Consider the following 72,089-nt stretch of genomic DNA (forward strand, 5'->3'; position numbering starts at 1 on the left):
AAATCCAAGGTTGCTCTGTTGCCATGTATGATCACTACTACTATCAGGAAATCTCCTGTAAATCCTAATAAATAATGCATAAATTACCATTTTTGCATTTTATGCAAGTTGAGACCAGTAAATGGGCCTGAGATGAAGGTGAACCTGTGTTTACTGCAGGAAACACACACACAAAATTGTCTGTGAACCTCATGTAAATGTCAGGGTTGTACTGTGGCTCTCTGCCTCACTGCAAACACACACTGTTTTCATGCCAGACATACCAGGCCAGTGGGCCATTTTTGCAAATAATGTAAATAATATATTTATAGAATAGTCAGAGCCTTGATTATTTTTCCCCTTATCCCCAAGACCTTAAAGAACAGCTATATAACATTTTTTTTAAAATCGGTTGTGATGTGTGCCCTGGTTGCCCCTTTCCCTGACTTGAGTGTAGGAACACATGTCTATCGCCTCTGCATTTCATTGAGGTTCTGTTTCTTGCAGTAATTTACTCCTTTCATCTGCAAGCTGACTGTTGTCAGGAAAGAGGCCCCTGGAGCCTCTCCCCTCTTCACCTGGCAAGGACGACTTGTTTTGTTTACAATAAAACCGTCGAATAGATGATTCCCAGGAGACCATCTATCGTTATTTACAACTTTGCAACACCATGTGCCCTCTTCCCTCCCTCCTCAAGACAGATACTCCTTTCTCTGAGGTCGGTCGAGGTCAACATGGAGGAGTCCACTCTCTGAACATCAAGAGGAACAGGCTGAAATTGTTTTGTGACAAAGATGTGTTATAATCGAATGTCTTTGCAATTGTAAATGAGATTAACAATGGCTGATTTGTTATATTCTCTCCTGATCTAAATTAACATACACACACACACCCAAGGTCTGGTAACTCCCCCTCTTCGTTACTGATCTTGGTCGACAGCTCAGAAATGTACGACTATGTCTGCTCCTATCTGCCACATTCCAACCTATAACGGTTTCTGCACTCATCCAGATTTCAAGCAAGTTCTAAATAACCATTAAACCAGAACCTCATCTTCCTAATTCTGACAGATCATTAAACAGAAAGAAAAGTTATTAAATCTGATTTTTCTTACATTTCTCTACGATTAAGATTGACTGAGATCAAATTTAACGTGTAAAATGTTCTGTGTTCCGTGGAACCACAGTACCCTCTAAGGATGAGTCCTGGTATGATTGGGAAGAACTTTTCAATCATCTTGTTAATACGTTTTTGGATTATTATCAGTGAACGTCTTTGATATGCCCTGTTTTATTATTAGGCTAGAACTAAAAGAAATATATGAGTGGTTAGTTCTACTGTATAATCAAGTGTGTTTAGATGTTTTGATCCAGTTTTAATTCCTTTTTGAATGTTTAAGTGGTTTTAATAATGACATATGATTTTGTGTTAGACCAAGTCCACATATTAGGCCATGGTGACATTCTGGGAAAGGTGAAGCACAGTTTTGAAACGTTTAAAACTATAGTTTAGTTTTAGTGAGTTCCTGTGAATTTTCACACTTTCTACTATCTACTTGGAGACAAAAAGCCGGCAGCCCTGCCCCCAGGCACGCCCGCCGTTTGGAGACAACAAAACAGAGACATCATTTCTCTCCAATCTTACTCTTACTCTTAAAACTTACTCTTAACGCTCTCTCTTATTCTTGTAACGGAAGTGAACTTAATTTAATTATCTTGTATTGAGTAGCTAACAACGGAAGATCCGCCTGATCAACGTATCGTCCTCAGTTATTTTATTCAAGAAGTTAGATTTAGTTTACAAAGTCAGAGCCTGAGAGCCACTTGAAGCAACGAAGAAGAACATCTTTATTAAAATCATCATCACGACACTACAGCAACTTGCTGTGTCCGAAACCGTGCAAGCGGTTTGCAACAATAGAAAGACTTTGTGACAAGCCGAGACCGGTCCTGCCTCCTACGCTCACAAGCGGTGCCACTCCGCTGGGCAGCAGACCGAGATCATCATCAGCTGAGTGCTGGACGAGTTGCGCTCTTCCTCCGACATCGGAACGAGGGTGTCACCCGCTGTGAAATCGGACAAACCGCGACTTCCCTCCGGCTCTTGGACCGGCACCCGCAGTCGAGCTAAGAACTCCAGAGGAAAGACCCAAAGTTGTGGACGTCCCAACTCTCCAGACAAAGTGGGCTAAGCACCTGGCACACTGCTGGATTCACACGCATGAAAGACTTGGTGTCTTTTTGGCTTCTGATTCATATCTTTTAGCTCAAGAGAAATTTGGTTAGGGTCTCGTTAGTATTAAAATTACTCTCGTTAGTATTAAAATTACCCTTGTAATGTTTGAATGCTTCCCGACCCGACTTCACCATCAGCACATGTTCATATAAACCCATTACTTTAATCATTACAGTCTCCACATTTTCTGTTATCATTGTTTGTTTAAATCACCATTTCATTTGTTTACTCTGAATTATTTAGTCAATAAACATATTTAACCGTATGTCGTTGTCTGTGCAGGTTTTTAATGTGGAGAACCGATGGAAACTGTGTAGAAGTCACTACATCATTTATGAGATTGAATACATTAATTAGAATTGATTAGAATTGTTACAAGTTAACCTTGTCCAGTCGGATTTGATATTTCAAATAGACAAAACAACGGAGGTGGTGCCCCATTTACGAGTGCTTTATTAATCGCCAGTGATTAATAAATTACATTTATTATTAGTGTATCTCCTACATGAGCATCTCAGAACACTTAAGCAGCTTTAAGTTGGCTAGCTGGTATTATTTGGCTAATGTGTATCTTTCTATTTACAGGTGAGATGTCACTGGACTACGAGAGTCCTGATTTTGTGCCCTCCATTTTTTCTTACACAAAACAAAACCAGAACCCAGAGGCAAAGATCGAAAGTTAAGAATAATAAATGTCTGTACAAGACCTAGCTATGTACATGTACCGGTATGCAATTATGTGTGTCTTTAGTTTAAACTAGTGAAGGGATTTACTCATTAATACCAATGTTTACCAATGTTTTACTCCATTTGATATTAAGCAAATCATAACCCATATGACCTATAATTAAGATGGGATCTGCAAGTGAGGAATTTCTTGTATTACAGCTTGAGATCAGTAATATGGCTTGAGATCAGTATTTCTGTTCATTTACTGAGTTTTTTAATGTTAAGGTACCATAGAAAAAAGAAACGGGGTGAAAGAGTTTGGGTTGCTCCACCAATTCAACCTGCTCCTGTCACCAGCATGGATCACAGTCCTGGTAAGTGTAGCCGGTGTCATTCCATGCCCTAAAGGGTATCTAACAGACCTCAGTTCGCACCACCCTGGGATTGAACCCACCACCTGCGGCATTCAAGACAGGCACATGCACCCACTTAGCTAAAGGGAGACTGTAAGGAGACAAAACTCTCAACACCCCTCCTCTCCTCCTATGCTGATCCCAACACCCCTCCTTTTCTCCTCCTCTCCTGTTCTCAACACTCCTCTACTGATCCCAACGCCCGTCCTCTCCTGTTCTCTACACCTCTCCTCCCCCTCTTCTATTCTCAACACTCCTCATGCATGTAGGACTGTAAACACACTCTCAGGGGTGTGCACACTAGCGGCATTTTGACGTCTGTCACACTCACCCCCCAACCTATTTGTTACGAGGTTGTGAACAACATGTGCAAACTTTTCTCTTTTCTGCTAAAGTTGAAGAGGACATCCAAATCACGAGGACAGAGTACGATGACCTGAACCTGAGGTACACTCAGCTGAAGAATGACCACGTCAAACTGCAGGAAGAGTGTCAACAGCTACGGGATGAAAATGAGAGACTGAAAGAGGAGCTTAAAAAATCTTCGTTTTCTTACTCAAATATCAAGTTCAACATGGTACAACTGTTGTTTTTCACTGGAATTACATCTGTGCTCTTCGACTGGTTGTGCACCAAAATGACAGATAGTTTAAAAACATTCAGCAAGTAGCTATCTCTATAGGATCATCTTTTGATTGTGTTGATGAAATTAAGGCTGGGCCTAACTAACACTGATTTAGCCAATAGGTTTAAGGTCTCGACAGCCACCTTATCTAAAATTTGTCAGAGCTGGATACCTGCTATGGCCATAGTACTCAAGCCACTTATTAAATGGCCAAGTAAGGAAGCTACACTAAGGAATATACCTAAAATGTTCAAGCGAATGTTTAAAAGATGCCGTTGTATAATAGATTGCACATAGATTTTCATTAATAGACCCAGTCATATGACTTCCAGGTCCCAGTCATGGTCAAACTATAAACATAAAAACACTATTAAATATTTGATTGGCATCACTTCAGCTGGAGCAATTTCATTTCTCTCCGAAGGTTGGGGTGGGTGGGTTTCTGACAAGAGGATAACAAAGGAATCTGGGTTTTATGATCTTTTGGAATTTAATGATGAGATTCTGCCAGATGGGGGATTTCTTATTGCAGAAGAACTTGCAGCTCATGGTGCCACCCTTCGCATGCCAGCTTTTACTAAAGGCAAAAGGCAACTTTCTGCACAGGAGGTCAAGACATTAAGACAACTGTCTCGTGTCAGGATACACGTCGAACGTGTTATAGGGAGATGGAAGAACTTTAAAATTTTGCAAACAAGAATTCCAGTGTCACAGGTTGACCTTCACTGTGTGTGGTGCCCTCACAAACCTTTGCAAAAGTGTTGTTCCAAAAAAATCTAAGAAAAGAGTGCTCTGAATTGTCAGAACATCTAGTCCTGACCTTTTTTTATTTTCCCATCAAATGATTAGAGCTGTAACTATGAATTGAGTATAAACCATTAATGATTTACTTAACTATTAAAGTTTTACTAATGTTTTCACTTTTGGTTTCTTCCCTCCGTGACGGTTAACTGAATATCTGTTTTGTGCACAAGAGACATTTTAAGATGCAATTTTGGCCGTTGAAAAAAAATGATCAACATTATTCATATTGATAACCAGTAAACCAGAAACATTTCAACAGGAAAACCGAATTAAATGCAGTCCTTAAAGAATAGCCTAAGTTTACTGCATTTTCTACTTAAAGCTATGGTCTACGATTTGAAAGATTGATCATTATTATTAACATTATTTAGATGGTGGTTATGGCCCAATAGTACGACCTACACAATGTGAAGAGTAAAAGGAACCAAACAAATCCATTCTCTCTAGCGCCTGCAAAACTGAAAAGAAATTGACCAATAGGAGCCATCCGGTCCGGATGGCTCCTATTGGTCAATTTTCCCATCCATTCCCCTCGCTCACTCTCCTGCTCCTGGTCATGCCTCGTCCCGACCCACTTCTGCATTTGAAACTACAAGCGGACAAGAGGTTCGTTTTGCCCTGAGCAGTTCAGGTATTGAGGGAAAGCAGAGCAACAGCAAGCGGCCTCTGCTAGCCCCACCGGCAAAGGCTGAAAGAAAGCGAAAGTCTGTCACTGAAAAGACAGACACAAAGCGGAGATGTGAAACAAAGAGGTCTCAAACTCGAGTAAACATCGGGTCATCATTTGAACGGTGGCGAAAGGTCCGTGAAGATATGGACCCGATGCTGATACAGCGGAGTTTCTGTCGAGCAGGTAATCTTTCGTCGTCTTTATTGTGGATGCTGTAACAAAGATAACTTTCATGCCGATGCTGGCTTATGACTGTGAAAGCTGCCATTTTTGTCTGTGTTATTAGGCGGTGTCGAAACAATTTAGAGATGTTAGCCTCTATGTTAGCCTTGTAAGCTAACATTGCTATCATGTTCAACAAATCAGCCTATTTATTTGCTCGTGGCAGCTTAATGAAGCAGCAATGCAAGTAAGATGAATGAAACCCTCCGCTTCACGTTGGGGTTTCAATCATCCTGTCCGGATGTATTTCTCCATAACAACCTCTTGCCCGGTCACTACTCAACTGTTTTGCTAACCCTCCTCCCGGGCTTGTCCATTTGTTTTCAACGAAGCCTTTGCTAAATCAATATGATGGATTATCATATACGCATTACGATGTGTGTATTTGTGTGTCTTATCTGTCATAAACAAGAGATTACGGTTTACGGGGCACGTTTGTGTCGCGGTCTGGTGCTACTCAGACAACAGCTGGGACACAGCTGGTCTGAGGCTCATGCAGGTTTATTTTTCAGCCACAATGTGGAAGCGATCGTTATGATTAAAGCTAACGGCAGCATCTGTTTGTCTCTTGGCCCTCAATAACTTTTAGAAGTGGCTTACTTAGCTGTTGATAAATAGTAATTTATTACCTAGCTGTACCGTAACGTAGCTGTAACATGCTAATGACGTTACGCTAGCTTGGCTGTGGAGCTTAGCTGTGGACATTGTAATGACTTACAAGATTTACGTTAGTTTCAACGTGCATTGTAGTAACTTTACCTGTGAATCCGACATCGTTACTAAAGCTGGCGCTGTATTTGGTTTCTGCTGGCCAGCTTGTTGCTCTTGTTGCGTGTTGCGGGAGGGGGTGTATTGCGGGAGGCTCGGAGGGGAGGGATTAAGGAGCACAGGGGGGAGGGGTGTGTGTGTGTGGGGGGTGCTTTTTTCAAATCTTTCTCAGATCGTAGACCAGAGCTTTAACAATGAACATTTAATTTTATTCACAACAACAATGGGAGTGAAAACGGAGTAGGCAGGCGTAGACAGGAATCACACCAACGCCACCACAACCTTGACCAGCCCTTTCTAACCCAGTGAGCCACTGGAGCACCCCACCCCAAGACATTCCTGGCACAACCATTTTGCTGGCTTCCGCCTGATCTGTATGCAGCAGAAATGAAAATGGCTGTTGTATCTGACACAGTCGATCGTTTTGCCAAAATCAGGCCTCCTACAGGATTTGCAGGCTCTCCGTGTCTCCATCGCAGGGTCGTGTCTTCTTGTTAGTAGCTCTGTGTAGGAACACATGTCCATCGCCTCTGCATTACATTGAGGCCCTGTTGTTCTTGTTAACTCTTTTCATCTGGATGAAGACGATTTACAGGAAGGAGGCGCCTTCCAGCCTGCCACCTTATCTCCTGGCAGAGAGGACAGTGTTTTTCCTTGACCATAAAGACTTCAAATGAGGACAGTTTTAATTAATTTACAACTAAACTCCCATTTTTGAACTTTCTCTCCCCTCCAAACAGATAAATTCTTCCCTCACAGGTCAGTCTGAGTGAACATGGAATTACCTATTCTCTCCACATCAGGAGGGACTGGAGCTATCTGGTCATCAGAGACTGTGTTAATACTAATGTCTTTACATTTGGAAATTAAGTAACACGTCTGATGCCTCTCTCTCTCTCACCCTCTCTGTCTCTCTGACTTCTGATTCACAAACACACTCTCCAGAGTGGACACCAGACCCCTTCTGGTGTTTGTTCTATGCTCTTACTCTGTCTTCTGTTATTTACGACACATCTGGTCTCACTATCTGTGGGACATTCCATTCAAATGGCCTCTGTATTCTTCCAGATTTCAGACCAATTCTAATTAACCATTAAGTCAGTATCTCACCCTCTTAATTCTAACAAATTAAGGAACAGTAAAAGAAGTTCATAAAACTGATCTTTTTCCCATTTCTCTACGATTAAGAATGACTGAGATCAAGTTTTAATGTTTAATCTGTACTGTGTTCGGTGGAACCACAGCACCTCCTGATGGTGAGTCCTGGTACAGTTGGACGAGAAATATTCTGTTTAATATGTTCATGGTTATAACCCGTAAATGTCTCTGATATATCTTTGTTTAACAAGTATTAAGCTAGAACTAGGAGAAATATGTATAAGTGATTTTAATCACGTCATAATCCTTTTCATGATAGACAAAGTACATCTATTGAGCCATGGTGAGATTCTGTGAAAGGTGAAGCACGGTTTTGTAACGTTTAAATCTTGGAGACAAAAGCTGGGAAGCCCTGCCCCCCCAGACACGCCTCGATTAGGAGATAATAAAACGGAGAGATCACGTCTCTCGAGTGAGTGGTAGTTTTTAGTTGTTGTTTAAGTTTTAGTTTTAAGTTTTCTTTTGTTTTAAGTTTTTCTTTTGTAACTTATTTTTGAAGCTCTTTACTTTATCTTTGAAACACGCTCCAAGACAGCGATCTCAGTAGAAGTGCTCACGTGTTGATTTTTCTCACTTTTATATTTTTCGCAGTATTGATTAGCTTCTTTTATTAAGTTTGTACCAGAACGAAGTTCTGTTTTAATTTGTTTTATACAGTTAAGTATCGTAACCTGCTTTTGAAGAAGTGAACTTAATTTAGATTATCTTGCATTAACTAACAACGGAAGATCCGCCTGATCAACGTATCATCCTCAGTTATTTTATTCAAGAAGTTAAATTTAGTTTACAAAGTCAGAGCCTGAGAACCACTCGAAGAAACGAAGAAGAACATCTTTATCACAATCATCATCACGACACTACAGCAACTTGCTGTGTCCGAGACCGTGCAAGCGGTTTCCAACGAAAGACTCTTTGACAAGCCCCCAGCGCTCGCTAGCGGTACCATCCCGCTGGGCATTGAGCCAAGATCTGCACCGGATCGGTACGGGACCAGCTGCCCTCTTCCTAAGACATCGGACCGAGGTGCCCAACCGACTGATACCGGACGAGCTGACCCTCGGCCATTGGACCGGGACTGCCAGCTAGAGCCGCAAATCACCAGAGGGAACCCGCCGCCGCGGACTCAACCACTCTGCTAAGAAAGTAGGCTTTCCATCACTCACAACAGCTGGATCCACACATGATACATGAGATGGTGTCTATGGCTCTGATTCTGATCTTTTAGCTTAAGAGAAATTCGGTTAGGGTCTCGTTAGTATTAAAATTACTCCCGTAATATTTAAATGCTTCAACCTAACTCGTGATCTCACCATCAGCCCATATTCCACTAGTAACCCATTACTTAGTTATTCCACATTTTCTGTTACCTGTTGTTATTCATTTAAATTGCCATTTCATTTATTTAATCTGAATTATTTAGTCAATAAACATATTTAACCGTATGTCGTTGTCTGTGCAGGTTTGTTTTTAATGTGGAGAACCGATGGATATGTGTAGAATTCACTACTTCATTTATGAAATTGAATAAATTGATCTGAAATTGATTAGAATTGATACAAGTTAACCTTGTCCAGTCGAATTTGATTAATTACCTCCGGATTATTCAAATACACAAAACAATGGAGGTGGTGCCCCATTAACGAGTGTTTTATTAATCGCCAGTGATTAATAAATTACATTTATTATTAGTGTATATCCTACATCTGGCAACACACATGTGATGAAGACATCTTGTGCTTTTGGCAGAGTCTGCTGCAGAAGTTCTTCATCTTTTAGGATACGTTGCAGAATGAACTCCTCTTTCGTCCACACCACAAGGTCGCAGTAGCTGACATCACACACATGCATGTGAAGCTGGATTTGGTAGTAGTATGGGTGTGAAGGTTTCAACTTGTCTGACTTGTCCAGACAAAACTGCATGTCTTCCTTACTTCCCTGTAGACCCTCCCAATATTTGTAGGGGCATTTTATCTCTACCACCCCTCTGCCACAGCAGGTACATGTTGTTATCCCATCTGGGGATGATCCAAGGTGTGGCTCACAGGGCCGCACCACTAATCCACTGGGGCTGACCTTAAAGTCTTGATGGTTCTGACATGTTTGTAGTGTAATCTTTCCTTGCTGTTTCTTCCATATCCTGACCCCAGACAACAGATGGAACATTTAATTTTGTTTTGTTGTACCCCATAATATCCATCAAGTAATTTTTGCTTATTTTGTCAGTAGTGGTCACGTGGTGGAATTTGGTACTAGTGATACGACCAGCCCTATGGGTGTGCCAGTTGTTTGATTTTGACTGTTGCCGTGTTACTGATTCCAGTTTTTCACACTCATTATGTTTTAGTTTAGTTATTAGTTTTTGAAATGTTTCTTCACTTTTCACCAGTGTTTCCTGTGGTGAGAGCTCCCTGTTTGCTGCGATGAATAAAGCAATCAAGGGCTCTGGCATGCCTGGTTGTTCTTCGCCTCAGTGTCCTCCAAGGCGGTGTCTGTGTCACTGTCCTCGAAGCTTGTGAGTACTGCAGCATTTGGGGCAACAACCTTCAGTTCCAGGATGTCATCATCGGTCAGCGCTAATGACAGGGCAAAAAGAAGAAAATTATTATGTGGATTCTGAATATTAAAGGTCAATCAAATAGCCTACTGATATATTGAAATGACTCATTGTCTAGCCTATACATTGTTATCCTTTTCATCTCTGTATTATGAGGTAATGTCAGGGTAGTCTGTGGTGTTAGAAGATGCAGGAGAACATTCTTCAAATGAATTAAATGCACAGTGACAAAAGGAAACTTATCTAGCCTCTGTCTAACTATTAAATGCCTTTGGGTTTGACACTGTTCCTCCTAGTGGATTTGGAAACTTCTGGTAGCTGCCTGTCTAGCCTCTTTGGTTTCTGGAAGCTGATGTCCCTAAGTGGAGCTGGCTCTACTTCTTTCCTGCTCTGAGGTATCCATGAACATGCTTCCTCTGTAACTGCACACTTCTCTGTCCTCCCCATCCTGACACAGAGCTCAACTTTAAATAAAATTGCTGCTGCATGGCTGTAATTTGCCCATGGCTGGGCAAATTACAGTGAACAAGCAACAGGACAAAATAGCAGACTAACGTTAGCTACGTTACTCACCCTTCCATGTAAGTACAATTGGCTGTGAGGATGTAGTTCTCCTTTCTGTTGACGATGGCCCAAGCATCATACATTTCATCAGGACATTTGTGTCCTTGTCTTTGACTTGGCAAGACTTTCGATCTTAAAACAAAACTCGGGTCGATGTCATGATGTTTTATGCTCTGTACATGGCCACACATTACATAATTGTAAGCATCCAAAGACTTGTAGGCCACGTCTTCCTCCCACTCTGTAATTCCATAAGGATCTGGAAGTTGCTTACCATTAGGTAATGTTAGTTTGTTTCAGGACCTTTTAAAGTTAATCCACTTGTATACGTTGACATACTGTCACTGAACTTCGCCATATTGCCTCAACAATGCGCGCGCATCCCGATTGCGTCACCATTGTTTACAAACTGGAAAGGGGTGTATAAACTGGTGACTGTAACTCACACACCAAAAATGATGAGCAGGTGGCAGATGACAGATTTGAGATGACGTAGCAGCGACACACAGCCTCACTGCATGCAGTAAAAAAAACATGCCAACCCCTATTTCTTATTGATGGAAAAAGACAATGTGTTGACAGTAATAAATCAAACTTTTTCCTACTGAGATTGTATTTTTTGGTGTGATTTTAAGTTAAATATATCAATACAATATGTCAGAATGAAAAAATTACTGGAAAATCACACAATTGAAATTGTGCTGAAAACAAGGACACCAAACAAGGCAAGGTAAACAGCTTTTAAGGAGAAATATAAACTTAACTTTATACTTCAAATAATGCTTACTTGCCTCCATCAATAATCTTACCTTTTTGATTACAAAACAAACCACCTCTCACATGCTACAGTCAAACATTACAAAAATTTAGTTCCATCTTTTTCAAACACAAAGATAACTAATGGCTGACAGTAACACATCTGGAACACTTTTTTTTAATTATTATTATTTTTGCCATACTGTAAGATTATGATTGTTTTCTGTGTGAAAACTTATGACAATTTCAAACACCCTCAACACCATACAAAATGTATACAAAAGGAAACAAACACGCATCCAAATGCTTAACAAGAACTTTATTGAAATGATAAACAGAACTTTGTTGAAATCATTTAATATCAACTTCTTTTAGACATCAAGAATTCCGCCAGTGCCAACACCCTGTGCTCCTACAACAAACAACATTACCAATACAGTCAAATAAGTTGTTACACTTCAATTACACTCACATATAAAGGCAGGGATTAAATAGAACAAACTACCACATTAAAAACTTACCATCCTCACCTGATGTCATCATCACTTATATCTGCAAATAGCCACAATCACCATTCTGTTACATGAAGTCTTTCAATTATTCCCACACAGTCTTTCAGTTATTCCCACACTTACTTAACATATACTTATACTGCTGGCTTACACAGTAACTCTACTTACCAGGTGTCACAGGCTGCAGCCTCTCCTTCAGCTGCTGCAACTCTGCCTGCAACTGAAGGATGCTTTCCTGTTTCCTCTCACACTCATCACGGAGCAAGGCAGCCTGCTTGGAGGCTGCCTTGCTCTTCTTCAGGTGGCGAATGGCGATGTCAAGGCTTCGCTCGCCGACCACAAGGGATTGTCTATCGCTCCTCAGAGTTAACCGCTGCATCTCGACAACAATAATGCAACATACACAACATTCAGAAATTTACCTAACAATACTCAGACAAACACACATTACATGACACCACTCTCACCAAATGCAATATTAAATACTTACAGAAAAAAGTTGAAGACTCTCTTGAAGCCTGCTTATGTCGGTGTCATCGCTTTGAGGAAATTTGCTTGGGGAACTCAGCCATTTTCTATAGAAACACACAACCTGTCCACAATTATTACATATCACTCAATCACAGCACTAACAACACCAATATTTATATTACTTGTAACATGCACATTTCATTTCTGTATTCACTCAACGCTAACGTTGCCACGTTGTAGCTGACGTTAGCCAGCTAGCTAGCTAACCAGCAATAACTTGCAACATCAGAAGACACTTTCAACACAATGTCTGAATGCTAAAACAACCTAGCTTGACAGCTATCAGTGTTGCTAATAGCTATGTTTCGTTGTTAACGTTTAATATCATCATATTAGCTGTTGTCTTACACGTGAATGAGATGTGAGGTAGTTACCTGTTCTTGTGGAGAGAAAAAGACTGACAAGCTGAGTTGCCGCTGACTGGCTGCTGAGAATTTTCGAAACAACCAATCAGAAATCTCTGGAGTCCATGGAGACAACGTTGAATGACACATCATACATTTAAGTTGACGTAACAGCAAGACGCAGCCTCACGCAGCCGAGTCATTTTCTTTCTTGTGTCGAAAGTGCCTACTTCTGACTATATACCAGTTTTTACATTTGCTGATAGGCAAAGTAAAACCACACTTCTGAAAAATAATTTACAATTACAATATATTCTTGTCACGTTTGGTGTGCGTTTGGTGAAGGAAGAAATGATTAATATTCTCAGGACAGTGCTAGCAAGCGAAATTGATTGCGAGGATATGAACATGACTACACCCTGTTATTATTGATGGAGAAATGCAACACATTAATCGATCAACAAATTATATGGCAGCGCACGGCATTTGGTTGCTGAGCAACAGGGGAAAGTTGTCGGAGTGACATGGACGAAATAGAGAGAGAGAGAGCGAGCAGCTGGCGATAGCGACTTTAGAGCTTTCTGAGATTTCGGAAATTTAGCGTGTTAGGAGTGTATAGTTACCCCATTCACACTGCCGTTTGCATGCGGGGATGCTGAGCAAATTCTCTGCATCCTCCGGTGGTATCAGAGGCGTAGTCGATGTGACAGTCTGATAAGTAAACATGTCGTTCACTCAACAAAATACAGACAAATGTCCCACAATGCAACGTTACAGGACAAAACAACAGTAATGTAGTAACTGGTACTGTCTTTGGCAACTTATGTGAGTAAAAAAATACCGCAGTTATACGTTGAGAAGTGTCTTTCAGCCTGTCGGTTCAACAGACTCTTAGAGACATTTCTGTCTGAAAAACAGCGTCAATCCCTGGCATAAAACTCTAACTCACCAACTCTTTGTCGCGGAAAAAAAAATCACCGCGACGATAATCCCTCCCTTCACATCAGTGAAGTTTCCTCCAGAAAACAGCCTCCCTCCCCACGAGTGAATGAGTCAGACAGCGTCATGTTTACTGATGGTTATTATGTAATTTAGAGTGCAAATCGTCACTTTGTCACTTTCCAGGATGTTTGGTGGGTGAGGATGTCAATCACAACACATTATAACAGCATCCATATGATTTTAAACAGTCAGCGGGTACATGTTTAAATTACCAGGAGGACACCGGGGAAACACCTTGAAAAAACACACACGTCATCATTATGACGTGTACCGTGACACCTGTTTTGGAGGAGAAGCACCGGCCTGCTGTGTGAATTACGCTCTGGTTCGTCTTTTACGCCGGAGATGCTTGGCTGTGTGTGTAGAAACAACGGCGGAGAATTGGCGAAACACAGAGTCTCCATGTGAAAAGGGTTAGTATGTAGTGTAGTGTCTTTAGTGTGTTGTGTAGTGTAGTGCTTTTTTTTCCTCAAGTGTCAAAACAATGCCGCGAAAGCCAGATAGACACAAAAACACACACACACACACACACAGACACTTTATCTCACACATAACACAGGCATAAATTTAAGTAACACCTCCTACAGATTGCATATGAAAAGTGTCACTGTTGTGTTTTAGGTAACATGTATCATATTTAGGTAGGCACCTTTCCATGGCACCACCAACTGAAAATAGGAAGTCAGCCTCATATCCATCAATCACACTTTATTTATATAGCACATTTCATACAAATAACGTAGCTGCAAAACTATATGTTCACATTCAAGCAGAAACATCACTGTTAAGGAGGAGAGGATGCAGATGACAACTTACTGATAAACAGGGCTAGAACTTATTTACAGCTTCTTGTGATAACAAACATAATCATTTGGAGTTTTCTTTAAAGGGGAAATTATGTGTATTCTTTAATCTGGCATTATATAAAACAGAAAACACTGAAAATCTTTACATTTCTATGATCACACAATAAATGTATTCTTCGTGACTGATACATTTCACAATCACAATCATTAAAAAGCTAAGGACAATCCCAGCCAAGATTAACACTGACTAAACTGGATTCCTCCCAGTTTTAAATCCAACTCATTATATCCTGTTTCAAGCAGAGTGACAAATGTCAAAGCCTTTTCACAGCAGCTTTAAATGCAAGAGTAATGCAGAGGAGGCAGAAGTGCTTACGGTATGAACCGCTCTCCTCCGCTAAATCTTTTCTACCTTTATTGACTTGCATAACTCAAAAAACAGCACATCACTGTAGAGTACTTACAGTAGAGTAAAATAGTCAAACAGTACAGTTATTAGATCTAGTTGTGGTAAATTACTAAACACCTGAAATATACCCGATTGCTTGGAGGGAGAAAGGCATGCAGTTTGTTCTCATAATCAATGCAATGACTTGTCACTCCTCTCTCCTCTTTGCAACACTCTCTTTCTGCTGGAGCAGTGTTTCACAAATGCTGTGGTTTTGGTTGTGCTGTGGAAAGAAAGCAGGAAAACAATTTGGTAACTGTTGGAAATTAGGGAAGTTGTTGTCAATTTGCTTTAGTTGAAATGACACGAGGATTCTGACATACTACTTTTAAGACTGTTTAAGCTTTGCTCAAACATTTTGGCAAACATCTATTCACAGCTCAAATGATATTTGTCTTAAATTTTCATAAGGAAGGATATGCGCACCCTCTGACAGCGCCACAACCCAACGTACGTGGGACTGCGAGGGCCCGTTCATCACTGCTTGCAGTTTTAATTTTACTTATTTCTCTCAACACTGTTGGTTGTCGCATCACTGTCAATTGTAATGGACTGAGCGCTTCTATGTGCATATGTTTATATAGGTGCTATGACACCTCCCACTGTATACCTATTAGGAATGCAACAATATTCAATATTTTATCGAACCGTTCAATACGCCCTGTTAGGTTCAATACACAAAGGCAAACAATACAATACAGTACAATACAATACTACAATATTGTTTGCTGTTTAACTTGATTGGATACTGCATATGTTTTTTATGGAAGGCAATTAAGATAAGTGTTAAATTTCTATAATAAGGTTTGTGGTTTGACTATATCTGCTTTTAATTATTTTTACATGCAATATGGCCTTTGCTAGTGTAAGTAGTTTTATATTAAGATATCGAAACCGTACCGTTACCGTGGCCCAAAAACTGTGATGCATACCGAACTGTGGGAAAACTCTACCGTTACATCCCTAATACCTATACAACTGCATGCAATTACTTTTCCAAGTAGGCAGTGGGCTATGTATATCTTATGTCGAAGATTTCAGTATGATATGTAACTTTTGTGGCCACTGTTTGTAGTGTTTGTTTTTGTATGTTTATGAAAATCATAATAAAAATATTTGTAAAAAAAAAAAACTTACATCCATGCGTTCCCTGAATTGTGTTGATTCTCGTGATATAGGCCACGCCCATTTCAGCCACCGTTTTTTTTTTTCGCAAACTTTGCACACAGCATCTGTGGACACTCCTGACAAAAAGTTATTAAAAGAATTTTGATATTCCAAAGAATACTCAAGTTATTAAATAACAACTTCCTGTAGGTTTGGGTCAAAATAGGAAGTGTTGCATATCTCCACATTGGTGTGTCCGAATGACATGAAACGCAGGTTACTACTTCCCAATGAGACCCTTAGGCTCTGTGCAAAATTTTGGCCGATGACCACTAGGTCATCGACCACTAGGTGGTCTTTAAATTCAAGTATTTTATATCTTGACATTGGTTGGTTGGATGAACACAAAAATTGGTACAATTATTGCCAATGCCCTCCTGAGGATAGCTGACGAAGGTGTTACCGATCCACCAATAGGTGGTGCTCTGGTGGCAGTCTAATTTTATATTTGGCACTGTGCCCACACCATAACAATTATGTCAACAAAATTCATAGGGATGGTATAGACTGGCCCCTGTAACTCACACCAAAAATGACCAGCAGGTGGCATTATTATCAAGACAAAAGTGTTTTTGGCCAATAACTCCCACATATAATATGTTGCACATTTTTAAACCTTATATCTACGTGTTCCCTAAATTGAGCTGAATTGTGTGATGTAGGCCACACCCACTTTCACGCTAAATTTCCATTCGCAAAATCATCAAAATTGAAAAACATAATTTTTTTTGAACTCCTCCTAGGCAATTTCACCAATTTCCACGAAACTTTGCATGTGGCATCTGTGGACCCGCCTGACAAAAAAGTCATCAAAACAATTGTGATAGTCCAAAAAGCGCCTAAAATATAGAACAACAATTTCCTGCACAATGTGGTCAAACACAGTCTTGCATATCTTAACAAAATACAGTCCTGTTACCACAAAACTTTAGCTAATTGTGTTCCATGGCCCGCTGACGATTTGTGCAACATTCGGTGCCAATCAGCCAATGGGTGGCACTTTTATTGCTAAATGACGAAAGAACAGCTTGACTGCCTTCACTTTTGAGAACAAGCCCTAAGACGTATGAAACGCAGTGCACATCTCAATAGTCCAGATTCCCATCTGGACGAAACTTCACATGTTTGATAAGAGTACAGCCCTGAAGACATAGGCAAATATACAGTCATAGTCAACGCGCCACATGTTGGACACAGGAAATGACATTTAACCCCTTCCTGCACTGTCCGAAAAATGGACAGTTAAGACGTGCATACACAATAATCAGGCAATGGGGCCAGGTAAGCAGCACGCCCCAACAACAGCATGCCCCGACGCACGTGGACTACGAGGGCCCTTTCATCACTGCTTGCAGTTTTAATTTTTCTCTGTTTCTTCAAGGTTGCTGCAATTTAACACAGCAAATAATCTACATGAAGGAGTTGGACATGCCATCCAACCTCAGAAACATTGTGATGAAACTTCCGTATAAGCTATGGGAAAAATGGAGAAATGTTGCATGTGATCTGCAGGAGGAAAGGGGAGTCAGACCAGTATTCACTGACCTTGTGACCTTTGTGGAGAAACAAGTCAAAATAGTCTCTGACCCACTTTTTGGCAATATTCATGACTTACAATTGATTAGCTGCAGCAAGGCCTCCAATGCTGCTCACACAAAGCAAAGGAGAAAGGAGAGCACTTTTGCCACCAGTGTCACTGCAGTTAAAGAAGGAAATAAAAGCAACACGGACAATAGGATTAAGTCCTGTTCTGCCCAAAGCAACCTCAAATGCTGTTTATTTTGCCGACAAAATAGTCACTCTTTGGATACATGCTATCACTTTAAGTTGAAGATGCAATGGGACAAGATAAGTTTCATAAAGGAAAGTGGACTTTGTTTTGGCTGCTTAAAGGTTGGTCACACAAGCAGACTGTAGGAGTCGCTTGGATTGTAGTGTGTATCACCAGAAGCATCCATCAGTCCTTCACATCGAGCAAAAGGATATAAGAACATTCTTCCAAGAAGCACAGGAACCTGTAAGCCCCTCGCTGAGCGTTTCACCTGGACAGTCTCAGACATGTGGTCATATTGGGGCCGGTGACGAGGACACTGCTGTCTTCTCCATTGTGGCAGTTCAGGTTTAAAGTCAAATAAGTCATAAAGTTGTGCAAACATATGCAATTTTGGATCCTGGGAGTTCAGGAACTTTCTGTACTGTGAATTTGGCAAGGAGACTGGGTTTAAAGGGCAAACCAGCCAACATCTTATTGAGAACAATGGGTCAAAAGAAGATTGTTAGCACCACTGTATTATCTGGTTTGGAAGTGTGTGGTCTTGACACTAATGACTTTATTGAGCTGCCCAATGTTTTGACGCAAAAGATAATGCCAGTCTCAAAGTCGAATATTCCACGTTCCACGATGTGGCAAAATGGTCTTACCTGATGACAAATATCAAGCTTCACGATGTGGATGCAGATGTTGATTTGCTCATTGGGACTGATGCACCAAAAGTGATGGAACCATGGGAGGTGATTAACAGCCAAGAGGAAGGACCATACGCAGTCGGAACAAGAGTCGGTTGGGTAATCAATGGACCACTTCGTGGTGGAGACAGCAACGGAGTTAAGACTGGCTGCTCAGTTGTCACAACCAACCATATTTCTGTGGAACATCTGGAAGAGATGCTCATCAAACAATACAATCATGAGTTTAAAAAGAAAACATCAAAAATGCCAGTCCAAAAGACAGGGTCATCTCCTCACGATCCTCAGCCCAACATGAGGAAGTTGGATGAGGACGGGAAGGCTCTGCCATCCAAAACTGCACCAGCTGACATCAAGAAGTCCCCTTAAACAGGAAATTCGCTAGAAAAGACAGCAACCCCACAAGAAAAAACTGTGTAGTTCAGCTGAAGGGGGAAATATACCAGCCAAGTCATCCAAACAGAGTTCTCCTCCTAAGGATTCCAGCAAAATCATCTCTGACCCTCCTGTCAAAAAAGCCAAGCTCCTGAAAGCCAGAAGTGCCTCCTGCAGAGAAGCTCCCTCACAGAAAGCTAACTCCAAACCTTCCCTGAAGCGAACAGCCTCCATAGAGTCTGAGGACGAGTTGAGTAGTGATGATGGTAAGAAGGACCTCTTTAGAGAGAGGGCTGATGGCGACAAGGCCCGCTGCATCAGACAGTATTCAAATAAAGTCAAAGCTAAATGCAAGGCTGAAGGGTCACCTTCTGACCCACAGGACAAAAGCCAAGGGTCACCATCTGCACCTTCAGACATGATTCAGATGGACCATCAATATGGTAGATTTTCAGATTCGTCAAGTAGGGGTGATGCTAATCAGGACTAGAAAAAGGAATTTGAGCAAGACAGAGAAGACATTTCAGTGACTGCAACAAAAGCAGAGTAGTTACAGAGTAGTTACAGAGACTACAGGAAACTGTAGTCTCTGTAACACGGACTACAAAATCTAGCAGTGAATTTAAATCTAAAGCCGATGAAAGTAAACTTGAGGAACTGAAAAGTGTTGAACCCCAAAAGCTCATGAAAAATGAAGCATCATGCAGGAAAGACAAAAATGGACTAGGCCAAGGAGAAGCTTCTCTCCAGGAGATGTCATCCTCGTTGCTGATGCTACAAGCTCCAAGAGGATCATGGATGATGGGTCGAGATCTGAGTATATAGTCTGACTCAAAAGGATTGGTCCGCTCTGTATGCATCCCAACTAAGACCAGCATCTTGGAGAGACCAATAACATAGATCTGCCTGCTCCTGGAGGCCACAGTCTAGGATTATAACTATTTATTCTTTCTTGTCTCTTTCTATTCTGTCTACGTTCTGTCGGTTTCTCGTCCAGGTAGCTATCAGGAGAAGACTGAAAAATCTATAGAATGTAGATAGGGACAGCTAAAGAAAAACGCCAAACCCAGACTCGTCCATCAGATCGCCAGATGGTGAAGCACGATTCGTCACTCCAGAGAATGCGTCTCAACTGCTCAAAATAACTGGAAAATTGTTTTGTCAAAACCCTGCGTAAGATTCACTCTTTAAGTGCCTCAGTGGCCATTTGATTTTGATGAAAACGTTTTTTATTTGGACAAAGGGCATTATTATTTAGAACAAATCCGCCACTACAACACCCGATGATGGTGGTGTCGTCCACTTACTAGAGAGTTCTCTTGATGTCTGTGAGTGCAGTCATGGGTGCACAGTGTGAATAGGAGGGGTCTGCTTGTGAGGAATTCCAATATCCAGTTACAGAGTGTTGTACTGAAGCCCAGAGGGTTTTCAATCAGCTTCATGGGTGAGATTGTGATGAATGCTGAGCTATGCATGCATACCTCCAAGAAGCAGTGTGGAAGACTGAAAAGTTGAGGGCAAAGTAGATGTGTATTGGCAAGAAAAATAGTGTCTATCACTGCATTCCAATACCCATACTACCATGCTAATTAGTATGACCCAATACATAGTGTGTTAAATGCAGTATGCCAAAAGTACCAGGATGTCCTGGTATGCAGCCAGCATGCTTTTCTGGCTATTCTGACCCACAATCCTCTGTGACAGATGTATGAGCAGAAGGGTCAAGGCACAATGTTATGATGAAATAGTCTGTCCCAATTGTATGCATATCGCATACTACACTATGTACTTTGAAAGGGTATCTGCAGTATGTACTAAAAGTAAAAAGAAAAGTCTGTGATTTAGAACACAGCATGGACCTTAGTCCACCACTTGTCTGCCGTGTAGTAGTTCCCTTTGATCAGCCATTTTGTTTGTAGTCTTTCTTTGTCCATGCCATTGGCTCTTCCAGACTCTCTCTCTCACACACACACACACACACACACACACACACACACACACACACACACACAGGCATATGTGGTCTTAAGCCCTGGCCATATTTTCAGAAAAAATGCCTAAAAAGACATACCCAAAGTAAATGAAGAATTACTCCACTATAAAAACGTTCATATGCATGTTCTTGGTGTCTTTGGACATCTAGGGACTTCAGAGAATGTGTTCCCAGTGTAAAAAATGTTGTGTCTGCCACTATGCCTGAGTAAATTGGAATAAACCAGTGGAGAAATGTGAAATTTCTATCCTCGCCTGATTTTCCCCCCTATTTGACAGAGGATAAAACTATGCCAACAATGATTCCATGCAGACAGATGCCATTGATTACCTTCAGCAAATCCTTGTCTACATATTTATCAAATTTGATAGAATTTGAGCAAGGGGCTAAGCCTCCACTAAGGTTTTTAAATGTCGCGGATTTCACACCAACAAGGTTTAAAATCATCTCTAAATACTAACGTTTTCACTAAAATGCACGTCCGACCTTCTTTTGTGAACATTAGAGTATAACATTTGATCAACAATTGAAAGTAAACACCGTTGTCCTGTCTTACTACTTTTTTTTACTGTGTTTATGTAGCCAGGGAATAAATCCCAGCATTAAAATAGTGTGTAATGTTCCTTTAAAACTAAAACCATGCTATAGTTTGTGTGAAAAGTAGTTCTCTCAACCCTAGGAATATCAACCTATCTTGTTTGTTTTGGTAATTGTGAGCCCTGCTGCCATTGGTCAGTGAGTAGAGATGTCAGGTTTCCTCAGTGGGGATTGGGCAGGGGGCGGGATAAGAGAGATCGGAAAAAAGAACGAAAAGAAGAGAAGGAGAGAAGATTGAGGTGTGCGCCGAGTCATGGCCGCTGTGTGTTTTTCTCACCATAGCTATTAGTCTGCAGCTAAGTTAGCTAAGGTAGAGTCTGTGTGTAATGAGAGAGTGTAATCTTACTCTCACGTTAAGTGAAGAGTTCATTGATATACGCTTTGTTGAAAGACTGTGAGCTACGTAGTTAGCCTGCAACTCTCCAGACTGCTAAAGGATAGCACAAATGCTAATCTTGTGCTAGTACTTCGTGGAGGGACTGTGACGCCTGGACCGAGTCAAAGACAGTGTGCTCCGTGATCGGACCAACTCGGGTGAGCTGTGGTGGTTGAGGGAGACCCGCCGTGTCTCTTTTCCAACATCAACAGACGTCGTCGCGGCAACGAGACGGTTAACGAGCGGCTTCCGCGAGTGTCGGACGAGGTCGGGACTTTTCCCTGCATCAGTGGCTGCAGGTACAGAGACAGAGAGACTGGTGGTTCAGCGTGGGTGAGTGCGCACGGCATCGGACACAGTGTCGCCAAAGTGTCACAACACCTCACAACTCGTGAACAAACAGGCCTGCAACGGGGTTTGTTATTTTCCTTGCCGGCTGTTGTATTAATATTTTATGTGGGCCCACACTTAATTTGAAAGTAATATTCTGTGTTCCAGAGATTCAGGGTATTATTATTGAGTATTATTGGTTTATATCCTGCTGATACCTTTTGAACGGGGTTAACAAATGTGTATGAAGGATTGAGAGAGTCTGTGCACTTTACAGTGTGATAACATTGCCTTGGTAAAGTTTAAAGGGCACTTGCCTGATTTTTGGTTTTTTACTTATTGCTGAGATTAAAGGGCAACTCTTTAATTTTTCTGAAATACTTTAACTTGGGTTACTAAAACTATAAAAGAGAGTAACATTTATGTTTATTAATTAGCCTTATTTTACCATTACCTACAAATTTTGATTGTGTGAATAAATACCTCCTTTATTTTAATTCATGATTCCCTTTGTGTCAAGTTAATAATAGTGTTTAAAAGTTAATAAATAGTGTGTAAAAGATTAAAAAGGTTGTTTAAAAGCAGAGGTGCAAAGCGTAAACACATTAACATCTGGTGTCATATTCAGTTCATGGTATTTGAGGAGTTCATCAGGTAAGCTGGGTTACAGGTCATAACAATTAAAGCATCAGTACAGTTAATAGCATCAGACATAACAAAGTAAAAGAACCCTTAGTGCTGTATCTTAAAGCCAGGATACATAGAAAGCGCTACATAAATGGAGGCACCGCTGGGATGCTATTAACTAATTAAAGTAGTTTAGCCTGTAACACCTACTTTAAAGTAAACCCCTGTTTACCTCTGTGATTTAACTATCCTAGTTTTCTCTTCAGTAATTATTCAGTTAAATTTTCTTGATTCATACAGGAGTTTATCAAAGCTAACTTGTTAGGATAGCATTTTGTAAACCAACAACTAAATAAGTTGTAAAAGAAAATCCACAACTGTATAGACATGTCACTACTCGAGAATTGGTGTAAAGGGGAGGGAGTAGACCAAGCTCATGCTCTCATAGTGAAGCAAGTCCCCTTAGATGCCACTAGAGACCACATTGAAGAGACTTTAAAAACCATCAAAGCCCTGGGAAGAGTGAAGGCCAGAGGACGAATGTATGACCCCAACTCCCAGTCACTAATGGTGCTTTGTGAATGTAGTGAACCAGTCAACCTTAGGACTATTCCCATAAATGTGCCCCCTGTTGATGGAGGGGAGTTGTGGACTTTGCATGGGCCAACAGATGGAGAAGAGGCCACTGCTGGTGATGAAGGAGGAGACGTGCCTGAGGCCCCCGAAGACAGTTCCCCGTCTACCGGTGGAACAACTGAATCCGAGATGGCACCTCCTGGCACTACACTGGGAAACTCTGCTGAGTCTATTATACGTGCAGTAGGTGATCTACTCATCAAAACAATGAAGCCTCAAGAGAGCAATGTTTTCCGACGCTTGAGGGCATATTCTGGACTAACACCTACACCTGCTGGGGAGGAGAATTTGGACACTTGGATGGAGCAGGCACGATTGATGGTGGACGAATGTGACTGTTCAAGTCGGGAAAAACGAAAGAGGATTGTGGAGAGTTTGAAAGGGCCGGCTTTAGAGATAGCCCAAGCTGTGAGAGCCAATGACCCTGATGCTACACCTCAGGAATATATTGAGGCCCTGGAGAGAGCATTTGGGACCTCTGAAACCCCTGAAGATCTGTATTTCTCATTCAGAGCCCTCCGCCAAAGTTCGGGTGAGAGACTTTCTGATTTTTTGAGAAGAGTGGAGCGCTTGCTAACCAAGGTGGTGGAGAGAGGTGGGCTACGCACTAGCCAAAGAGACAGTGCACGTGTGGAACAACTCCTCAGGGGAGCCATCGAGTCAGATTTACTGCTTCTGCAGTTACGCTTGAGAGAGAGGAAGAATAATCCACCCTCTTTCCTGGAACTGTTGAATGAAATTCGACAAGAAGAGGACCAACAGATAGTACGAAAAAAATCGGCTCCTAACCCAGCCAAGCCTATGGTTAGACAAGTGCGAGTTGATGATGAAGCTAAGCTAACAGACAAAGAGGTTCAAGACCTAAAAGTCCAGATTGAGTTGTTGCAGTCCCGAGTATCTGAGTTGACAGTTGGGCCGTTAAAGGCTACCCCTATAACTAAACCCACTAAAGAGATACAGACAGAGAAACAACCCAAAACCAAATCTAACAGTGAGGTTCAAGCATTAAAGAAACAAGTGGAGAGTCTGCAGAACCAGATTGGGGTTATGACGGTTACACACACAGACACCAGACCAACAAGGGGGTCTAGTTGGAGAGCAGACCCCAGAGACAATAAAGGAAGCAATAATGTCCCCAACAGGCTGAGTTACAAAGGCCAATCAAGTGACAGAAATGATAGAGATGATTTTTTCTGCTATCGATGTGGAGAAAACGGTCATGTAGCCCCACGTTGTACTGCCCCAGAAGACTCCGCCAAAGTCATACAAAAACTGGTTCGTACCTTGAGAAGGTACAAAGAACACACCAACAAAGAGCAAACAAACCCGGATAAAGAGACTGAAAACACCCATTGTTCTGTTAAACGGAGTGCAGTAGACCACAAAACGGCTGGTAGCCTTCCTGAAGGGCTTGTGGGAGAGACTTCCTTGAGCAAGGTCATCATCGAGGGACACCCGCTCACAGCACTGATGGATGGTGGCTCCACCGTTTCCATAGTTTTTGAGAGTTGGTTTCAAGAACATCTGTCTCATTTGCCACTCCATCCCATTTCCAGCTTGGCCCTTTGGGGTCTTAGTGAGTCCTGTTATCCCTACAAGGGGTATGTTGTAATGAATGTTCAGTTTGTGGACGACGGACCCAACCCTGCACCAAAGACTGTGTTGGCCCTTGTCTGCCCAGATCCTAATGGTCCAGATCAGCCGCCAGTACTTTTTGGGACCAACGCAAGGAAGTTTTGCCATGGGCCCAGGACTACAGATGATACAGGGAGTAATGGGCAGGCCCAAGCATGGCGAGTGTGTGCACAGGCCTCAGGTGAACAAAACTCTTCCAAAAGCCCTGGGATGGACACGATAGGACACATAAGATGGGTGGGCCCCGGACCACTTAAAATCCCCCCAGGTGGCGCAGTTTTTGCCGCCTGCAAAGTGACTGCAGACGAGACACTGAAGCAAGACGTACTAGTGGTTGAGGCACCTGTCCAATCCTTTCTTCCTGCTGGAGTTGTGGTACCCCCCTGCGTCCTCCTTCCCTCCGATATGGATGTGAACAATTTTTCTGTGCTACTCAGGAACGAGTCACTAAAAACTAAATCCATTCCCAAAGGTACAGTCGTAGCCCATGTCCACAAAGTTGAAGTAGTGATGGCACTCCAGAAGGATAAAGGATCCCCTTCCACACTAGATCCTGGATTGTTTCATTTTGGAGAGTCCCCCATCCCCACTGCTTGGAAAGAGAGATTGGCAACGAAGCTATCAGAGAGAGCGGGAGTGTTTTCACTGGTGGAATGGGATGTGGGATTGGCTAAAGGCGTGGAACACAACATCCGCATTAATGACCCCCGACCTTTCAGAGAGCGGTCAAGACGACTTGCGCCTGCGGATATAGATGACGTCCGGCGACACCTACAGAAGCTTCTAGCTGCTGGGATAATAAAGGAATCCCGCAGCCCATATGCATCGCCCATTGTTGTGGCAAGAAAAAAAAATGGTTCTATCCGAATGTGTATCGATTACCGTACTCTGAATGCTCGCACCATTCCTGATCAGTACACAGTCCCCAGGATCGATGATGCCCTCGACTGTATGACTGGCAGCCGTTGGTTTTCTGTGTTGGACTTAAGAAATGGCTACTACCAGATCCCAATGGCTGAAGAAGACAAAGAGAAAACAGCCTTTATTTGTCCATTGGGATTCTTTCAGTTTGAACGAATGCCCCAAGGCATCACTGGAGCACCGTCAACATTCCAGCGCCTCATGGAGAGGGTGGTAGGGGATATGAACTTGCTCCAGTGCCTTGTATATCTGGATGATCTCATTGTTTTTGGCAAGACATTAGAAGAACATGAGGAACGCCTTTTGAAGGTGCTAGATCGTCTCCAGGAGTATGGGCTAAAAGTATCCATTGACAAATGTCAATTTTGTCAGCCGCAGGTCAAATACGTCGGCCATATTGTGTCAGCTGAAGGGATAGCCACCGACCCTGAAAAGATAGTAGCAGTCACCCGCTGGGAACAGCCAACTGACCTTAAAACCCTGCAGTCGTTCCTGGGCTTCTGCGGGTATTATAATGTACGGCGGCGTTTCAAAAGATAATCCACTGTCTCACCCACGCTCCTGTCCTGGCCTATGCAGACCCGGCCAAGCCCTATATACTCCATGTGGACGCCAGCTTCGAAGGGTTGGGTGCGGTCCTCAACCAGGAGTACTCAGATGGGTTGCGCCCTGTAGCCTTTGCTAGTAGGAAATTGAGGAGCTCTGAAAGAAATTACCCTGTTCATCAGCTCGAGTTTCTAGCACTAAAGTGGGCAGTGGTTGACAAATTTCATGATTACCTATATGGGGCCAAATTCACCGTCAGAACTGATAATAACCCACTGACCTATGTTCTCACAACTGCCAAGCTCAATGCCACAGGACATCGGTGGCTGGCAGCCCTGTCTACATATGATTTTGCAATAAAATATAGGCCCGGAAGAGAGAATGTGGATGCAGACCTGCTGTCCAGGAACCCAAGTGAGGAGGATGAAGGATGGATACCTCCATCAGGGGTAAAAGCCCTCTGTAGAAGACTCAATGTCATCGAGTCCCCAAGTTCCCCAAACCGGTGCTTGGATCAGCTAGGTGCATCGCCCTCTGCTATCCCAGATTTGTATGTATACCCAGTTAGGTTTGATGGAGGCCCTGTAGACCCCGTAGGCCTCATGGACATGCAGAAAGATCAGGACACGGATGAAGTCATTGGAAGAGTGAAACAGGAGATAAGAGCCAACAACTGGCCTTGTCCCATCCAGAGCACCCATAAGGAAGCTGTCCTGTTCCAACGAGAGGGTGGAAAATTGCACCTGCAAAATGGGCTCCTATACCGGAAGGTGGTAAAGCCGACTGGGAAAGCAATATTTCAGTTAGTGCTTCCAGAACAACACCGACGCCATGTGCTAAAGTCCTTGCACGATGATTTTGGACATCTTGGGATTGATAAGACAACTGAGCTAGTGCGTGATAGATTTTACTGGCCCAAAATGGCTGTTGAAATCGACCAGTATATCAAGACCTGTGGGAGGTGCGTGGCTCAGAAGACTTTGCCGCACAAGGCATCCCCACTGCACCAAATCACCAGTAGAGGTCCGATGGATTTGGTTTGCATTGATTTCCTGTCAATTGAACCAGACGCCCGAGGGGTAGCTAATGTCCTAGTGGTCACCGACCATTTTACTCGCTATGCTCAAGCCTTCCCCACGAGTAATCAGACTGCATCAACAGTGGCCAAAGTGCTGTTGGAGAAGTTCTTCGTCCATTATGGACTGCCTGCACGTATACATTCAGACCAAGGGCGAGACTTTGAGAGTCGGTTGATAAAGGAGCTCTTGGGCATGCTGGGAATTAAGAAATCAAGAACTACCCCTTATCACCCGCAGGGGGATCCACAGCCAGAGCGCTTCAACCGCACTCTCCTGTCCATGTTGGGTACTCTTAATCCCACAAACAAACAGAGGTGGAGTCAACAGGTAGCTTTTCTGGTGCATGCTTACAATTGCAGTCGCAATGAGGCAACTGGTTACTCCCCTTATTTCCTGATGTTCGGGAGAGAGGCCCGTCTCCCTATTGATGTGTGTTTTGGTTTGTCTAGTGGAGGAGAAGACAAGACAACTCACCACCGGTACGTGGAAGAGCTAAGGAAGGAGTTGCGTCATGCTTACCACCTCGCATCTGAAGCCTCCGAGAAAAACCATCTGAAGAACAAGCGAAACTATGACAATAGAGTCCGAGTCCACAACCTGCAAGAAGGAGACCGTGTACTCATTCGAGCATTGGGAGTACCGGGAAAACACAAATTAAAAGAGAAATGGAACTTGCAGCCATATGTGATTGTTGGAAAGCTTCCCAACTTACCTGTTTACCGGGTCAAGTCTGAAGAAGGAAGAAGCATAGTAAAAACACTTCACAGAGATCATCTGCTTCCGATAGGGTTCCTGGTGAGGATGCCTGGAGACCAGGAAGAGAAACCCCAATACCAGAGACCCACCACCAGAGCAAGGGCAACAGGTAATGGGGTGCCAATGACTGGTGAATCCGAGCATTGTGGTTCTGAGTCTGAAGAGGAGGACTCTCACTACACTTTGAGAGGGATCACAAACCCTGACTGGCCAAGTTTGCCTACTTCCTTGCAAACTCTGAACTGTGCCCAAGATGAGATCAAGGCAGTTTGGTTGGAGAGTAGTGGTGCCCCTGGTACACCTCCAAATGAAGAAGGGACTGACACTGCTCCTAGGGCAGAGGAGGAAACTGCCAGCATTGTGTTGTCATCTGAGGACCCTGTGGCGGACACAGGACTGGAAGTGGGAGACGTCCCAGTTACTAGTGAGTCTGAAGATGGACCAGCACCTTGTAGTGACCCAGTTGTAAAAAGAGCAGTTAAGCCAGTCATCCGCTTGAGTTATGATGAACCAGGAGAGCCTACTAATAAACCACTTGTCATTCTGCATAGAGGGATGAGGATATGCATCACACCCATGCCTTCCTACAGACTCAAGGTTCAGTGTGAGGAGAGCATGAGTAGGGAACTATCTAAAAAATCTGATATGGCAAATCCTTAGGCCTCAAAATTGATAAAGAGCAAGTCTGATGGGGACATCCAGACCTTTAAAAGGGGGAGGGTGTAGCCAGGGAATAAATCCCAGCATTAAAATAGTGTGTAATGTTCCTTTAAAACTAAAACCATGCTATAGTTTGTGTGAAAAGTAGTTCTCTCAACCCTAGGAATATCAACCTATCTTGTTTGTTTTGGTAATTGTGAGCCCTGCTGCCATTGGTCAGTGAGTAGAGATGTCAGGTTTCCTCAGTGGGGATTGGGCAGGGGGCGGGATAAGAGAGATCGGAAAAAAGAACGAAAAGAAGAGAAGGAGAGAAGATTGAGGTGTGCGCCGAGTCATGGCCGCTGTGTGTTTTTCTCACCATAGCTATTAGTCTGCAGCTAAGTTAGCTAAGGTAGAGTCTGTGTGTAATGAGAGAGTGTAATCTTACTCTCACGTTAAGTGAAGAGTTCATTGATATACGCTTTGTTGAAAGACTGTGAGCTACGTAGTTAGCCTGCAACTCTCCAGACTGCTAAAGGATAGCACAAATGCTAATCTTGTGCTAGTACTTCGTGGAGGGACTGTGACGCCTGGACCGAGTCAAAGACAGTGTGCTCCGTGATCGGACCAACTCGGGTGAGCTGTGGTGGTTGAGGGAGACCCGCCGTGTCTCTTTTCCAACATCAACAGACGTCGTCGCGGCAACGAGACGGTTAACGAGCGGCTTCCGCGAGTGTCGGACGAGGTCGGGACTTTTCCCTGCATCAGTGGCTGCAGGTACAGAGACAGAGAGACTGGTGGTTCAGCGTGGGTGAGTGCGCACGGCATCGGACACAGTGTCGCCAAAGTGTCACAACACCTCACAACTCGTGAACAAACAGGCCTGCAACGGGGTTTGTTATTTTCCTTGCCGGCTGTTGTATTAATATTTTATGTGGGCCCACACTTAATTTGAAAGTAATATTCTGTGTTCCAGAGATTCAGGGTATTATTATTGAGTATTATTGGTTTATATCCTGCTGATACCTTTTGAACGGGGTTAACAAATGTGTATGAAGGATTGAGAGAGTCTGTGCACTTTACAGTGTGATAACATTGCCTTGGTAAAGTTTAAAGGGCACTTGCCTGATTTTTGGTTTTTTACTTATTGCTGAGATTAAAGGGCAACTCTTTAATTTTTCTGAAATACTTTAACTTGGGTTACTAAAACTATAAAAGAGAGTAACATTTATGTTTATTAATTAGCCTTATTTTACCATTACCTACAAATTTTGATTGTGTGAATAAATACCTCCTTTATTTTAATTCATGATTCCCTTTGTGTCAAGTTAATAATAGTGTTTAAAAGTTAATAAATAGTGTGTAAAAGATTAAAAAGGTTGTTTAAAAGCAGAGGTGCAAAGCGTAAACACATTAACATCTGGTGTCATATTCAGTTCATGGTATTTGAGGAGTTCATCAGGTAAGCTGGGTTACAGGTCATAACAATTAAAGCATCAGTACAGTTAATAGCATCAGACATAACAAAGTAAAAGAACCCTTAGTGCTGTATCTTAAAGCCAGGATACATAGAAAGCGCTACATTTATTACTGTCGGGTTTTTTCGGCCCGCCCACGGGCCGAACGGGTTTAAAGGGTTAAGAGACCAATCTTGCAGATTCTTGCGTGGCAGTGGTTTATGAAACCACACCTAATGCAACATCTGGTGAACTTATCGTAGACATATCAAAAATTTGTATTTTATCTGCAGAACACAAATCTGACTTCAAAATCATCATTTCTCTTTTAGAAAAATATGTGACATATCACAGGCTTACGGGGTCAGACAAATAGTGGTTTGTGAAACCAACAGTGTTTATGAGGCCTGTTTACATATAACACACAAACACAAACCAGGTAATGGTATGAGAGGACTGACAAACATTACAAGGTCTGTTTACATGTAACACACAAACACAAACCAGGTAATGGTATGAGAGGACTGACAAACATTATAAGGTCTGTTTGCATGTAACACACAAACACAAACCAGGTAATGGTATGAGAGGACTGACAAACATTACAAGGTCTGTTTACATATAACACACAAACACAAACCAGGTAATGGTATGAGAGGACTGACAAACATTACACGGTCTACAAGAATACAATACTATATTTAATCTCTTAAAAACCCTTTTAAAGACCCACTCCAAGACTCTCCTTCTGCAGAGCGCCAGTTGCTCATTAGCAATGCGCCTCTGAGTCATGGGTGGAGGCGGTGCTACTGCTCTGCACCCTCCCCCTCACACGCCACATCTCAACCGAGGAAAATAAAAAAAAATAAGTTAGTAGCAAGGTTAGCATATTTTACAAGTCAAAGCAATCTGATCCCTGCATCCGATGCTCTCTGCTGCTGTCCCCCTCGCAGGGGAGCCTTCTGCCTGCCTACTGCCAGCCTGCTCTGGCTGCTGAGCAGCGAGCAACCAAAACTGCAACCGACAGCGTCGGTACGTGTGCAGCTCATCATGCGCTGATTGTTTGCATTATTTGTTTATTCATTTCAAGATTATGAGAGAGAATAGCGGCGTTAGACGCCAATCTATTGTTTGATCTTTTGTTTACTCTAAGCAGCACGTGTTAGGGAATTTTCCATCGTTAATATGCACTGGGTTAAACTAGGCTTTGCAGTCATGGCAAGGCCACACCAAACCTTGGGTTTAGACACTGTCTCCCCTTGAGATAGTGGTAAGCAGTGAGTCTGCTCCTTTTGGGGAAAACAGGAGGCATTCTGATAGCATTGCTATAGCAGCCAAGGTCAGATATGTGTTTGACTGTTTTCCCTGAACGGGGTAAAGGTAACTGGAGTCAGAGGTTTGATATTATGTTAAATGGAGGACAAAGGTCCTGAGTGGCATCTAAGCAATGTTTTGTCTATAGACCAGTAGACTAAATTCTGTATATTGTAGATGTGTTGGATCTGCCCATATTTGGGCATGGCTCAAACCTATGGCATTATCTGTGTGGTTTCCCCAGAGGACAGACACTTCAGAATTGAAAGGAGCATCAGAACATAACGTGTACTGATCATTCATTCACTTCTCCTTGATCAAGTAAATAAACCTTTTTAACGCAAGACATCCTGGACTCCTGTCTACTCACTCCACTGACGTATGGGGCTGCATAATTAAAATCTCTAACAGCACGTAAAGTAATAGTAATCGTGCTTCTTGAATGGATTGTTTATTATTGTTTCTTATTGTTTATGGAAGCTGATAATGCAGTAATTGTATTTTTCCTTTATGATTTGTTAAGGTTATCAACCTGAAACTGAACCTCCTTCTGAATTAACAAAATAAATTCAGAAAAGAAAAGGAAAAGGAACTGAGTTGTCTGTGCGTCATCTGTTGTTTTCTAGGCCTTTCAAGTTTGGCATGTTGAGGAAGAGTAAGAAACTTGACAAACACAAGCTGTTGTATGACACCATAGATATATTCTAAAAAGACAACACAAAAAATGGAGTGCAAATGCAGCAGTTGTTGGTGTTGGAGCCTTACTCACCCATAAAAATGTGGTAGACGTTAGAGGTGCTCCTATCAGGATTTTTTGGGGTGATAACCGATACAGATCACAGGGTCTATTTGAAGCCTTCAACTTTTTGTGTAGCATTACATATTGATGTAACTATTCTTAAGAACATTAACTATCACAATTAAGAGATTTCAATTTCAATTCATTTATTTCAACGGGACAATGTGCAACATTGAACATATTAAAAAAAAAAAAACATTATTGCACCCAATTGCAGCCAGAGGCTGATTTACATTGGCTGTCCCCCTGCCGGATGTTACTGGCAACTTCCTAAAAAACATTAAAAACATTAAACTTAATAATATATAACGATCATGAATTGATAACTATTTATTGCTTATCGTCACAACTCTGACTGCACAGATATTGTTCTTCAGTGTGGATGACAGTTTTGGCGCTTAAAAGTCAGCCCCTTGTTTCTTACAAAGTCTCTAATGTTTTGGCACGTTCTATTTTTCAGTGCTGGCTGTTCACATTCTTTGCAAACCAAACACTCCTTCTTTGATTCCAAATGGCCTTTAATTATGTGAGACTTGAAATGTCTCAGCACAGCATTTTCCTCTGCTTTGGTCCATGGTCTTCGTGTTTTGCCTTTGCGTACTGAAAACAAACAAGATGACATAATTGTTTGTTAGTATGGCTGACTACATTTTTCATCCGGATATAAACAATGACTAACCATGAGAATTAATGGGAGTTTTGTTTGCCACTCACAGAGTAAGAGATGGCTGTGCCAGCTGTTTACTAATTGTAATAAATGATGACGTACTTCCTGTATGCGTACGTCTGTAATCCATAAAACTGTTTTTGTGAGTGTCAAAGTTTCAAATCACTAGTGCAGGCAGATTGCTCTTGTGTTTGTGTGTCGCTCGGTCGCTCAAAGCAGGAAGTAAATACTGGTGTGTATCTATCGCGAGTCTCGTTCATCTTGTCGAGCGCGGCTTCCGTAGTGCAATCGGCTGTGAGGGAGACTCGCGTGAACGCGGGGCGTGCCTCCAGGCAGATATAGCATAGTGACTGTTTAAGCTAGAAAAATGTACTAAATGACGTTGTTTCGAGTAAACTCTGGATGTCGCCACTTCAGGACACTTGGATTGCAGCGGACGAGCAGTATGGAGGAATATTACAAAGTTTTTGTGTAGTTTTATGGACCTTTTCGTCTTGGGCGCCACTTACGCTCGTTATATGGATTATTGTTGCCGGAGGGTACCCCTGCGGGTCTCCAGCTGCACTTTGAGGAATAAGAAACTACACCGGAGATCTCATCAGTATATGGGTGAGTTGATAATGACTGGATTTTGTTTTAGAGTGAACTATTCTTTTAAGAGGTTTTAAGAGGGTTCTTAAGTCCTTAAGAATGATCGAATCCGGGAAACGCGGCCATTGTTGTAAAGTGGCCAGGATCTACACGGGATTAAAAAATTAAATGATGGAATGGGTAATAAATTAATCAATGGAGAGTGTCTAGAGCTAGTTTCCAGTAGTATGTACTATGTGTACCAACATGCTAAATCACATTCAAAATACATACCGTTTAGTTCATGAGGACAATCTACTGCTGCTTCGTTATCAATGGTTTGTTCCTCCTCACTCTCATCTTCATCATCATCTGTGAAATCTGGACAAATAATGAGAAAGTACTTTAATTTGGTTATAAAACAAATTAAAAACGTTACATCAGTGTCCCAGTGTTATAACAACAGACAATGAATAGATTTTAATTTGAACTCCACATGTAATATCTGAATGTTGGAGCGTTATGTCAATGTTACTTTGGTAACTGACTCAGAATGAAAGTGATCTCCGTTTCTGGATCAAGTCAGTTTTCATTGAACAAACTTTCTGGAATACCCCCTACCAATACATAACCATTTCATTCACCATGATGATTAAATCTAAGTTTCAATGAATAAATAATAAATTCAATCAGTGCCCACACATCCTATACTGCTTTATACTGCTATATTTTACATACTGCCTGTCCAACATATAGACTCATAGATGTTGTGTTGTCCAGTGGATTGTACATTAATGTCACCGCTAGGCTTGCACGATATGAGGAAAATCTGCGATGTGCGATAACACTGTTCAATATTGCGATGACGATATAACTTGCGATAAATAAACAAATATTGAAGTTTGCATATTATTAACTATACAGTTAATAATAGTGTTTCCGCATTAATAGGTACACTGCTAACATAGACCCCAAACATTGAATAGCCAATGTCCACTGAATAAAGAATGAAATAAATTATTTCGAACATGCTTTTATTGAACAAACTGCACATGAATACACAACCAATTAAGCAGAACATTAATTTAAATAAGACATTATACCTATATGAAATTAAAGTTTAATTTCCCCTGCTCCCTTTAAACTATTTTCTTGCAAACTCAACCAAAACATCTCTTACCATGCAGAGTTGAAATAAATAAAACATCCAGGGGGAAACAACTTAAATAATTAAATAAATATAAATTAAACATGGCACTTTAAATTAACTGTAATGTCTCTCATCACAATCATCAAGGCCCTTGACTCTGCCTAACAAGGTGCAGAGATCTGTAGTATGAGGGACAAAACTGAAATAGAGTAGGGCCAGCCCACTAAATCAAGAGAAAATAAAATCAGGAAAAAATATCTACCCGTTAGGGCAAGTTACAACCTTAGTTATTCCCTTAACACAAGTTTTGGCCAAGAAAAACCAGCATGTTAACTTTGTTAGGTTGTTACCACATTCCCAGATGTGCTGATGTGCTCACACAGTACCTGTCATTGTAACACGTTGTAACAGTCAGTTATTCAATGTAGCGCCACTAGGTGGCGCCTCCTTTTGTTTAGTGGGTAATGTAACCTGTACGATGAAGAAGAGCAGGTGTACTTCCGCTCCTCATGAGAAAGGATACCGCTAACAGAGCGAAGACTTCCCTTTTTATTTTGTCTTTATTTTGTGAAGTGTTGGTAGAAGAACCTCGGCCTGTGTTCATTTGCATGTATGCCTGTAACATTAGTGCCGTAGAGACCTGGCATGGTGCGGTCAGTGTTATGAATAAAAGTGCCGAGCGGAAACCCCCACATGTTGCCTGGCGTCTCTTGAGTAACCGGAGCAACCGCACCAAAGTGGACCATCACTTTCCCCTTCACCAGCCCACGTTACAACGTCGCCGCTCCTGAATCCAAAATAAGTTCATATAGCAGAAGTGCTGTTTCTTTTCACCACAAGGCCTTCGTCGACCATTTTCATCGCTTTTTTCTCCTCCCTCAGCCATCATAACCTGGCAATCACCACCAAACTGATGCCGATTAATTTTGTCAGGGTAGCTAACGGCTAGCTGGGGCTTCATCTGATTGGCCTTTGTATACATGGCTCCGTTGAAATGTTGGCATGCTCATGGCGCATGCATGGCACATGTAAACAAAATGATTTTTCTTATTCATCGCGTGTCAGGCAGTCTTTTGCGATGTGTTTATCGCACATGTTCATATCGCGATGACGATGAAAATTCGATTTATCGGGCAGCCCTAGTCACCGCCACATTGGACCAAGCAAGACTGGCCTGTAAATAAACACAGGTAAACAGAGAAGCTGGGGTTTTCTGGACAGAAAGCACTACAACATTTACATTTCTCATCTGATCTCAATGAGTACACCATGCAAAAAAAGAAATCTGACCTGTTTCACCCATTTATGACATAGGCTCGTGTTGATGGGCGGATGTAAAATATGATCAGGATGTCTGCACGGGGCTATTATTTTGAAAATTTACTGGATGCAGACGCACCGCATTTTATCAGTGTAGTGTCAGTGCCATGGACTACATATATCATTACCATAGTTTACATAGTGTTCTTTTTTACCTTACAGTGATTGAAAAAAACAAAAATGACATCAGGTGAGGAAAATAAGTGTTACAGTGCTTTTTATCCAGAAAAATCACAGTTCCTGTTTACTTGTGTTATCTTACCCAGAACTACAGTGGGTAAGGAAAGTATTCAGACCCCGTTAAATTTTTCATTATTTGTTAAAGGGATAGTTCAGGTTTTTTGACATGAAGTTGTATGACATCCTCACCCTCAGTGTAGTGCATCAACAGTGACTTCTCCCCCACTGCGTCCTGTGAGCAGAGTTCTGTCCTGGTTTTGGTGTTGAAGTAGGTAATTCCGGCTAGTTTGCTGGGGTCACAAAGATAAAGCGTTTTGCTTCACAAAACAATGTGTTCAAAAGAGTAACACATTTGCATCACAAAACCGGTGTCCTGAAAAAAGTCAGACCTCACAACTTCGTCAGATGGATGTTATGGATGTTATAACGGGCAGAGAGAGAGAGGAGAGACAGAGAAGCGGTGCGAGCTGAAGTTGGACCCACAGCTGTAGCTGCGAGGTGGAGTGAATGATGAATGGTGGTGCTACAGCTGTGGGTCCAACTTAAGCTCGCACCGCTTCTCTGTCTCTCCTCTTTCTCTCTCATCACTTGTTTCTTGTCAGACATGTTAACTTTATCTATTCGTTAACTATTTGAGCTCATTTGCTAGGGGATGGAAGTCATCATCTCAATGACTCCCATCCCCTAGCAAATGAGCTTGAGCACATGCCATCAGGTCATAGAATCAGAGTCCCAGGGTCAAAGACCACACGTTAAACCACGACCAGTGAGCTTGATTTTCTGCCCATGTCTCTGTCCTGTGCTGGGTTGAGTGTCCCCCTGTCTTTGTTTTTGTTTTTGTCTTTGTGTTTTTGTTTTCTTGTTTTGTCTCAAATGTTTTATTTTCTGTAGTGAATTCAAGATGGCTGCTGTGGCCTGATCGTCTGTGGCTGGTATCAGATTGCCTCAACAAATGGCCCGATTCTAACTACTCTGAGTGGACGATTTACTCCTATTTTGAACAGAAAAGGGTTGGTAATCCAGTGAACTGAGAAGTGTTAAAATTAAGCACTTTTTCCCTCTGCAATGGCTGGTGCTGAAGTGTCTCTGCAAACAATCTGGGAAGCCATTGAACGCAACAAAGGTGAACTGATGACCCACTTTGACTCAAAAATTGAGTCAATTAATAGTGGTCTTGAAAAAATACAAGGCTCTTTATCCTCACTGGGTGACCATGTGTCTGAGCTTGAACAAAGAGTGAGCTCTAATGAGGATAACCTCGAGGATCTGACCAAACGTGTGCTAACACTTGAGAAGGAGAATGCCTACCTGAAGGATAAAGTTGATGAAGCGGAGAATAGAAGCCGCTCCTCAAATCTTCGTTTCCTCAATGTCCCTGAGCAAAGCGAGGGTAGGGATATGATGACGTTCCTGAATCAACTTATTCCACAGCTTTTGTGCAAAGAGAACTTCTCCACAGCGCCCTTTATTGAAAGGGCGCACCGTTCTCCCTCCTTCAGCTCCAGCTCACGATCCTCTCCTCGGCCCATTCTTGTGAAGTTCTTACATTTCCAGGATAAAGTGAGAATCCTACGTCTTTCACGGGAGAAAGGAGAGCTCACCTTTTTGGGAGCTCGAATCCACATCTATCCCGACTTCAGCGCTGCTCTGATCAACAAACGCCGACAGTTTGATACTGTCAAAAAGAAACTTCGTGCTGCTGACATCAGGTACTCTCTTCGCTACCCCTGTACGCTGAGAGTGATTGTGGATGGAAAGCCAAAGTTCTTCAGAAGTGCCGAAGATGCAGAGTCTTTCTTCAGCGATTCCACCATGGATAGATCCATGGATTCCACCAGTCCGTCTCCATGACAGCTCTGTGAGTAACTCATCCCGCTAATATTGGCAGCTAATATCCAATCTTTGTCTGCAAACTTTCTCTCTTGGATCTCTCCTCACAACCGGAACATTGTTGAGTCATTACTCTTCCTTGGTGCCTTTTAGTTTTCTACTCTTTCGTTTTTGTTACTTGCAAATCAACTTTTTTGCCATGGATTTACTGTATATCACTTGTGTGTGAGTTCCCACAACCCAACCCAACTGTGTGTTTGCCGTATACTGCTCTGCCAGTGACGTCATGTTACCGGGTTACAGCGGTTACTGTCGTGATGCTGTCGCAAACGGACTTCTGCTGAAAACTGCCATCTAGGTTACTGATTGCTGTCTTTTTCATTATTATTGTCTCTGGATGCCTATATGGCCTTATAACCTTTGTTTATGGTGTTCCACAGTGTTTCTCTGTGGCTGTATGATTATGATTATAATTTACATAATACTTAAATGTAGGCCATATTATTTATTTATTTATCTATTTTGTATTTTATTTTTGTTTGCTTATTCTGTTTTCCTGAATTAAATAGGGCCCTTCCTTATTTCTATTGGCATAATACTGCAATCTGAGTCCTTGATTTAAGATCTTTTCAAGATGTTGCTACATTGTGTGTGTGTGTGTATGTGTGTGTGCTTTTGTGTGTCTGAGTCTGTAAGTGTGTGTTCTGTCTATCTTTTCCTTGCTCCCGCTCTCATCACTTTATCTCTCCCCATTCATGTCATTTCCCCCCCCCCCCCCCCCCCCCCCCCTTTCCTTTATATATAAGATACAATTGATTTAGTGAAGGGCCTAAAGATTATTCACCTAAACATTCGGAGTCTTGTCCCAAAAATTGATTTATTAAGAGCCTGGGTTACTCTTCATAAACCAAACATCATTACTGTTTCTGAGACATGGCTCCATGATAATATCACAGATGATGAAATTGAAATTGATAATTTTGTTTTATATAGAGCTGATAGGTCCTCCAGAGGTGGTGGTGTGGCTACCTATGTCGCAGCAAATTTAGTTTCTTGCCACATCAGTCCTACTGTTGAGCCAGTGAACTTTGAATGTCTTTTCATCAATATAATTTTTCATGAAAACAAACAGTTAACAATTGGCAATATTTACAGGCCTCCCTCAGCCCCTGCTGATTCTACCACGTGCATCTTATCTACTATTAATTCTCTTGGGAGGCATAATGAATTAATTATTCTTGGGGACTTCAACAGTAACTGGCTTGATCGTTCTTCTCATAAGGACAGAAACTTATTTGATAGTGTACACCTCATGCAGCTCATTAATGAACCCACTAGAGTTGATTATAGATCCTCATCTCTGCTTGACTGGATCCTTGTCTCAAATCCTGACAGAATAGTTAAGTCTGGTGTCATGTCTGACTGTTTAAGTGATCATTCTATTATATTTTGTGTTTGGAAAATAAAGGTTCCTCGTTCTCCTCCTAAATTTATTACATTTAGACAATGTAAACATATTAATGAAGACAATTTCATTTATGATTTGATCTCTATTAACTGGGACAGATTTCAGTTAATTCCTTACGTTGAGGAAGCATGGAACTTCTTCTTTTCTGAAATAAACAACATTATTGAAAAACATGCTCCGATGAGGACTGTTAGAGTCAAAGGAAGACACCTGTCTTGGATTAGTTCAGAACTCCTTAGTCTTTTTAAGCAGAGGGATAAAACATGGGCTACATATCGTGCATCTAGGGATTCTACTGACTGGGACACTTACAGATCACTTAGGAATGAATGTACAGTCAAAACCAGGAACGCAAAGTCTAATTACTTCAAAGAAAGCCTGTCCCAAAATTTTCACAACCCAAGACAGTTCTGGAAGCGACTGAATCTCATTCTTAACAGAAATAACAAAAATGTTTTATCCCAGATTCAATTCAATAATGAGCCTATCTCTGATCCATCACTTATTCCTCATGCTTTTAATCATCATTTCTCTTCCATCTGTAGCGCCTATCACTTTGACTCTTATTGGACTGCCAGCCCCTCATATAGTACCTTCTCTGACCATTCATTTTCCTTTAAAAAAATCTTGCCCAATGATGTTTTTCTTGCTTTATGTCAACTGAGAGATAATACTAGTCCTGGTCCTGATGGCCTTGAAGTTAAATTTATCAAACTTGCCGCTCATGTCCTGATGTATCCCCTTGCTGACCTGTTTAATTTGTCTCTGTCCACCTGTTCAATCCCCTCAATCTGGAAATGTGCTAAGGTTACTCCCCTTTTCAAAGGAGGTGATCCCTCAGACGTAAATAACTATCGCCCTATTTCTATTATTTGCACAATCGCAAAAACTTTTGAAAAGCTTATTTTTAACCAGCTGTCTCAGTACTTAAATTCATTCAATATTCTATCACCTTTTCAATCAGGATTCAGACCCAATTTTTCCACTACCACAGCCTTGTTGAAATTCACAAATGATGTGTTCACCTCCTTTGATAAGGGTCAATTTACTGGTGCAATCTTCATTGATCTGTCTAAAGCCTTTGATCTGGTTGACCACTATCTGCTTCTTGATAAACTTTTTGCTATTGGTCTCGATCAAAATGCTCTTCTCTGGTTTAATGCTTATCTCCATAATCGTCGTCAATGTGTTGTCTTTCAAGGTCATCAGTCTGACTTTTTAATTATTGACAAGGGTGTTCCGCAAGGCTCCACATTGGGTCCGCTTCTTTTTTCTGTTTTTATTAATGATCTACCTAGTATTTGTTCAAGCTGTCATACCCACTTATATGCTGATGACACTGTTATATACACCTCTAACTCTGATATATCACAAATCCAGACCTCTTTACAGTTTGATTTTGATATGGTTCAAGACTGGTTCTGTAAGAACAAACTTGTATTGAACAAAAAGAAGTCATGCAGTATGATTTTCAGTACACGTCACCTCCGATCCCACTCAGTTGATTTTCATATTTATTTTTGTGATGGATCGCCTGTTGACAAAGTTGACACATTTAAATATCTTGGACTTTGGATTGACCCCGAACTCACCTTTAAACCTCACATTGACTACACTGTTAAAAAAGCATATGGTTGTCTCGCCTCACTTTACCGTTCAATCAACTGTTTCACATTTCATGTCAGAAAAAGGTTAATCTCACAACTAATACTACCACTTGTTGATTATGCTGATATTGTTTATCAAAATACTTCAGACACTCATCTTAAATCTCTGACTGTATTATTTAATTCCTTATGTAGATTTGTTTTGAGATGTCCTTTTAGAACACATCATTGTCTTATGTTTGATTCATTGAACTGGTTACAACCCAAATCAAGAAGGCAATCTCATTGGCTTCATTTTCTTTTCAAATGTGTTTATTTCCATTGTCCTCCATATTTAAAAGAACTTATGATTCCATACAATTCGCCATACTTACTTAGACATACGAACTTCCCTTTTTTCTTTGTTCCCAGATTCTCGAAAGAGGTTGGTAAAAGGTCATTCCATTATAAAGCTCCATCGGATTGGAATGATCTCCCTCTTTTTTTGCGTTCTATTACCTCTTTTCATTGTTTCAGGATATCGCTGTACTCCATCTTAAAACAAATTGCTCATGTTTCTAATTCATTCATTTATTTATTTTTTCCTTCTCCTTTTTCCTTATTTCTACTATGTTTTTATGTTCACATCATTGATCCTTGTTATCTAAATATCTCTAATCTGTATGTTAAACTTATGTGGGTAGGGGTTGTGTGTGGGAGTGGGTGAGCAAGATGTCTGTATTTGTCTTATGTTATGTATGTTGTTATGTATGTCTATAATGTAATGTAGTGTATTGTTGTCATGTGTTCTATGTATATCTCTGTCTAGGGACCCCCTTGAAAATGAGATGCTACATCTCAAGGGGCTATCCTTTAATAAATTCAAATTCAATTCAATTCTTCTCCTGCTGCAAAACAAGTTTATCTATGGGTATTAATAAAGTTACCTGACCTGAACTGTTCGAGCATGTAAACACCATGAAACAACTGATGGAAAGGTGCGCAGCTCTCAACAGGCGGCAGCATGCAGCGATACGAAGGGGGAGAAAATAGTGCCAAGTGATTGTGAGGTCTGACTTTTTTCAGGACACCGGTTTTGCGATGCAAATGTGTTACTCTTGTTACGACTGTTGTCGTATTGTTGTGACGTGTGCAGGTGTGTGTGTGTGTGTGTGTGTGTGTGTGTGCTCTTGTCCTCCTATCTGAGCGCAGCCTGCTGACCGGACTCCTCCTCTGAGCGCTGACTGGTTGCCAGACTCGGCCCGCGGCTATAAAAGACCTGAGATGGCGTCGGAGGCTGGCAGAGAGAGAGGCAGAGAGACGGAAGTCCACACGCTCCTCACATATCCAACCAGCCACACCAGAGCATCTTTGTACTTTTTCTTTGTAGGGGTGGACTGCCATTTATGTTAATCTGTTTTTCTCCTGTGTTTGGCCAGTCAGGGAGGTTAGCCTTTGTCTTTGAGTTCTGTTTTGTTTCCTGGCAGGTCAGCTGGTTTCCGAAGTTAGATTCCTTTTTGTTTGTTATGTTGGCCTGAGTCCATCCTGAAGTTATGAGTTAAATCGCACTTATGTTGAAATAAATTCTTTTTCAACTGCTTTAAGTTGCATCCTGGTGGCTGCTTGGGTTTTGGGGAGAATGGGGCTTCATCATGTTGCGTCCCAGTCACCACTGGATGGGGCGTAACACTCTTTTGAACACATTGTTTTGCGAAGCAAAACGCTTTATCTTTGTGACCCCAGCAAACTAGCCGGAATTACCTACTTCAACACCAAAACCAGGACAGAACTCTGCTCACAGGACGCAGTGGGGGAAAAGTCACTGTTGATGCACGACACTGAGGGTGAGGATGTCATACAACTTCATGTCAAAAAATGAGATGGTTCTACACCTTCATCAGAGTCCAGCTGTGGAGTCCAGCTGAATTCCTGTCTAAATAAGGCCTTACACATGGATTAAAGCAAAAAAAAAAAATCTTTTGACTGAAATGTTTTTTCGAGCTGTAGCCAAGTCATGTTCCCAATTTGTAATTTGTGAAACATGTTACAGGGCATTTTACTTGACACGTGCTAAAAAAATAAGATAAGATTTACAGCCTCACCCCACACCATGTTCTCTAATGCAGACATAAAGTTTAAATATTTGACCAACAGTGTTTTACAGGAGGATGATCTGAACAGCTGTTCTATTCACACTTAAAATGTTTTTTGTCTTTTCAATGTAATTTTCAATCTATGAAATCAATCTGTGCCTTTGTTTTGCCAAGCTTCTCTCAAGTTTTACTCTTTCAAATAATCAACCATCTACAAAACTTTTCAGTACGCTATTTTTCTACTTCTTCTCATCATCATTAATTATTATTAATAATATTGTTTAAAGTGAGCCTCTTATCGTTTAACAGAAAAATATATCATACAAGCAGCAATTTTTGCAGCTTTGTCAGTCTGATGGCGAGTTATCACCTTTCTGTCATCACTAACATACTGTTAATAATCAAAGAAGCTCTGAGGCTTTGTTCTATATGTTATAATACAAGATTTAAGCATTGAGCTACAATCAGGCCAAACTGAACAGTTGGGGGAGAAGAACCTTGGTGAGAGAGGTAACTAAGAACCTAAAGATGACTGTGACTGAGCTCCAGAGATCCTGTGTGGAGATGGAGAAAGTTCCAGGCCGACAACCACTGCTGCAGCGCTGCACCAAAACTGGGCTCTATGGCAGAGTGGACCAATGAAAGCTTCTCCTCAGTGAAAGACAAATAAAAAGGCTGCACAGAGTTAGTCACAGCCTGGGAGTCCTTCAGGTGTGTTTTTGAAAACCCTATCCCGCCTTTCATGTGGTCTGAAACTTTCTCCATCTCCACAAAGGATCTCTGGAACTCAGTCAGAGTCATCTTTGGGTTCTTAGTTACCTCTCTCACCAAGGCTCTTCTCCCCAGCTGTTCAGTTTGTCTGGACGGTCAGCTGTAGGAAGAGTCCTGGTTGACCCAAACAGCTTCCATATCAGAATTATGGAGACCACTGAGCGCTTAGAAACAACAACAACAAACAGCCTTGTCCAGATCTGTGTCTTGCTACAGCTGTCTCCAAGCTCTTCTTCAGCTCTTTTGACCTCATAGATCTCATTTTTGTTCTGATATGCACTATGAGCTGTAAGGCCATATTTAGACAGGTGTGTTCATTCAAAATCATGTCCAAACCAATTAATTCAAGACAGCTGGACTCTGATGAAGGTGTAGAACCATCTCAAAGCTGAACAAAAGAAATGGACGGCACCTGAATGACCTACATGAGTGTGACAGCAAAGTTACGTATTTACTCAAGTATTTACTTGATAGGTTAATTAATTACTATGAAACTACAAGATTCACAAAGGCACGGTCTATAAAACTCCAGTGATGAAGCCCTCTGTAAAATGTTACCCATGAAGATCCCGTAAAACCAAGATTTCTTTAAATACATACTATAACCCCTTTTAAGTCTACATTTTACATAAAGAACATAAGAATTTAAATACCTTCAATTTCATCAAGAGATTTTCCTTTAAGCTCATGCATCTTTCCCTTTTCCAGTGCAAGTGTAATAGTAAGAAAAAAAAGGGGTAATATATTAATCTACAATAGGTTAAAATCCGGTTGAAGTTAAAAGAAGCTCATAAAAGAAACAATTCATGAAAAAGGGCTAAAAAAGACCATAAGCACTATAAATATGGGTTAAAAAGTTAGTAGCAGTAGTTAAAAGTTGAGCCAGAATGATCTCTGTCTTCCACTAAGCAGGAGTAGATCTGTCAGGATCGGGGATCGATTATTTTGGTCTGCGCCCACATACGAGGGATAGAGCGGGGTTAAAAAGAGCAGTAACTGCTGTAAACTCATCAGATGTCTAAGAAGGGGTTAAAATGTTACATGTATTATTCAGTTCATGGATTGTTTCATTTGTTAGTTAAAAGTTGAGCCAGAATAATCTCTGTCTTCCACCAAGCAGGAGTAGATCTGTCAGGATCGGAGATCAATTATTTTGGTCTGCGCCCACATACGAGGGACAATGTTTTCCTCACTTCACTAAAGCTCTGGTTGAGGAAACACAGCATCACTCGTGTGATTATTTATCCCTATTTTCCAGAGTGCAACACAAGGAGCAACTTGGAAATTTTTGCCCTCTGTGTGGTAGGCTCTGACAGATGGTAGAACTGTCTATGAACTGATATATCGTGCCCCATAAAAATCTGAAAAGCTGATCTAGTTCGTTGCTCTTCAAGTTCAGGATTTGTGATGTGGTCGCTATGTCTTTGCGCAGTTGAGTTGATCGTAGATACTCTGGCCTCTTGGCACCACACTCATCTGCGAGCTGTCTGAGACACTGATGTCCTCTGTAGTAAGTCAGACAATTTGGTACAGCAAACAAGTATTCATTTTGGTCTGGGACACCACATTCCTTCCTCTTCTCAATCATAATGTTGAGTGCATTTACCATCTCAGCTGTCAGCAGCACTGCTACCTTTCTCTCCCTTTTTCCTTTCAGTTCAACACGCTCAAAATAGTTGCAGAGTTTCTTTTCATACTCTGACAGCCCCAATTCATCAAGGGTGTTTGTTTCTTTGTTTCTTTCCAGAAAATTCCTCAGTTTTATCTTTCAGACCTCTCCAACACATCTTCTATTGAAGAGGACAATCTTGGTCAATGCAGCTTTTGCAAGGCTGGAATAGTTCTGCACTGTTGTCTCCTTCTTCAATGCAGCAGTTGCTGATTGATTTTGTCAAGATGCTTGTTAAATTTTTGTCACATCATCAGTGAGCGGTAATTTGGCTGGTTTGTTATATTTCAAGTCACTAATGGTGCTTAAGGCACAGTGGGATATGTACTCCGACCGCTTTGCAGTATAAAGCTTCTGAAAAGCTTTTGAGGATTTAATCAAGTTGTCATTTCCAGCCATAAGAGCATGACAATGAATGATGTCACTCACTTTCAACAGTGAGTGTCCAATTTTAAGTGCAAGGCTTGGAGTTTTGTAACAGTTATTATCTTTATCAAATCCTGCTGTTTCTTTTACTGCTTCAGTTACTTCCATGAAATTTCCTGGTTTTATGGCATCCTCTAAGGTTAGGATTGAAGACCTTTTGCAGATGGTTTGCAGGAATCTTCCCAGCTGACGGATTTTTTGGCGGATATAGTCATGTTTTGAAGGGTCATGTCCATGTTTTCTGAAAAGGGTGTCAGCATACCGAAGAAGGCAGAAGTCATTACGAATAACACTTGCAATGACATCGTCATGCATACGGCTTAACATTTTAAGCACCCCATCATTAACTGTGCTTGAACATGCTGACTGGATTGCAGATGCTAGGCCAAGCACCCTTTTTCTTCCTCGACGTTCCTGTTCCTCTGGTTTGGAGGAGCACCTTTTCATGTGTCTCCATAGTTCTGGTCGCAAAAACATACCCTCACAATGGATACAATATTCATATTTTTTACAGTCAACCTTCTTAGCTCTGCGCTTCAATTTAAGCTGACCACCTTTTTTCAGCACACCTCTGTTATACTCGAAGTTTCCCCTGTTGCGAAGATTCTCTAGGAGCTTCTTCCTAGTTGCTGAGCCTGCTGGTAGACTAAGGGCATATGCTATATCTGAATTCTCTTTTATGTGAGTTTTGAAATGCCGCGCTATTTTTAAATGAAAATCCTTGCAAATAAAGCAGAAATTTTGTCCTGCTCTTACAACACTGGTTGAAGGCACTGTGTTGGTGCAAGATTGTCCAGTGTCAAGGGTGTCATCTGTGACATTACAGTTCAAAGAGGTATCCATTAATGATTCTTCAGCAACCTGGAATGTTGAGTTCGCCAAGCTGTTTATTGGTTCCTCATCTTCTGTGTCACTTTCTGAGCCTGGAACGTATTCTGGATCACATACATCATCCGATGCCTCCTCTTCACTGAAGTCACTTTCATTCTGATTAAAATACAAGGAAAAGAAAAGAAAACATAAGGCATACATAACACCTGCAATAAGCACTACATGACAATCAACAAGCAACTGGACCTCATATGCTTCTCATTGTGCTTTTATAAACCACTACTGAGCGCACACACACACACAAACTAGGACTGTTCGATGTGGCCTAAAAATATTTTTAAAAATTAAATTTCGATTATTTTTATTATCATTTTAACAACAAAAGACAAATAAATTATTTCACATAAGTTGCTCAAAGCGGTCAAAATATTGAGTGTGGAAGTGGCAGCAGTCTAGGGACCACAAATCTTGTAGAAATGCCCCCGTGTGGACTATAGCAGCGATTGTAACTGCAGAGAAAATGGCTAATTAATTATGCTCATACTCTGCTGGTTTACTTTAATTTTTGTTCTGTTTGTTTGCTGGCTTTTATTTTGAAATGTTGTTTCCAGACAGGAAGACACTGTTATGAGGTTGCAGTAACCTATTGTAACATGTCAAAGAGTGTCAAACGCCACACCTCTCCTCTCCTGTTATTTTAGATATTATAAATTACAGTATCAGATGAACCCAGGGCACACGGCTACAGAACATTATGGTGCATCGGTGGGGATGTTTACATCATTATAGTTGTATAGTTATAGTTCTGTGTGGACGGCGCTTAACGAAGTTGCGGTTGTAAACATACTACAACTATGAGTAGGACGGGGGAGACGTTAGCGGAGCAGATGGAGCCGTGTTGTCCACCTCCTGTTAAACAGCGGTACATAAGTAAAAGTACGATGACATTCAATTTAATAACAATGAGTTGAAGTCAAGTGTAAACAAGCCGGTAGATACGTTGGCGGGGGTCAGTGGCTGAAGTAATTAAGCGGTTGCTCAAGTATCTCAATTTAGCGATTTCATTTTATCAACATCATAACTAAAACATTTGAATTACGATGTATTGATCGATTTATCGAACAGCCGTAACACAAACACACACACTCAAGTCTTTGTGCTAAAGTATTGCTTCTCACTGCTGTCCTCATTTATCAAACAATGGCCTCAAACACTATGAGTAGGCATACACACAAAACACACAAGGGTTATAGGACCATACCAAATGATAAGTCATATACAGAAGCAGAAAGTGAGCATCATTTCAGGTCATGTTAAAGCATTTCCTGTGTTTGAAGCTACACCGACAAATGTACTGACAAACCTCTTCAGGGAGCACTGTGGAGGAGAGGAATGGTGTGTGGCCTGTAGGTGGAGAGACGGCTGATGTGTGGCCTGTAGATGGAGAGACGACTGGTGTGTGACTTGTAGATGGAGAGACGACTGGTGTGTGGCCTGTAGGTGGAGAGACGGCTGATGTGTGACTTGTAGATGGAGAGACGACTGGTGTGTGGAGAACAGGTTTCTCGACTGTAGTTGGAGCCATAGGCTGATGGAGAGGCGAAAAGGGAGAACCAGAGGAGAATGAAAGAGGGAGACATGGCAGTTATTTCAATGTAGAACATCTGCTGCTGAAATACTGAATTTGACATTGAGCTGACATATCAAACTTCCGGCCCGTGTTTCAATTATATCCGGCCCGCAAGAAATTATATATATTATATCCCTATCAGAGAGAGGAGACAGAGAGGATGGACAGAGGACAGAGAGGAGACAGAGGAGACAGAGAGAGGACGGAGAGAGGACAGAGAGAAGACAGAGGGGACAGAGAGGAGACAGAGGAGACAGAGAGAGGACAGAGAGGACAGCGAGGACAGAGAGGAGACAGAAAGAGGACGGAGAGAGGACAGAGGAGACAGAGAGGAGACAGAGGATGGAGAGAGGACAGAGGAGACAGAGAGGAGACAGAGAGGACAGAGAGAGGACGGAGAGGAGACAGAGAGGAGACAGAGGACGGAGAGAGGACAGAGAGGAGACAGAGAGGAGACAGAGGACGGAGAGAGGACAGAGAGGAGACAGAGGACGGAGAGAGGACAGAGGAGTCAGAGAGGAGATGGAGAGGAGACAGAGAGAAAGCTCTTATGCGATGCTGCAGTCTTCTTATTATATACTATTCATTATTTTTAAAAAATAGATTCAATTGGTCAAATGTACTCTACCTTGGATATTTGATGCCTTTGGCAAGAACGCCATGGCAGGTTTTCTCCTCCGTAGTCATAGGTTATTTCTTGCCCTTCCTCAATGTCAACGTTGGCAAACAAACACAGACTGGGTACAACATCCACCTCTATTTTTTTCATTCTCGCATTCGGCTTTTCAGCATCATTCACGAGTCTGCCAAGTGTCCCATCTTCACTTGAAGCATCAATGCTACAGGAGTTACATGAATGAGTTACTAAAAATGTTAACAAAATTGTGGTCCAGAAGCAAGAACATGATTGGCAAGCATTTCTATCACCCAGAAATTTCTGCATAGGGCCGTTTCCACTACGGGGCTAACCGGGCCAAAATACGGGGCCGGGGCAGCGGGTCTGTGTCTCCATTATAGGGCCTTCCCCCTCAGGGCCATCTCCGGGAACCTTTACGGGGCCAAAATAAGACCCTGCCTTGGAGTAGGTACTCAGATTGGCCCTGAAAAGCTCCCAGGTGGGGCTTAAGGTTTACTCGCTGGTTGGGTGAAAACAGAGTGGGATGTGACGTTATCAGAAAGCGCCAAATCAAGCGCCATTTTTAAAACCTAGCAGAAGAGGAGCATTAGCCTAGTAGCAACCATCTACACAGTTAAAAACAACAAAAGAAGATGTTCGACAAGTGGGCCAACGACAAAGTCGCACTACAAAAAACTGTCGCATTACGATTACGCGGACATCGAAACTCTCGGCCCCGTAGTGGAAACACGGGTCATGTGTGATTTGGCTTTTGATCAAGAATAACATCCTGCAATTCAGCTTACTCACCAATATTCCGTTCCTTTATGTTTGAAGATGTATGTATACTCATTCCATGCTGCAGTCTTCTCATTCTTCTCCAAAACTCCTCTGTACTCCAAAATGAATGAGCCTTTACGAATTGGCTCCAATGCAAACACACCTCTTCCTATCAATAAACAAATAAAGAAATAAAGAAAGAAATAAATAAATAACAGTTAATGAAAACGAGCGTAATAAAAAAAGTGAAATTATGATAAAAAATGACAATCATGAGGAAAGAAGGTGAAATTCATAAGATCTGCTAACTCACTCATCAAATATCATCTTAACATTACTGTACAGATTCACAATATTTACTGTTTTTCCTCAATGAGAAAAGGCATAACTTGATGAAAACATTGTTTTTGATCCTAAAACTGCTTTTGTCATAAGCCAATATTTAAAATCATGTAAAACTGTGATGTGACATACTGTATTTTACTGTATGACCTTGTATGCTTCACTCTGTGTGTGGCCCAGTAATGGTTTATAAGGACAAACACACACAAGTCTTTGTACTAAAGTATTGGTTCACACTGTCTCACTGTTATCCTCATATGCCAAACACTGGCCTCAAACACCATGATCATGCAAACACAAAAAACACACAAGCCATAGTGAATCCTAGTCATATACAGAAGCAGTATTTAGCATTGTTTCAGGTCATTTTAAAGCACTTCCTGTGTTTGAATCTACACTGACACAGTGTACTGACAAACCTCTTTGAGCAAGACTGTGGGAGACACGGCTGCTGTGTGCAAAACCTGACCACAATTGACCAAACACTACTAAAACTGACCTAAAAATGACCTAAAACTGACCAAAAACTGAAAAAAAGGAAATTAATAAGATTCAAGCTTATTGTGATTTGGGGGCTTTGAGACACAAGACATCAGACATCATCGAATCTCAAATCAAGCACTTACAGTACGCAAGTACACACAGAGTTTAAAGCAAAAACTTACCTTTGATGGGGCCGATATATCTCCAGACACACAACGCTTTGTCCTTCTTTAGTCTTACGTGATATTATGCATCACAAATGGGGTCTAGTCTGCCTCGCCTCACTGCAAAATATCATGTCAAGTCAGTCCTTACAAATATACAGCATTATCAGAACTCATTTTAGCTGCGGCCTAAAAAGGTATTATGCTAGGCACCGACACAGCTTAAGCTAGACGATGCTGAAGTTTGCTTCCAGCTTCCATCAGGCAGTTAAGGGAAAAGCAATGTTGACATTTGCTTCAATCTTAGACCAGAGGGGTATAGACCTTTTTCACGGCAGCCATTTTGACTTGAGATAGTAGGACAAATACAGGTGTTACCAATGATACTAATTAAGGTTCTGTTCCATGTAGTGTAGCAGAGCTTTTCTAATGAGTCAACATGCGCAATAGCAGCACCCTGACTCTGTTTGGTCTGAATGGAATGGAAACTTAATTAGTATCATTGGTAACACCTGTATTTGTCCTACTATCTCATGTCAAAATGGCTGCCATGAAAAAGGTCTATTCCAGACAGGAGGTTCAACAAACTCTGAGGCTGTGTCCAAATTCAGGGGCTGCAGCCTTTGAAGGCCAATTACGTCACAACGCCGCGCGAAGGCTGTCCAAATTCGAAGGCTCCTTCAAATGCAGCCCACAAATGCAGCCTGCCCTTCCCTCTTTTTGGAGGACGCACCCCTACTATCCTTCGCGGCCTGCTATATCCCAAGATCCTTTGCGCACCGCTGCTCAGTCCCGAAACAGAAGAGGAAGCAAGAGAAAATGGCGACATCAAGTGGTGCAGACATGACATTTAAATTTAAGTAATGGGTTTATACTCGGTTTTTACTCATTTGAACATCCAATGCTAGATATGTTAAACTTCAAGGGACTATATAACCTCCAAATTTCAACTTTCAGTTAAAATGCGTGACGCTGGTAATGCTATGGTAAATATAGTTGTTATTCACCAATGGGTTAATGTTTATTTTGTAATGTTGATAATTCAGCTGATCTGAATTAGTTCAATCAACTAGTATGTTAAGCACCCACAAAAAAGCCATCATCTATGGAGCTCAGATACAGTGATTCACCATGGCAATGGGTAAATAAAAAAAAGGACCCTCTGTTTTAATTCAGTAGACATATATTAATGCATGTTTATGCTGACTGTGCACATTTAATTATTGGTGGAATGTGACTGTTTGGGGCCACAGATACATTACATTTAAATAAATCTGTTCATCTTTAATTTGACAAACACAGGAGCAACTGTAGGTGAAGATTTTAAAAATCAGACATGTATTGTAATATAACAATCTGATCCAGTGAGGGGATTTACACTTGAAAAGAGATTAAAATACAGTAGATTTTAAATGCTAGAAATGTATTTGTGTATTTCAGATACTTCAACAAATGTAGTGAATTTAAACCGTGAAATGCTGTTAAAACACATTCAGACTGTGCAGTTTGAAAGATATTTTTAATAAACTATATAGCCTACAGTCTGAAGGTGTTTAAATTGACTATATTAGTTAAAGTAGCTGAAATAAAGTCACTGAATGCTGTTGAGCCAATATCCAAATAATTATGTAAAATTTTTTATTTACTGTATTTTAACCTCAACGCCTTTCCAAGTGCTAATCACCAAACACATTACTGGATCAGATTGTGAGATTACAAACATGTCTCATGTCTTTGATCTATATATTTTTTAAATCTTCATCTATATGTTTCATCTTCAGTTGCTCCTGTGTTTCAGATTAAAGCTGAACAAATATATTTAAAATGTAATGTAGCTATGACCTCATACAGTCACATTCCACAACTTTATCATCTAAGTCTGGTAAATAATGAATTAAAGGACAACACTAACCAATAAAACTTTATTGTGTTAACTTATCGACACTTATTCCTGCTCTGACTCAGTCTGTTGTTTTAGCAATTGGGGGACTTTTAGCGATAAAAACAGAATGCAGTGTTCATCAATGCACTAATCAAAAAGAATATCAGCCAGACCTGGTCTAAAATCGGTACAAAGCTCGTTTATATGCCCAAAATACAGCTAAAATCATAACTATAACCATAACTTCATATCAAACTTCATGAAGCAGCTCATAAACAATCATTCGGGATTATAGAGCAACAATATTTTATGCAAACAACACAACCTACCCCTCAAATGAAAGCGGAGCCTCCGCAGCTTCCATCGCTACCGAGCAAAGCCATCTACAACAAAGCGTCCGAAAGCCAGCAGCCAAACCGCAACAAAAAACTAATTGCTTCACCGAATGATGGTTGAAACCCTGACAGAGTAACTGTGATGACAGAATTAGCTTACCAGCTAGCTGCAGTGCTAAAGCCAGCAGCCAAACCGCAACAAAAAACTAATTGCTTCGCCGAATGATGGTTGAAACGCTGACAGAGTAACTGTGATGACAGAATTAGCTTACCAGCTAGCTGCAGTGCTAAAGCCATTTACACAAGCTCTGGTCCGGCTGTAACAGACGTGATGCAAACAATGGGAGACACGTTCTCGCATGACACAAAAAGGACACTGCCTTTGTTTTTAAAAAAATAAATTGCCCCTCTCCCACAAACCTAGCTTCACAGCAGAGTGTGTTCAGGCCAGGGAAGGGAACTACTGGAAGTCAAACATTGCGTTCATGATCGTCTTGTTAAATGGTTTAAAAACACAGACAGGATTTGGATTTTACTCTTTCAGAAGCTACCGCTGTTTAGCTAGCTGACGGAGGATCCAGTGAAAGCTGACATACATTTTATGGGATAAAAAAACAAAACAAGCATGTGTACAGAGTGTGTAGTTATCAGATAAATCTCCCTAACGTTTTAGAGTAATCTGTTAGCTAACAACCAGCATGAACATTAATTCATGCTGAACATTAATTCATGCTGGCAATAAGATGAGATAAAATAGTCGTGACATTATTTACATTATTAACACAAGTAAATTATTATTAATTATATAAACTAAGGCTTCTTTAAGTCCGTCAAGGCTGTCAGTCATATATGTATAAAATATAAAATATGAAAGTCTTACTTTTCGAAGTTCATCCCACTCGCTGGTCCCGGCTGGTCCACACTGCAAGGCCGCTGAAGTTCGCGCCGTGTGTGTAAAATTGGCTGTATTGTGTATATTTTCGCGGAAATGTGTATAACTTGCAATGTCTCTTGCAGCCTCTGGTGTCGATGTTGGACACACACGTCTTGGTCTCACAAACCCATCCTGCCATGTGAGACCAATATGTATGAACGTCAGAAAGGCAGGGGGTGGGCCATAACAGTAGAACTATATTAACTGATAACACTGGAAACTAAGTAATCGCACATATATTCATAATGACTTATACAATTAATATTCAATAATTATAACATTATAAAGTTTTATGTTTACAAGACCATCAAAATTGGTTCCTTAACCTGATTGGTCTTGTAATGCTGGTGAGTAAACCTGAAAATTGGTTTTGTAAACCATGTATGCCTACTCACACACACACACACACACACACACACACGCACCTGTATATAGTACATGTTAGTTAGATTGTGTGTTTTCATGTTTAGTTTATAAACACAGTTAAAAATGTTTTACTCATCATTAATAAGCACAGTAGTTATGGATTCGTAAACACTGAATTCATCATTCATAAAGCATGTTTCTGATGTAAATACTCATTAGTATGTGGTTTATAATCACAGTTATAAATGTTTTACTCTTCATTAATAAGCTCATCTATATAAATGATGGATTCAGCATTTCTAAATTAAGTATTACATCACTTACCCACCAGTTATTTAGGATTTGTCAGTGGTTTGTAAGATAATTTAGAGAGTATATGTAAATGATGAACAATCTATTTAGATGTACACGTCTTCATGCTCTTACACGTCCACTATTCAGACATGTACTAATGGTTAGTGAGTATGTTAGTAGATGTTTTATAAAAACTCACAAATTCCTTTTCCAATGGATGTCTTATAAACAATTATTAATGCAGGAATTCATGAATTCAGGCAGTTACAAAGCACTTACTACTCGTTAATTAAGCATTTTGTGCGAGCTCATCTAAAGTGGGCACTATCTATGCCTTATAAAGCATTTACAAATGAGGTTTAAAGGATGGCAATGCCTCAAGACTCACAAAAGTTTCGGTTATCTTAACAGACCAAGGAGAGACACAACACAAAGGGATATAGAACATATTGCATTGATATTTATTGCAACTTCCCAACATATTGTAACTGTACAACTGTTCTGTTGATGTAAGACGAACAAGGGTAAGCATGGCTGAATAAAAACCTGCCAACACCAACAGTGGATCACAGAGGTTTAAGTACAGCACATAAAATGTTTCTTTGAAAAAAATAAAATAAAATCTATCTGTATTAAAAAATAAAATAAAATCTTTCTGTATCAAAAAATAAAATAAATCTTTCTGTATCAAATAAATCAAATAATAAAATCGTCTGAATTATTTATTTATTTTTTCTGTATCAAAAAATAAAGTCAGAAAATATTTCAGTGTCACAATTCAACAATGAACTTTTTTGTCTTCCATCTTTCAAACATTTGGCAGTATCAGTGTTAATCTAGCATTATAGCTGACTTTATTTTCAGGGGAAGCAGCTTTCCGGAAATCTTAAAGGCTTTAACCGTGTTCACTATTCCTGGATCCTCCTCAATTGAAGTGGCACACTGTGTGGCAAACCCACTGAGTTTCACCTGACTGTTGTAGCTTTTAAGGAGTTCCTTATATTTGCTGGGGGCAGCAATGGACAGCTCTGCGATTGGAGCAGTGACAACAACCGTGTTCCGGTCGACCCCAACATGCTTGAAAGCAGCAGACATTGTCCTTCCTCGACTAAACAGCCGGAGATTTTTTTTGTACGGGGACACGGCCTGATCCGGATTTTGGACTGCAATTTAGACGACAAAGAATTAGTGTTATCAACAGCAAAAAAAAGGTATTTACACACATACGCTTTAAAACACACACACACACACACACAACGTAGGCTTGGGAGTCTCACACTCACAGGCAAAGTTCAGTTTGTTTTAAAAGTCTCCCGGCTGACACGGAATTTCCCCCAATTATTAAGAGGGTAAGGCATGCTGACATGATAACCTTCTCAAAAAAAAAAATTAATAAAAAAGTAAAATATTATTATACTTGATATAAGATTGTTGTTATTGTCCAGTACTGGTGTTCCCATCTCACTAATACTGGAGCTTTCAATGGTGGTGGCCATTTCATCTGTATCATGGAGACCTGTATTTCAAATGAACAATGACTATGAGGTCAAAGTCCAGAATATCTGCTTTCATTTCATGTATCGTTTTTGAACATACGGTGAACTATTTTCAGAAGTGCCATTCAATATGTCAAGACTCCCAATTTTAAAGCAGCGTAAGTATTGGGACAAAAGGACCAAGCTTTTCAACATTGCTATAGTTATTAACATTTGATTTATGTTTTTTTAGAAACCCCAGAGACTGTATTTAAATAACATTTAGAAGTCATTCACATATACCATACTGTGCTTGAGTATTCTGATGGAGACTACACTACATGCAAAAATCCCATTCAAATGTATTGAAGGGACTTGGTCTTGGCTTTGTTAGCAGGAAAGACAGAATTTCAATAATTCTGAAAGAAAGTATTATTCACAAGTTCTAGATACAATCCACAGATTATGTCAGAGTGACATATGTAAATCATTTCTCCTAGCCCTGTATAGGTTGCCTATACTCATTAGCGCCCTCTCACGCCCAAATGCCCATAGCTTCATCAAGTGTATAGCTGAAATGAAATGCTCACATTTTACTAGTGCATTACTTTCAAAATGGAATATTATTCAAGGCCATAATCCTATGTAAAAGGTTTTGGCAATGCCCAATGTTTGGCTGGTAATGCTGCATACAGTAATTTTGAGATGTGGTACAGTTAACAATAAGAGCAGTTCTGGGTGGCTGCTCGCCCCCTCTTTCTACGGCACTTCACACCCCCATTCATTAATTTAATGAAACCTTGAACATCCCCCCACAGTTAAAAACATACATGGTAAATGTACACACATTTACTTGTGTTAGGGCAATGTCTTGAAGTGGCTTGGGATGACAAGAAGCTTGCAGGTGAGCCTAGGCAAGAGTTGACCAATTGTTCAGCTCTTGCAGCATCTCTCTCCGAACTGCTGCTCTGGTCTGTAGAGTGTCCTAAATGGCAGTGAAAATTTGTTTTTCATGGAGTCAAAACAACAAGCACAGAGGAGTATCTTATATTGCTGGGTGCTTGCACTGACCACCACCACTGGAAGTACATTACTCAGTGTGAGCATGGAAGACAGCAACAATAAGGAAACAAAATGAAACTCCATCCAACTAAATCACTGTTTTTAAATAGGTCCACACTATATATGAAACACTACAGTGTAATTTCACATCCATCACAATGTTTGTTAGATTTCTCAACAAGCAGAATAATAAGTGTCAGGGGTAAATGTGTGATGTATGTAACCTTTAGTTATCATTTCCCTCTTAAGAGATCACAATGTGACAATTCTTTGTGTGTCGAACACTTGGCTTTAAATATGGTGGTTACGGATTGAGATTTTGATGGTACGATTCTAGTCCGGGGTTAATTGCTGTCTGGATTTGCACTTGTAGCCACAATATATTAGACTTAGATTAGAATTTGAATAATGTTAAAGAGCAACTTGCAGGTTAATTATTCTTTAAGATTTAAACGTCACCTTGTCTGAAAATGACCGTTTGAAAAGTTAATGCAGGATTTAATATATTTTACAAGCTATAAGGGCACAAATTCCGAGGAAAACGTGCCTGTTTTGAGCAAAGCCTGAAAGAAATAATGATTTAACATTTATTGTGATAATTTTCAAAATCAAGTGATATGAATTTTTTTATCGTGATAACATTTTTGGCCAACATTTTGAATGAAAAACTGATGTTTTTAGGCCAACTATGGGCCAGATTCAAAGAGGAGCAGTGCAGGAGGTCAACAGACCTCAAGTGTTGTCATCATTTTGAAAAAGAAAATGTGTTAATACAAGTGTTTTACTTACTTCTGATGACACGGATGTCACAGTCTGGCAGCACTGCGGTTATGAAACTGGTAAACAGTAAACAGAATATCTTTGGATTGTGGACAAAACAGAAAATAAGAGAACATCACCTTGGGCTTTGGGAAACAGTGACATTGGCATTGATGCACACTATTTGTCTAGCTGCCTTTCCAACGTTATAGGGGCCATACTCTGCCAGATAGGATGAGGATACTGTTGTCACCAGGAAGTACACATACTTCATACTCCTTCATCAGAACTAGCTCAATTTGTCCAAATCCACAGAGTCATCATGCTTAATGCATAGAAAGGAGCCCTTCTTATACAGGGTGCCCCTCCACTGCACTTCTGCGAACACCAACTCAGGATGTGGAAGTGAGCTTGCCTCAACCACATCCTGCACTTTGTCGCTGTACAACTCAGTGTGATAAGTATGAGTTTTTGACAAAGTTACAGCAAAGAAAGAGCTGGAATTCAGATATGACTGAAGCAGCTGATGGATGTTTGTAAGTGTCTGACGAAAGTTTTTGAAGTTTTGTACCCTCCTTAAGCATCTTTTGAAGTATGAGTATTTGCTCTCGAACCTCATTGTCCACAACCGTATCAGTGGACCAAGTTTCATGATCAAAGAGGGGTAATGGACAAGGTTCCTACAGGAAATAGTTTCCTGGTTTTAAGATAATCATGAATCTGCACGTTGACAGAAACTAACTTGGGTGACAGATATCTTGGTGGCACAAACTAACTCAACAAGCTCTTTCAGCAAGTAGCTGCCATACCGCGTCCTTAGTATCTGAGATTTTATCACCAACAATCACTGGTAGAAGTCTCAAAAGACACCAGTTCTCAGCTGCCTGCCCACCAATCTTAGCACCACTTCCACTTACTTCAGCAGGAGCAGAACAAGCATTAGAACCCTCATACCTGAACTGTGCTATTCATCTGTTCAGCTGTGTGTATGTGAACCATTTTTGTACCTTTACAAAGTATGCAATGTAAAGGGTAACACCATAGGCAACTACACCTTCAAATAAATCATGGCCTATGCATGGTAGGAGCCCTGGCTGGCAAACATGGAAATACTCAAGAGAGGTTAAAACAGAGTCAAACTTGAGTCCCTTTTCATTTGTTGCCTCAGGGTCCTGTGGTTGTTGCACTGCCTCCTTGTAGGTCTCAACGGTTCTCATGGGAAATTGGTCTGTCACATTGTCCATTTGATTTGTAGGCACCAAGCAATGGCACCTGCAGCAGTGACTAGCAGTACTGAAATTGTCAGTAAAGCCACCAATGCAGTGGGAGCCCAAATTGTCCCCAACAATACATAGGACTGTTGTCGGCACCACCTGGCCAGATGAAGTGACCAGTCCATTTCTCTCAAGTTCTCTAATATCTGACAGCATCCTTGTGTACAACTTGTCATGTGCAAAGTACTTAAAGACTCTCTCAGGGCACAGAAGCAAAAGCTGCATGTTGTCAACACTCAAACGTTAGAATGGCTCAAAGTTGGCAAAGGTAAAGTAAACACCTACTATTTTGTGCTTTTTCTTTGATGATCCAAGAGGGTTCACTTCTTCAAGTGCATCCTGGTACAAGATAAGCTTTAAACTTATTGGACCCTTGGACTTGAAAATGGACTCATCACAAACATCAGTGAACACATTAGCAGATGCAGCATTTCTTTGTGACTTCTGACACTCTTGCCACACAACAGGGTATTTTAGCATGGCTTTAAAAGTATCTTGAAGGGCTATATACTGTGCGTAGCACTCCCTCCTATTTTCATCTGTGCGAAGATAGATAGCCTGTGGGTGCACATATGGAAAGTTCTTTTTGAAGAACTGCTTTCTTCTGTACTCAGTGGAAATCTGAGAGCTACATACAATAAATGCATATCTGCCCCTCCCAAACAAATCAAACTGTCACTGTCAATATCAGTATCAGACAGTTTGTTTTAGCTGCCAGTTCCTCCTTGAATTCCTTCATAGTGAGCTGACGACAGTTGTCATTCAAACTGTTCATTTCTTCAACAATCATCTGCACAGTTGATGATGGAACAAGGTACTTAGCCTGCAGCTGCATGTAAAACATGCAGAGATTGTTTAGATACAGGGCTCTCATTTCAGTGTCATTTGGCATGTTGTCAGATCTACTTGCTCCATGACCGACATCTAAATCACTTTCAACCTCAGCAGAATCCTGAGTGGACTGTGATTGTGCAGAATATGTAGGGGTTGCATACAACTCTGTTTCAAGCTTATGAACTCTTGAGATATGGGCAGTGAATGATGGTCTCACCTTAAAAGTTTTGCCTCAACTTATGAATGGACATTTTATGGTCTCATTTTTTTGACATGTGTGACCTCAGATTTGCAATGAGATCCTTGAGATCAGTACATTGTTTCTGACAACTTAAGGTCTCACATTTGAATCAACCTCCCATATCATTCCTTTGTGAAGCAGAGGTGGCCCTGTGGTTACAGTAAATGTTCTCAATGAATGGATGTATTAGTAAACACAATCCACAGCAGAAAAAAGTAATCAGATAGTATGATATGTTTCATTTTTGTGCAATTTCCTGTACAGTAGGCCACAATAAATACAAAGTGGGAAACTGTTGCGGGCATAATAATCTATTTTGCTAGTCACCCTCCACACCTAATATCAGTCATTTCAACTTAGAGATGCTTAGAGATGAAATAGCATACAAATATTACAGTATATGCTATCATATGTCTGTTTTTATGTAATAAGTGATTTTAAATTGTCAGTAGTGTAACCTAATGTAACCAGAGCAATAACTAGAGACAAGACAACAGAAACAGACATTTCTAAAGTATTAACAACCACCAAACATTTACAGTATCTATACCAACTGGTCCCATTATTGTCAGGCCTGGGCTGAAAAGAGGACTCAGATGCAGAGCGAGAACAGTTCAAGCAGGCTTTTATTCTGAAATTTCACTTATCGGCTCTTAAGACAGAGTGACAACAAAATAGGTTATTGACTCTCAAGTACCTGGCAAAACACGAATCCAGAAATAACACAAAAACAAAACACAACAGAAAATCACTCCAAAGGGAGGAAAAGAAAAGGCTGAGAGCTACTCTACTCTGACGAAGATAAGAACTATAAAAATTAACAACAAAAAACGCTCCAACGGAGGAAGGTACAAAGGCTATAAAAATAATACTACGCTACGACTAAGCTGAAAAAAAACTATGAAACAAAAAACCACTCCAACAGAGGGAAGAAAAATGGCTACAAAATTAAACTAGCTTCAAAACTGCGCTGACAAAATTACAACAGAGACTAACAGATGCAGTTTTCTCATAACATGACTTGCCATTATACCCTTTTCTCTCTCATTTTAGGCGCTTCTTTCATTGGGACTGGCCTTGTGACTTCCTTCACCTGAGTAATGACCTGACTTGTCTTGCTTGACCTTTCGCAATAGGCTCGTTCGAGATGAGCGAGGCCTGTGCAAAATCGATCACCGGTGATTGCCATACAATGGCATGACCATTAGATTAGTGTCCGACCTGATCCTGAAATGGTCTGATATCATGCACACGTGGGCAACGATAACCTCACGAGATCAAGGCAGCCGCAGTTTTTAGAGCCAAGCACCGCAATTGCTCTCCACCAACTGCAAGACCCAGGGCATGATAGGAAACGCCTGGCTGTCGCCGGATCAAAGAGCTGATTGGCTGTTAGGATTTTCTACAAAACATGCTGTTTGTTGTCAAAACTAATTTTCTGTGCAATTGTAATATTTAACGCTAGATTGTAGGCAGTTGGCCTTTTGTTGTGCATTTATTTTTTCATCTGTTAAGAAACGTCTTGTGTGGTTGATAATAATAACAATAATAAAGGTTATTTATATAGCTCTTATCAAAATGAGCAATTACAAAGTGCTTTCATGGATAACTGGCCCTCTTTCTGGGGTCGCCCCCACCTGCTGAAAGCAGATGGCCTAATCCTACTGGAGTCGGCACTGCTGTTTTATCTAGCAATATAGACAGGTGTTTGAAGCAGGTTTGACACTAGGGATTTAGCATTCGGCAGGTCGCAGGCGACTAGAGAGCCTGCTAGTGATACAGTTAGGCCTGGTGTGGAGTCAACTAGCCTAGTTAATATGGCTAGTCAGGGATATAGTGCAAAATACCAGACTGATAGCTTAGTTGCATAGACAACCAAAACATAATATTACTAAAATGTGCCTTGTTCCAATTAATAAATTATCAACTCATGAGCTCCACTGAATGACCTGTCACCGGAAACTGCCGCTCCAATGAGCTTAAAACCCTCAAATATGGTTTCATTAATATTAGATCACTGTCCACCAAAGCCTTACTGATTAATGATTTGATTACTGAGCATAAGCTGGACATGATTGGCTTATGTGAAACATGGCTGAAACCTAATATTTGAAGCCTCCCCTCCTGTCTTTAACTACGCCCATGTTGCTTAGGCCTCTAAACAGGGTGGAGGTGTTGTTTTAATCTACAAATCTATTTTCAGTTTAACATTTAGGGCATTTAGCAGTTTAATTCTCAAGAATCTTGGTGTTAAATTTGATTATACCTTCTCTTTCGATCAGTACATCAAAGAAATTACAAGATCACTTTTTACCACCTGCGCCACATAGCTAAAATTAGGTCCTTCTTGTCCACAGCTGATGCAGAGATCCTGATTCATGCCTTTGTTTCGTGTAGGCTGGATAATTGCAATGCCTTATTTTCGGGTCTGCCGTTTGAGAGCACTAAAAGTCTTCAGATGATTTAGAATGCTGCAGCTACAGTCTCAACACGTACAAGAAAATTTGATCATATTACACCAATCCTAGCCTCACTGCACTGGCTCCCAATTCGTATAAGATCAGACTTTAAGGTGCTGCTGATGACATACAAAACTGTACACAGCCTTGCCCCGTCGTACATGTCAGATCTCATTAAAGCTGGGGTCGGTAAGTTGGAAAAACCGTCAAGCCCAGGCTAGATGTTGAAAGTATCCAGCCAGTAAACCACAACCCCTGCACTCAGGCCTCTCTCCAAAGCCGCTCCCCCCAAACCATGAACGTGCACTGTCCAACCGCCTGCATCGTTTTCATCACAACATCTAACTACAAGCAGCTACCTCATGTCTCATTCACCTGTAAGTAAACACCTAATATTATCAAATTGAAAGTAAACAACCAACATAGCCATTGCTAGCACTGATAGCTGTCAAGCTAGCTTCGTTAGCATTCAGACATTGTTTTGAAAGTGTATTTTGATGTTGTAACTCATTGCTGGTTGGCTAGCAGCAGCTGGCTATGGTAACATTAGAAATGGCAAAAGCTAAAACATTAAGATTAGTGGTGGGCCTGCTACATGTTGTGTTTTTATGTTTCCCTCAGTGATTCACAGACAAATGTGAATATTGTATTGGACTCATGATGATGTGATGTTTTGCATGTTAGAGCTTCCACGATGAGAGCATGGTTGACTCTGATGATGAAGACACGCCAGAGCGAAGCACATCATCCAGTCAGAGGATGACGGGAGGGCAACCAGCAGTGTCCGAGGAAGTGGAGGCAGAGGCCGTGGACTTGGGAGGGCGACAGGTCAAGGAGCAGATGTTCATACGTTGAGTAGAAGATCTTCAAGCTCAAAGGATTGCACATGAGCAGGTCAGCATCTAAAGTAGAACATTACTGGTGCTTTTTTTCTGATAAACACCACCTACAGCTATTTGTGTTTGTACAGTATGTTGACCAGGCATGTAACTTGGACACAAGTGCCCTAATCAGAATCACATTTTTGCCAAGTAGTTTTTCACCATTTGAATTTGTGTTTTGTTGCATAACAATAAACACAGTAAGTAGAAAAATGTAAAGAAAGATAAACGGCTGGTTCTTCAAGTCAAAAGCATGAATAGATTAAATGAAAAAAATGTAATGTAAGCTGGGACATCTGTACAGTTCTGTCCAGGAATGTCTAAAGTATTGACCATTGAAAGTGTATATGTTCACAGTATGCTGAGGACAGTCGAGCTCTGTTCCATAAAAATATCTAATCATGTTGCTTATCTGTTTACGTTTGGAGCAATCACATCAAGTGCTGGAACTCTGTCATTCTGTATTTACTCCTTGTTTTGCATTATCTCTAAATTGTTTGAATAAAGTCTTAAAAATGATAAATGCCTTTTCTTTACACTTCCAGCATAAACAACCATCCCATTACAGTTCTTTCACTTTATGTGATGCACTAATAATAACAACTGAATTAGGCAAGACTCTTGTTGAAAAGAGGGGGAAGAGAGCCGGGATCCATGCTATGCTAAAGGGTAACCCATCCAGACCAGCAGTACCGTCACTCCTACTCTCCAACATCCGCTCCCTCGACAACAAGCTGGATGAGCTACATCTGTTGAGAGAAACCAATAGAGAGTGGAAAGACTGCTGTGCGTTTGCTTTCACAGAAACATGGCTCCAGGACAATATCCCAGATGCGGCCATGCAGCTGGAGGGGATGACAGCTTTCCGGGCTGACAGAAATGCAGCTACCTCCGGTAAAAGTCAGGGAGGGGGTCTGTGCATCCATATCAACAAAGACTGGTGTGTAAACGCCACGTTAGCCACAAAACACTGCTCTCAGCTGGCAGAGTTCCTCATCGTGAAATGGCAGCCATACTATCTACTGAGGGATTTCACCATAGTGAATGTAGCCATTGTTTACATAGCTCCTAGCACAAATGCTAGGAGAGAGGAGAGCACATGCTGGACCTGATGTATACAAACTCCCCAGATGCATACAAGGCAACGCCCCGACCCCACCTCGGCTGTTCTGATTATCTATCTGTTATGCTGGTGCCTGCTTACAAACCACTACTGAAGCGCAGCAGGCCAGTGAAAAAACAAATCAGGACCTGGCCTGAGGGGGCAGACTCAGCACTTCAGGACTGTTTCATGCACACTGACTGGGGTTTTTTTAAACCAGCAGCCTCCCAGGGAGATCAAATAGACATTGAAGAGTATGCTGAGGCGGTAACCAGCTACATTGCAAAGTGCACAGAGGATGTCACTGTAATTAAGACCTTCACTGCACGTGGCAACCGAAAACCCTGGATGACTACAGAGGTGCGCTCGCTGCTGACATCCCGAGATGCAGCCTTCAGGGCGGGGGATATGACTGCTCTCTGCAGGTCTGCGCTCTCAAAGGGAATCAAGGCTGCGAAAGGCACCTATGCAGAGAAAATCCAGGGACACCTCTGCGACACAGGAAACACCAGGCAGGTGTGGCAGGGAGTCCAAGCGCTGACGAATTACAAGTCCAGGCAGGGGGTCAACAACGATGATGCTTCTCTTCCAGACAGGCTCAACAACTTCTTTGCACGCTTTGAAGCACCAAACCCGACAACCAGAGGGTGGGCTGGTCCTTCTCTGCCATCAGTTGTATACTGTCTGAATGACTACCGCCCCGTCGCACTGACACCAATTGTGATGAAGTGTTTTGAGTGGCTTGTCAAACCACACATCACAGCCAGCCTCCCTGCATCACATGACCCACACCAGTTTGTTTATCGTCCCAACCGCTCCACAGAGGATGCTATATCCACCACTTTGCACTCAGTCATCACCACTCTGGACCAGAAAGACACCTACGCCAGAATCCTGTACATTAATTTCAGCTCAGCATTTAACACCATCATCCCGCAGAGACTAATGGAGAAACTCCTCCTACTCGGCCTGAACACTGCCACATGCCTCTGGATCTGGGACTTTCTGACGGAGAGACCTCAGTCTGTCCGTGTCGGAAATAACACCTCCAACTCCATCACGCTGAGCACTGGATCTCCTCAAGGCTGTGTACTCAGTCCATTGTTGTTTACACTGCTAAAACACGACTGTGCATCCAGACACGAGGGGAAGCAGATCATCAAGTTCGTGGATGACAGCAGAGACTGTACTTCCTGAGAAAGCTGAAACAAGCCTCTCTCCCCATCAGCATCCTCAGGACCTTCTATAGTGGTGTGGTGGAGAGCGTTCTGACATATTGTATCTCGACATGGTACTCCAGCTGCAGTATGTTGCACTATGTATGTTTTTACAACCTAAACAATTTTTACTGATTCATTTTGTTTTATTTACTTTTTACTATTAGTATTTTAGGTCACTTCAATATCTTAGTATGATCTGGACCTGTAAGAACTTTTTATTTTGCCATTTTTTAATTTCCACTGTCCTAAGTTGGATGATGTGTGATATGTGCCTCTATGTTTTTCCTATACGTGTGTATGAGGACTCTACTGCAAACAAAATCTACCTCTGGGTACTAATAAAGTAACTTGAACTTGGAAGTTAGAGGAGCTGAGAGGGTCATTGGAGTTTCCCTCCCCTCTGTCCAAGAACTCTTCCTAAGCTGCTGCAGGAGCAGGGCACTGAACATCGTCAGGGACCCCTTCCACCCTCTCCACATATTCTTTGAACTGATCCCATCAGGAAAACGGTTCTGGAGTCTAAAAGGCCGAACAAACAGACTAATCAACAGCTTCCTTCCACAAGTTGTTAGATTGCTGAACTTTGCCTTAGTCATAGTTTTAGTCTTAAATTATTATAGTAATATATTGTGTGTATTTATTGTGTTTGTGTTATGGGATCCCAGAGAAACGCAATTTCATTTTTGCTGCACTACTTTTGTAAGTACAGCTAAATGACAATAAAGCTTTGATTGATTGATTGATTGATTGATTGCTTGTTTATTCCATTTTTTGGAACACATGTAAATAAATAACACTACAAAAATAGTATACCTTTTATCGTTTAGACAATATATAGTACAATTAGCATAAACAACTATATACAGGAAGGACATCCAGAGGTTTCTTGATTGATTATAAACACAGATCAGTGTACGCCAACAGGTTAGGCTGTTGACGCTGGTGCTGTCTCAATTCTCTACTGTTTTGGCAGTTTCCTGTAGAAAGAATAGCACAATTACTTATCTGACAGTAAATACAGCTTTTCAAGGACCTTGACATTATTTTTAGATTATTTTTAGATTGTAAAGCCCATTGAGGCAATGTGATTGTGATTTTAGAACAAAGGGTAGAATACAATACCAGATACACACACCAGATATAAGATGAGACATAATTACAAACAAATACAAATAAATCAAAAGCTCAAGATGGAGGAGACGGGATCGAGATGGAGGAGACAGGATTGTGTAAGGTTGTAGAGTTGCTGGACCGTCTAGGAACCAGGGAGGTTGAGACTCAAATCGAGACGTGCGCTCATCGAGACGTACACCCACTCTGTGTGGCTTCATTATCCCCAAAAAGGTTTACTAGGCTATGGGCTCGTCAGATATCAAAGTCGAGGAGACTGGCTGTTCATGATTGTTTGCTGAGATGTGATGAAGAGGTGGAAGAACTGAGGGTTTAGATGTGGATGGTGGCTGAAAACAGAGGGACTGGTGTAGGGTGAGAATCCAAGGAATGTCCTTGGGGGGAGGAGGTGTAGCAGGTGCCAGACTATTAAATGTGGGAGGAGTACATGCGGGTGAGGCAAGAGGATGGGGCAGGGGGACAGTGACGACACATTCAGTGGCTGGGTGTGAGGGAGCTCCGCAAACGTTGCAAGTCAAGGAGGGACTTGACTTACACGGCAACAGAGCGCTTAGTCCAGGGCCCCCCAGTAGGTGCCCTGGTTGAACTGGTGCAGGCGGCCTGCAGCTTGGGAGGAAAAAAGCACATGGTAGGTTTAAAAACCTGTGCAGCCGAACTGCATCTTGTTTCATTAAAATTGAACAGCACTAAATAAATAGTTACCACACACTAAGACTGTTTAGTTGTGCTATCTTACAATCAATATATAGTAAATGTAAGTTAAAGTGTGTCGCTGATGTAACTGGTTAGAACTCGAAGTGGCGATGAGGTCTTAAAATGTATGGAAAGGGTCTTTAAAAAAGGTCCCAAAAGGTATTAAATTTAACTTCAGTTTTCCTGCATATACCCTGACATTCCCTTAGTCGTTCTCAGTGAACATCTTTCTCAATTCATTGTTTTTGAAAAGCTCCAGACATATCAGATGACGTCACAAATTTGAGTATTAGCACTTCAGACTTGGGAGTTATTCATGTTGACTCAAATTTTTTAACCAATCTTAATGACGTAGTGTATAAAATGTATATGCAATGTATATATGTATATTTGCTTCCATTAGATGTCTGTTGAAGTAATCCCAATGAGAAAGAAATAAAAACATTCTAGCAAAGTATTCTGTTTGAGCTCTTATTGGGTTGATCAGCTTTAGACCTATTATAAAAATCCGACATGGCTGTTTGTTGGTTTATTAATTCTGTAAACTTTAAGGATAACACTGTAAAAAAAAAAAAAAAAAGCAGTAAAAGGTCATTTTAAGATACATTCTGGTTGTCTTGAAATCTTGTGCATCTCAATGTAAATTGTAAAAGTGGTCGATGCAAAGGTACTTTTACATAGAATTGGTTTTTGTACATTCAAAACCCCATGCATTAATGGGAAAAGTCTGTAGATATATTGCAGAGTTGCTTGTAATTACTGTCAAATAATGCTTATATAAAGTTAACCCCATTCATTAATGTGAAAAGCATGTAAATATATTGGAGAATTGTTTCTTTTTACGATCAAATAATGTTTATATAAAGTAAACCTCATACATAAATGGGAAAAGCCTGTAAAGATATTTGAGAGTTGCTTCTATTTACTGTCAAGTAATGTTTATATAAACTAAACTTCATACATTAATGGGAAAAGTGTTTAGATATACTGGATAGTTGCTTTCTATTTACAGTCAAATAATGTTTATATAAAGGATACCTCATACATTAATGGGAAAAGTATGTAGATACATTGGATAATTGCTTTTAATTCCCGTCAAATAATGCTTATATAAAGTAAAATTATGTTTCTGTAAGGTGTTATCACATCATCTTATTTTTTTTATACAGTATAAAATCAACATTTAACAGTGATTTACTGTAAATAGATGGATAATTTCACACAATAAAAGCCTAAAGCTGTCAAGTTACTATTAATGTACTTTTAAAGAGGGTAATTTGAATATAATTTAACAGAAGTGAATTTACCATAGAATACAACGGTCTTCGTTTAAATTGGGTCATTTAGAGGTAAATACAAAAACTGAAAAATATTGCAGAAATCTGCAATGTTTTTCAGTTTTTGTACAGATTTATACATTTGTTTAACATGCTAGAAACGTTTTATAATGAGATTTTTCTTTCATTCTACATCAGTTGGACTGTAAAAACACAGACAATATATACAGTAAATATCCGTATTTTAAAAAATATTCTCTGAAGGATAACTAATGTTTTTTTTTTACTGTAATTTGACAGCAAGTGTTTGGCAATTTTGCTGCCAGACTTTTTACCGTTTTGTTTTATGATTTTTTTCTTTTACAATGTACATATATTTGCATTGTATCGACTGTATCAACGTTTGATGATAACCATTTAAAAATTAAATGTTGGCTTTTACAAATCCTCCACATCTCAATCCAGATAAATGCAACCCAGCTCTCACACTGGATCTAAGATACACCTTTATGGTTATTATCAGGCAGGATCCCAAAGTCTAGAATCATTCTTTTACAAATTCTCAAGAATCCTGATAAAAAAACAAACAAATAGATAATTACCCTCATGTAGGGTCTTTACAGTCCTCTCAAATACACCCCTTAAGACCTTTAAAATCTAGAGTACACCAATATTGTTCTCCAGACATTGCAGAATCCCCCAGATTTCCTCTATATACATTAAGTATAACAGTGCTTTTGCTTTGGTGCCCCTTTCAGGAATTTCTCCTGAGAATGTTTTCTGTTTATTGTCCCCCCCAACAGTGAAGTGGAATATCCGCCCTTTCTCCTAAACTCATCCTCAACACTGCACCATGAATAGTTTATTTTTCTGACTGGATTATTTATTATTTAGTATGTATAGTTTTTGTTTTTGTGAGGATGATACATTGTTTCAATTTTGAGTCGGTCCGGTTTGCGTTCACAAAGGCCAAACTCAAACGGTCCAAAATCAGTCAACAAAACTCACGTGGCCGCAACACCCTTCTGTTATTGGTCAAACTGTTTAGGCGGGTAGACAGCAAATCTGTACATCAGATCAGTAGCCTACTGTACATCATGGAGCATCTGCTTATTTTTACATTAGTGCTGATCTGGAGCGCTTACACGCAAACTTTAATGGACCACGTGTATGAACGCCTCATAGAGCAGCGGGCATTAAATAATGTCTTGATCCATGCATTTCGCCGAAGACACTATGCGATCCGACGATCGTACCGGAGTAGACGACAGGCAATAATGAGGGCCTACCATGACGTTTTTTCTACACAAGCGGGACCGGTGGGGTAAGCAGACAATCACAAACATGTAAAAATCACAAAGTTGGCTCATCATAAAAGCAGCTCTTGTTTATAGAATCCATGCATCGCCTTGAATGAATGAATGAATGAATGAATGAATGAACTACCATAACCGGAAATGATGCATAAAACGGTGCGCTTCTTGTTATTGGTGCGGATGTGGTTCACACCAGAAATAATCCACTCTGGAGTTCGCTTGATAGCGGACAGAGACCACCTCTACGAGGCGGACCAGGGTGCGGTTGTTTGGTCCGCACCAGAGTATGAGGCCAGTGTTCACACCGACCCAAACGAACCGCACCATGGGGCAAACGCTCCACGGTTCGGTTTAACTGGACTAAATAAGGCTGGTGTGAACGCGCCCATAGAGACTTACAAGCAGATATCTCTTGTACAAGCTTGTATTGCACAATGATGGAAAAAATGAATCATGAAACTAGCAAGTGTAACATGACAGTTAGGCCCAATGTGTCTATAAAATACTTCTCTATTGACTGGCCCAGGCCACAATGGCTGCATTACAGCAGCCATAATATTCAATAAGTGAGCCATGTCAGAAATACAGCTTTGGGATCTGTCTGCTCTGCTCTGCCACAGTTTTTGCATTTTAGAGGGAGGCTGGCAAGGGTCCCATCCTGCAGCAACTGGGAAACAGAAGAGGAAGAGAGCCTCCTTCCTCCTCACATGGAAGCCCTCAAGGAGACACCACAGCTTGTTCCTCTGCTTCAAACTGAGGGTAACACTGCCCTCTAGAGTGTCTGCTGTTGTAGCTGCACCTGCTCCAGAGGAGGGGTTGGAAAAGGTAGCACACAATCAGCCTGGTGTGTGCTGCCATAGTGGTGGTGGGAGTGGGGGTGACAGTGGTGAGGCACACTGATGATGACAAATCAGATTGCTTACACTCTCTCATTAGCAGAGGAGTGAGAGTTCTGAGGTTAATTGTTAGTTAAGGAAGATGATGATGATGATGATGATGATGATGATGATGATGATGATGATGATGATTTCAAACCATGTTCAAGGTTGTGATTGCAATTTTGTCTGATTGGGTGACAGTTGTAGAGTCATAAAGCTCATTCAGATCTCTCGTTGACAACGTCTACCTTTTTTATAATAATGTTAATGAATGGTAAAGTTATAGTTAATCAAACTTTAGTGAATCATTATTTCACTGCAAACAAA

Source organism: Pagrus major, chromosome 22 (genome assembly GCF_040436345.1).
Source record: "Pagrus major chromosome 22, Pma_NU_1.0".
NCBI lineage: Eukaryota > Metazoa > Chordata > Actinopteri > Spariformes > Sparidae > Pagrus > Pagrus major.